This window comes from Takifugu rubripes, chromosome 2 (genome assembly GCF_901000725.2).
Source record: "Takifugu rubripes chromosome 2, fTakRub1.2, whole genome shotgun sequence".
Lineage (NCBI taxonomy): Eukaryota > Metazoa > Chordata > Actinopteri > Tetraodontiformes > Tetraodontidae > Takifugu > Takifugu rubripes.
The window spans coordinates 14,542,913-14,610,247 of NC_042286.1; the positions used below are offsets into that span (position 1 = coordinate 14,542,913).

At 49.3% G+C, this 67,335-nt stretch overlaps 5 protein-coding genes and 1 long non-coding RNA gene across 9 annotated transcripts; 2 read left to right on the forward strand and 4 right to left on the reverse strand.

Annotated features, from left to right (window-relative positions):
• Positions 1-3,573: 3,573 nt before the first annotated feature.
• On the reverse strand, positions 3,574-6,081 carry ap5s1 (adaptor related protein complex 5 subunit sigma 1). The gene is made up of 3 exons (XM_029828607.1): positions 5,828-6,081; positions 5,347-5,638; positions 3,574-4,465 (listed from the first exon to the last, which is right to left on the reverse strand). The coding sequence occupies exons 1-3, from the start codon at positions 6,007-6,009 to the stop codon at positions 4,337-4,339; spliced, it is 603 nt and encodes a 200-aa protein (XP_029684467.1). The 5' UTR covers positions 6,010-6,081; the 3' UTR covers positions 3,574-4,336.
• Positions 6,082-7,450: 1,369 nt separating this feature from the next.
• cdc25b (cell division cycle 25B) lies at positions 7,451-12,591 on the reverse strand. Its single transcript, XM_003962872.3, has 15 exons — positions 12,043-12,591; positions 11,865-11,947; positions 11,677-11,728; positions 10,518-10,559; positions 10,396-10,429; positions 10,090-10,221; positions 9,899-10,018; positions 9,691-9,834; positions 9,540-9,614; positions 9,275-9,463; positions 9,071-9,175; positions 8,927-8,989; positions 8,769-8,867; positions 8,453-8,698; positions 7,451-8,377 (listed from the first exon to the last, which is right to left on the reverse strand). Exons 1-15 carry the CDS (start codon positions 12,255-12,257, stop codon positions 8,237-8,239), a joined length of 1,740 nt encoding a protein of 579 aa, XP_003962921.1. The 5' UTR covers positions 12,258-12,591; the 3' UTR covers positions 7,451-8,236.
• Positions 12,592-22,605: 10,014 nt separating this feature from the next.
• On the forward strand, positions 22,606-23,797 carry noto (notochord homeobox). Its single transcript, XM_003962873.2, has 3 exons — positions 22,606-23,100; positions 23,199-23,386; positions 23,467-23,797. Exons 1-3 carry the CDS (start codon positions 22,698-22,700, stop codon positions 23,656-23,658), a joined length of 783 nt encoding a protein of 260 aa, XP_003962922.2. The 5' UTR covers positions 22,606-22,697; the 3' UTR covers positions 23,659-23,797.
• Positions 23,798-28,104: 4,307 nt separating this feature from the next.
• Positions 28,105-32,385, forward strand: emx1 (empty spiracles homeobox 1). Its single transcript, XM_029828570.1, has 3 exons — positions 28,105-29,066; positions 30,386-30,570; positions 31,909-32,385. Exons 1-3 carry the CDS (start codon positions 28,721-28,723, stop codon positions 32,074-32,076), a joined length of 699 nt encoding a protein of 232 aa, XP_029684430.1. The 5' UTR covers positions 28,105-28,720; the 3' UTR covers positions 32,077-32,385.
• A 3,028-nt stretch (positions 32,386-35,413) lies between these two features.
• LOC115247317 (uncharacterized) lies at positions 35,414-37,348 on the reverse strand. Its single transcript, XR_003886375.1, has 3 exons — positions 37,043-37,348; positions 35,854-36,428; positions 35,414-35,680 (listed from the first exon to the last, which is right to left on the reverse strand). It is a non-coding gene; the product is annotated as an uncharacterized lncRNA (long non-coding RNA).
• A 7,348-nt stretch (positions 37,349-44,696) lies between these two features.
• On the reverse strand, positions 44,697-58,258 carry rab11fip5a (RAB11 family interacting protein 5a (class I)). 4 transcript variants are annotated; one of them, XM_029827930.1, is made up of 6 exons: positions 57,671-58,258; positions 52,360-52,871; positions 51,462-52,053; positions 48,535-50,634; positions 47,413-47,569; positions 44,697-47,022 (listed from the first exon to the last, which is right to left on the reverse strand). In XM_029827930.1, exons 1-6 carry the CDS (start codon positions 58,033-58,035, stop codon positions 46,765-46,767), a joined length of 3,984 nt encoding a protein of 1,327 aa, XP_029683790.1. In that variant the 5' UTR covers positions 58,036-58,258; the 3' UTR covers positions 44,697-46,764. The 4 variants fall into 4 exon arrangements, with proteins under 4 accessions (XP_029683790.1, XP_029683796.1, XP_029683793.1 ...); XM_029827936.1 differs by lacking the exon at positions 57,671-58,258 and adding an exon at positions 55,093-56,469; XM_029827933.1 differs by lacking the exon at positions 57,671-58,258 and adding an exon at positions 54,407-54,541.
• Between the last annotated feature and the right edge of the window lie 9,077 nt (positions 58,259-67,335).

Genomic DNA, 67,335 nt, shown 5'->3' on the forward strand with positions numbered 1-67,335 from the left:
CAGCTGAGAGGAGGTGGTTTAGAGCTCTGAGGGTGGAGGAGCTGAGAGGAGGTGGTTTAGAGCTCTGAGGGTGGAGGAGCTGAGAGGAGGTCGTTTAGAGCCCTGAGGGTGTGGAGGAGCTGAGAGGATGTGGTTTAGAGCCTCTGAGGGTGGAGGAGCTGAGAGGAGGTGGTTTAGAGCTCTGAGGGTGGAGGAGCTGAGAGGAGGTGGTTTAGAGCCCTGAGGGGAGCTTGTTAGAGCCTGAGGTGGAGAGCTGAGAGGAGGTCGTTAGAGCCCTGAGGGTGGAGGAGCTGAGAGGAGGTCGTTTAGAGCCCTGAGGGTGGAGGAGCTGAGAGGAGGTGGTTTTAGAGCCCTGAGGGTGGAGGAGCTGAGAGGAGGTGGTTTAGAGCCCTGAGGGTGAGAGCTGAGAGGAGGTGGTTTAGAAGCCCTGAGGGTGGAGGAGCTGAGAGGAGGGTGGTTTAGAGCCCTGAGGGTGGAGGAGCTGAGAGGAGGTGTTTTAGAGCCCTGAGGGTTGGAGGAGCTGAGAGGAGGTGGTTTAGAGCCCTGAGGGTGGAGGAGCTGAGAGGAGGTGGTTTAGAGCCCTGAGGGTGGAGGAGCTGAGAGGAGGTGGTTTAGAGCCCTGAGGGTGGAGGAGCTGAGAGGAGGTGGTTTAGAGCTCTGAGGGTGGAGGAGCTGAGAGGAGGTGGTTTAGAGCTCTGAGGGTGGAGGAGCTGAGAGGAGGTGGTTTAGAGCCCTGAGGGTGGAGGAGCTGAGAGGAGGTGGTTTAGAGCTCTGAGGGTGGAGGAGCTGAGAGGAGGTGGTTTAGAGCCCTGAGGGTGGAGGAGCTGAGAGGAGGTCGTTCAGAGCTCTGAGGGTGGAGGAGCTGAGAGGAGGTCGTTGAGCCCTGAGAGTGGAGGAGCTGAGAGGAGGTCGTTTAGAGCCCTGAGGGTGGAGGAGCTGAGAGGAGGTGGTTTAGAGCTCTGAGGGTGGAGGAGCTGAGAGGAGGTGGTTTAGAGCCCTGAGGGTGGAGGAGCTGAGAGGAGGTTGTTGAGCCCTGAGGGTGGAGGAGCTGAGAGGAGGTCGTTCAGAGCTCTGAGGGTGGAGGAGCTGAGAGGGGGTGGTTTAGAGCCCTGAGGGTGGAGGAGCTGAGAGGAGGTGGTTTAGAGCTCTGAGGGTGGAGGAGCTGAGAGGAGGTGGTTTAGAGCCCTGAGGGTGGAGGAGCTGAGAGGAGGTCGTTCAGAGCTCTGAGGGTGGAGGAGCTGAGAGGAGGTTGTTGAGCCCTGAGGGTGGAGGAGCTGAGAGGAGGTGGTTTAGAGCCCTGAGGGTGGAGGAGCTGAGAGGAGGTGGTTTAGAGCTCTGAGGGTGGAGGAGCTGAGAGGAGGTGGTTTAGAGCCCTGAGGGTGGAGGAGCTGAGAGGAGGTGGTTTAGAGCTCTGAGGGTGGAGGAGCTGAGAGGAGGTGGTTTAGAGCTCTGAGGGTGGAGGAGCTGAGAGGAGGTGGTTTAGAGCTCTGAGGGTGGAGGAGCTGAGAGGAGGTGGTTTAGAGCCCTGAGGGTGGAGGAGCTGAGAGGAGGTGGTTTAGAGCTCTGAGGGTGGAGGAGCTGAGAGGAGGTGGTTTAGAGCCCTGAGGGTGGAGGAGCTGAGAGGAGGTGGTTTAGAGCTCTGAGGGTGGAGGAGCTGAGAGGAGGTGGTTTAGAGCACTGAGGGTGGAGGAGCTGGAGGAGGTGGTTTAGAGCCCTGAGGGTGGAGGAGCTGAGAGGAGGTGGTTTAGAGCTCTGAGGGTGGAGGAGCTGGAGGAGGTCTTAATGAGCGATCCGACTATAATCTGAGAGCTCTGAAATCAGGAGAAACAGGAGAGATCAATAGAAAGAGCTCGGCAACAACTTTTCCTCCCCCTCCAGCTCAGACAGAGCAGGAGACAAAAGCAGCACATCAGCCATTGTGGAGGGAAGCGGAGCAGTTTTCCGTGTCTCCGGGTAACAGAAGTGCAGAGGAAATAATTCCAGAAAGCGTTGCTGAAGGAAAACAGGCCTGCTGATGAGCAGAGAGAGATGAAAACAGGAGCAGAGCGACAGCGCCAGCGCCGTTTCAAACTCTGGTGTTACGCTGAAATGTTTCCCTCCTGTGGCTCTGGCTGAACAGCCCAAGAACCAGAGAACTTTCAGCATTTTCCTGAGAACTTTGCTCCCAGGCTGCTAACAAATACTGCACAAGATGGATTAACGGCTGAAAAACATTTTTACTGGCATGAGAAAGTGGTGCGCTGAAGGTAACGGACTGTGATTTATCCCTTGCTCAGGTGCAACTGAAGAACGTTCTGGTTCTCGTCTCTGCTGCCTGATTGGACAGCAAGCGTGGTGTCTAATCAAAGATGGACCTCCTGCTGGGCTGCCTGGAACAACCTTAAACTAGGAAGCAGGAACGTCCACGGCGCAGCCAGGCTTCACCTGGCACTGGTCCTAATCCACATCCTGCTCCTGACATGTATCCTGGCCTCTGATTGAGAACCCTGCCCATGTTCCTCCAGACAAATGATCATGCAGCAGCGTCCAGCAGAAGGTCCCACGTTAATCCCCTCTTGACATGAATTTGTGCACTTTTATTTATTTTTAATTCAGCAGCTGTTTGCAGGAAAAGGATTAAATCGGCTGCGCCTTAGTAATAGGCAACAATTAGGAGCCGCTGTCACACACGTGCAGCGCGTGCTCGTTGTGTTGCTCTGCAGCAGGATTCTTGTCCGTCGCCGGGGAGACGCTGCCCCCTCGTGGCGATGCTCGGTACAACAACTACAGGAAAAGAACTACTTTATTGAAACTGGGGGTCGTTTATCAGCCCGGACAGCTTATCCCCCCCCCCCACACACACACACACACACCTGAAATTCTGCGGGTATTTTTGTGCACTGTTTAATCCTCTGGGATTCTTCTGCCCAGATCATCAGAAATCCTCCCACATCCAACTCCGGTTAAACACAAAGCAAAAACCTCGGGACTCGCAGCGTCTCTGGGCCCAGATCCCCCGAAGATCCGTCATTCTGGAGGACAACTCACTTTCAATCTGCCGTGCGACAAAATCATTTTTCTTGTGGCGATCTGAGATTTTAAAGTGAGCACAGAGAAGTGACGGATGAACAAGCCGCCCTCTGGAGTCAAACGGTGCACATACATCATCCTGGGGAGGGAAGGTCAGAACGCTCGGAACGCTCTCAGGAACGCTCTCAGGAACGCTCTCAGGAACACTCTCAGGAACGCTCTCAGGAACGCTCTCAGGAACGCTCGGAACGCTCTCAGGAACGCTCTCAGGAACGCTCTCAGGAACGCTCTCAGGAACGCTCTCAGGAACGCTCGGAACGCTCTCAGGAACGCTCTCAGGAACGCTCGGAACACTCTCAGGAACGCTCTCAGGAACGCTCGGAACGCTCTCAGGAACGCTCTCAGGAACACTCTCAGGAACGCTCTCAGGAACGCTCTCAGGAACGCTCGGAACGCTCTCAGGAACGCTCTCAGGAACGCTCGGAACACTCTCAGGAACGCTCTCAGGAACGCTCGGAACGCTCTCAGGAACGCTCTCAGGAACACTCTCAGGAACGCTCGGAACGCTCGCCGCTCTTTATTCAAACAGAACCCATCAGAATTCTGAAGGTGTCAGAGTCTGCAAACATTTGGCAACAAACAGGAACGGGTCATGGGCGACGACCCGAGGGTCTGAACGGAGCGGAGCGGCTGGAAACGATGGCGGCGAACGTTTCCTTCCTTCCTGGCCGCACGAGAACCTGGAGAAGCTGCAGCATATGTTCAAACACGTGTGCTACATGTTGTCGCTTTCATGGGGTTTGTTTGAGTTTGTCACTTCCTGTCGTGTTCCTCGTCCCCACCGACGGTGACAGTTCTGGTTCAATCCCGACAGCCGAACCAGAGCGGGAGGATGTTCGGCGTGAGATGAATCAGTCCTCCGACTCTTCGGGAAGGGAAGCTGCGGAGGACAGGAAGCACTCCGAGGCTCCGCGGCGCTCCTCAAAACAAGATCCGGCTGGATTCCTCCAGGTCAGGCGGAGAAACGGCGCCTTTGATGTGCACGACTTGCTCGGCGTTCCGCCTCTTCACAAACCCTTTAATCTGCTGTAGCTTTTCACTCCGTTCTTCAATCCGACACGTGAAGTGGAGCCGCGCCTGCGGTGGAGAGCACTCGCCATCGTCTTCATCACCTTCACCACCGCCATCGTCTTCATCACCTTCACCACCGCCATCATCATCATCACCTTCACCATCATCATCGTCTTCTTCACCTTCACCATCACCATCATCTTCTTCACCATCATCTTCTTCACCACCACCACCATCTTCTTCACCATCACCTTCCTCACTTGGATGCGTACGCTGCGACCTCCTTCTCCAACCCCTGAGCGAACCGGTGGTTGAGGAAGAGGAGCTGCCCGTGAGGAAGCACGCGGCCCAGCAGAGCATCCACGCGGTCGCTCTTCAGCAGGACCTGGAGGAGAAGTGTCGTTAGCAAAGACACAGGAACAGTAACATCAGCAGGAGGGCCACCAGCAGCGAGGTCAGAGGTCGTGACCTCCGGTCCGCCACTTTTTAGGGTCCCCCACAAACATTCGTCCTCATCGGTGCCCGTTTCTAAAAATGGCTGCGGATGTTTTGAGGTTTGAGCTCGTGTTTTTGCTCCAGCTCCACCGTGGCTAAAGGAGCCGCTTATCCAGGCAGAAAAGGCTGAAACACTTTGATCAAAGAGAATAAAACCTCCCGGGGGAAGTCACATGACCTTGTTTGCTTTAATGAGTGCTTCTTTTTCAAAAACAGCACGAAAACAAGAGTTTAGCAGGAAACCTTTTGACCACACGGACAATAATGTTCTACTGGATTCTTGTAGGAGTTTGTTTTTAATGGGATTTGTTGAGAATCAGCACTTTCATCCTCTAAGAGAAGTAAAAGCAGAACTAAAGCGTCCAATTAAAAATCTCCTGCTCTGATCCTCACCCACAAACTACAAAATTACACAAACATTACACAAAAAATGCACTTTAGAAAAAGGATGAAAAAAGACCTAAAAAGAATCATTTCATCTTCTATCTTTATCTGTCATTGGGATTTCTTTTAAAGCAAAACTGTAGTTTATATTATTAAATAATCACTGATAACTTCCTTTTGATACATCTCGTCTCTTTAGTTGCTCCTGGAATGCTCCATCATACCGACGCTGCAGCACCTTCAGTATCAATATCAGCACTTTTAGACTTTGTTTATACTAATGTCAAGGTCGTCATGGCAGCAGTAGTTCTGCTGAGGAACAGCACCGTTATTCATGAACCATTTACTGGAGACGTTTAAACCCGACCGGCCTACGGCCCGGCTCACCTCGCTGCCCTGACCCAGCATGTGCAGCTGCTCCAGGCAGTGTCGGCTCAGGTTCCTCAGGGTCCCCTCAGCCAGCAAGAGGTTCTCATGGGCCTCACACACCAGCGTGAAGGCCAGGCTCTGGACCCCCAGCCACAGAGCGCTCATCTCCTCAGAGAAAGGCTCTCCGGCTCTGAGGCGCATGGCTCCGCTGTCGGCCTCCTGCAGGGCCAGCGCCTCCTCCCCGGGTACCGACTCCATCAGCGGCCGACCCGAAGCCTCCCGGGACAGACAGACGGCGCTCTGGACCTGCCTGACAGCACCAGAGAAGAGAAGAGACACATCTGAACACATTCTTCTACACCTCAGCTGCAGGAGAACCGCTGCAGGGACCCGCAGGCGAGGCCTGTGGGGCAGGTTTAGGTTGTCTTCCATAGGTGAACTAGTGCCGGCTGGATAAACCTTCATTAGGTCACAGCTATTGTCAGGGAAATCATCTAACCTGGCGACCACCGCCACCTTCTCCTTCTGCAGGAGTCGTTTCTCCTCCGGACTCAGCCCTCGGTGTTGAGCGGAAAAAGTAGCTTCATTCGGTCCAAAAACGCGGGAGTAAAGAATCCGACTCTCCCCGGGACCGAGATTACTGACCGGACAGATGGTGTGGATCAAAAAACAGCGAACCATGTTAAAGCTGAGAGAGAAAAGCCCGTTTCACGCACGTCTGCGAAGCTCACTTCCGGGTTGGTCAGCTGACCGCTCAACTGCGCTTCTTCATATGAACACCAGATGGCACTATAATATAATATAATATAATATAATATAATATAATATAATATAATATAATATAATATAATATGGTATAATATAATATATTTAATATAATATAATTCAATACAATATAATGTTTTACTTCAGAATAAACAGGACGACCTTTTCCTGTAAAACGGCTCGACGACTGCAGATTCGGTGTTTCTGCAGCTGCTCATCCAACAGCTGCTGTAATCATGAGTGGAGACAAATGCTGGATGAACTTCTTCACCCAGAACCCGACAGAAGCAGCTGAAGAGGTTCACATCTGTTAGTGGGATCTCTCGGGGAATCTAAGTAATATTTCTATTCATAATGCTGCATTTCAATGATTTGACTTCTGAGTTTTAATGTGGGACGAGAGCACTTGCAGAGGGGAAAGGTGCTGCTTTGGGAGATGGATTAGCCTTGAAACAGAAGCAGGCCTGGTGTTCACTGCAGATGGGATGTTTCTGTCCACAACTCCAAACGTGCATCTTCATTTTGGGCTGATTGCTGCGTTAACACAAGCAACTTTCAGCTATTTTGACCCAGTTAGCTGACATTTAAATTGACAGCTTGTTTATTGCTGCCGGTGGGTCGAGAAGAACCACAGGAAGTAAGAAATGAAGCAATCTCTGCTTTGGTTTGAGTCTGTGTTCTGAGAAGAAGGAAGTGAAACCAACAAGAGGCGAGAGAACCAGGCAGACTTCAGCCCCACAGACCTCCACCCTTCCCCTCCACAACCACACCGAGCAGCTCCTCCACCCACAAAGGTTCTTAGTGAACGGGTCAGACTCAAGGGGCTGTGAAGGTGGGCCAGGCTGGGCCTGAGGCCTCCTGAAGAAGCAGCTAAAGTTGGAGGTTCTGCTCCTGTAAGGAGCCTCTCATCTCTGGAGCCACCAGGGTTCCTGACGCCTCCACTCGTTCTATTGGCACGTGTTGCTTTGACCCCAGCAACACGTGCGCTCTCTAACCGACGCAGCTTTTATGTGGAATTCAGCAGCTGGAATGCTGAGCTCTAATGGCGGAGCCCCGGAGGGGCGGGAGCTGAGCACGTCCGTGCCTCCACCCCGCTGGTCACATGTTCACGGCACGTGCACTTGTTCCTGTTGAACTCTGGCGCTGCTCCCAGTGTGGAGGAGTGTGTGAGTGTGTGAGTGTGTTTGTGTGTGTGAGCACGTGTCGCAGCACACAGGCCGCTCCCAAGGTCGCGCTGAGGGAAAACTTGAAAAACAGGAAGCGGCTTCCCCGCCACAAGCTAGCAGAGCAGAAGCAAAGCTCTTAATCTGGGTTAAAGCTGAAGAAAAGAGAAAAACACTGGAGGAGAAGCAGCGAGTGGACTCGGACCAGACCGTAAAAACTGTTTTAATGGTAAAGCCGGACAGACATATGTACATTATTGGATCTCTGGATCTTCCATCTCAAATCAGAGTCGTGCTGAAACACAGCAGCAAAAACACTTTTAGGAACCAAAAAAGTGACCAACATCATGTGAACGCGGGTCGGCTCAGAAATCCAACCCGCCTGCGATTTACTGCGTGTTCACGTCGTCTCAGCTCTAGACATCAAAGCAGAACAAAGAAAAAAAGGCTGATTTGAGCTCCAGAAGCGTCTCAGAGCTGCTGAGCTGCAGCACTGGAGCGTCCAGGCTGTGAACTCTCATCAGGGAAAAGACACATTTAGAATCAACGTGTTAAAGCAGGAACACAAATCTTTTTAAAAAGAAGCCCAATTGTAAGTATTTAAATTAAGTGCATGAAGACGGGAGATTAGAAAGATTCCTAAAATCCAGCGGGCTTCAGTGGAACATGGCATCATAGACATCTGGCAGTGGTTCGTTCCACAAATGCCATAAAAATAAAGTAAAAAGGAAAGAGGCAGCAGGTCCAAGTGGTTGTTTTTTTAATTTAAAAAAATGGTCACATTGAAAAAAATGGGGTTTGACTGCAGCTCAAGACTCCAACAGGTTTCTCAACCTTAGAATTCTGCATAAATAACTCGGCTGCAGTCAAACCTTAAAATCCTCTTCTGTCGCCACCATAAAAAAGGCGTTTCCAGGGCGCAGCCCCACAGTTCGTCCCCCGGCTGCTCGGCAGGGGGCCGCGTGTTCAGTGGGAGGAGCTCACGGCTTCTTCAGCCGGCTGTACGCCTCCCGCTTGCTGCGCTCCCCGGCCCAGGTCCGACTCTTACAGCGGAACTTCCTCAAGTCCTCCTTGAAGTCCTGGTGATGCATGGGGCGGTAGGACTGCGGCTCACACTGCGCCTGAGGGACGAGAAGGAGGTGAAACCACAGCGCCACAGGAGGTGCTGGACCGCGAGGGTGCGGAGCGGAGCGGACCTGGAACTGCTGGAAGAACTCCTTGTATCCCCCCTTCAGGATGTAGAGCTCTGGGTAGTGGAGTCTGGGGTACTCGTTTATGGCCCGGTCCCGCTTGCGGATGAAGCGGCACATGCGCGGGCCGCGCTCCGAGGAGAACTCGCAGTGGAAGATGAGCAGCACGCGCTTGTCGGCGCAGGAGGAGACGATGGGCGTTTTGAGGAGGAACTCCTCCACGTGGTCCTCGTGGTGCAGGTTGACAGCTCCCTGACCAGAACAAACTGGACTTGGTACCAGAAGCAAACGCCCGAGGCCCGAAGGCCGTAGTGGAGCTCACCTTGATGTGGCCGCCCTCAAACTCGTAGGGGTAGCGACAGTCGATGATGACGATTCGCTCCACGAGGTGGGTGAACTGCTGGGAGACGGCCGCGACCATCTGCAGGCACAACAACGTCATGAGACCAAATACGGAAGCAGGAGAAGAAGCGACCTCACCGTCTCCGAGGTGATGTACTTCAGGTCCTGGTGCTTCCCGTCCGTGGTCGGGAGGACGAAAGTCTGAAACAGAACCCAGTGGAACCCAGTTAAAGGATGGTCATTCCACCCAGATGACCCAGCTGGAGACGTCCCCCTCCTCACCCTGGTGAAATCCCCGATCAGCTCATGAGAACCATCTTCTCCGTCCAGCAGCGTCTCGATCTTCGTCTGGCAGAAAGATTTGGACCTCTGAAAGAGAGCGCTCCCCTGGAAGAGACGGGGCGGAGTTTCAGGAGGAGAATGGAGGTTCTTCTCCCACAGGAACTCCTTTGGTTCCGCTACCACGCTGACAGAACCAGGACTCACCACTCTGGGGGACTCTGGGTTCTGCTCCTGGGTGGTGACCTGCGACCCGGCCAGACTGCGTCGCCTCTTCACTCGGATGGGCGTGGTTTCGTCTGCAGGACAGTCGGGACGCTTCGCGGAGGGGCGGGGCACCGGGCTGGGCATGGACGGGGAGCGGAAGAGGCTCCGAGGGCGGCAGCGGATCACCGGCTGCAGCGGCACCACGCAGCGGTCATTTTGACGCGTTCGCTTCTTGCGGAAGGTTCAGAACAAGAGTCCAACTTACCGAGTCTGCGGCGCCGTCGGCCACTAACGGAGCCGTGAGCAAGCTCTCCATTCCCATCGGCATCCCGGCGTCGTCCTGCAGGGGAACAAACATCGTTACTCTCAGCCGGCCCGACGCCGCCAACAGGACGGGCCAGCCGGCGAGGCCGCACCTCCATGTGGTCGTCCAGTATTTCCAGGAAGCCGTCGTCCTCGTCGTCGTCGTTGAGGGAGGAGGTGAGGGAGGAGCGCCGCAGGAACGAGGGGCTGGAGTCGTAGAAGTCCAGCTGCTGCGTGACCGGAGGAGGCGAGGAGAGCTGAGGGACAGAGAGCAGCGTCAGCCCCAGAACCAGCCGCCACCTGAGACCCACCTGTACACACCATGAGGGCGGGGGCCGAGCTGGGCCGACAGGAAAACGCTTCTTTGGACGGACCGCCGTTGAAGGAGCGCACGCGGGAGCGCGAGACCGGCTTGGTCGGCTTCTTAAATTCAAAGCCCTCCTGAAAAAAGAGATGCGACCGTGAATTAGTGACTGAACCGTTTGGTCCAGCAGGTTCTGCTGCTCACCGACCTCTGGCAGGTTCTCCTTGTTGTCACACACAGACGAGGTCATGGCGCCGGAGGGCTGCCGGCCAAATATCCCGTAGCGGGCGGCGTCTACGTCTCGGCCCTTCAAGGATGGACTGCAGCTCTGCAGCTGGACCTGGGCAGCAGTTCACAGGGTCAACGGGGTCAACGGGGTCGGGCCAGGAACCAGCTCGTCAGACACTTCTGAACCCTCCCCTCAGCTACAGGCCGGAGGCCCGTTCGGACTCCTCAGTACTCCCACTTGACTCCTTGGAGCAGGAATTAAAACCTGCAGGATAAATCTGCTTACCGGCAACGAGTTGATCCGTCGAATCGGCATCTTTCTACAATTGATAGCAGAAGTTGCTGTCAGCACAAATCTAAAGAACCTTCCTCCGGGCCCGACCCGTGTTCTGATGGAATGGCACTTACTGGTTGACGATCCTGCTGGACTGCTGGATGGCCCTCTCAAACCTGCGACAGAACACATGAAGCACAGTCTGAGCGGATCTCTCCAGGATCACAGCAGATTATCTGAACGGAGGCGAGAAGCCTCCTGAGCTCCTGCAGCACCACTGCAGCCGGGTCGGGGGATGCAGACGCCAGAGGTGGTCTGGAGAGAACCCCACCTGTATGCTAAACCAGTGGAGGAGAGGGTCCATGGGGGGGGGGGGGCAGGGGTGCGGAGATCAACCAAGCTGCCATTTGCCTGCTGGAACCAGCACCAACCACAAGCGGCCTTTGTTTGTTGAGAGTGTGCCTCAATGTGGCCCAGAAGAAAGGGGGGCAGCTGTTCTCTGGGGTCCCCTCAGCTCAATAGCCCCCAGCCCCCTTTCCCTTCTGAAATAACAGCGCACAGGAGGAGTGTGCCAAAGCCCCGAGTGGGAGGGCCGCCCTGACACCAAGCAGGGCACGTCCTCCCCCAGCCCGGGGTCTCCTAGCAACCCAGCAGCTGTAAAGGGGCTGAGGGACGTATCGGGGATCAAATGCTGCTGTGGAGGAACTCGCACATCTGACAGCAGCAGATGTGTGCAGACCAGACTCACCCAGCGGAGCCAGGAGGAGAGGCCACCCAAGATAGGGGGGCAGGCTGTGATAACCCGGCTGCTGCCCCCCCCCCGAAGCCTCCAGCCGCATTCAAATGAAACAAAGGAGAAAACCCTTATCCAAGAGGCATCTTCAGTTCTAGTGAAACATCTGTGGAAAACTAAAAGAAATCCAGTTGGATTCTTTATAAAGCTGCAAGTCGTCTGTGAGTCGGACTGGTCACCAAATCAGCCCAATTTAAGGGGAGGGGGGGGTGAATAAGGCTAAACAAGCTGATTCCAGAAGCCTTTTTCCCTTCTGAGTGAAAGAAAGTTAAGAGCCCATCACTTAATCTTCTCAGCTACATTCAGCTGCTGCCTTGATGTCAACGGCAGAAACAATAATCCCAAAGATGAGCGACCGTCCCAGGCTGGGGGGGCTGCAGGGAGCTCCCGACCTGGGGGGGCTGCAGGGAGCTCCCAGCCTGGGGGGGGCTGCAGGGAGCTCCCAGCCTGGGGGGGCTGCAGGGAGCTCCCAGCCTGGGGGGGCTGCAAGCGCAACTTACGTGTTGTCCAGTTCAACAGAATCCACGGGGCTCAGGAGGTCCATGCCAAGACCTGCAGGAGGAGAGTCGGGATCAGTATGTGGCCCAGATCAGAACAGGTGGAAACCACATGAAGCACGCGCGCGCCGAGGCCCTCGGACACGCCAACAGCGGCCACCCGCGAGCAGACGGGTTCTTCTGGAACTCACCAGCATCGGAAGACACATCAGAACCGAAGGAGGGGACCTTCTCCAGGGGCCCGTGCTTCCTCCTTTTCGGGGTGTCGCAGAAGCTGCGGGGGGGGGGGAGCAGAGACATGAATGCGGGCCACAGACGCACTGTTGCCAGCTAACTTTCAACCTTCAACAGTTCAAACCGGTAACAAACCTTCCAAGTCCAGCCAAGTTGTTCATATCCAGAGCCAAGTTAGTGACAGGCGACAGGACGGTGGTGGGTCCGGGGGAGGACAGGTTCCGGCAGTGCGGGTTCTTTGTGCTCAGCTCCGGCAGGCTGAGCGCGGAGAGCCCGGCGAGGCGGTCCGGCCTTCGCTCCAGGAGGCCGCTCACGGGGCTGGTGGCGCCCGGGCCCTGCATCGACTCCATCGGTAAGCTTTGTCCCGCCGCCGCTGCTGCTGCTGCTTCGCGGAGGAATAATTTGGATTTTGACTCGGAACGTGAAAATTAGCGAGACGGTCCGAACTTCGAGCTAACCCGGAAGCTACACACACAGCTAGCGACTCAAAAAACCATCTCAGAGGCAGAATATGGGACGGCGGTTGGGAGCGATGCGGCGGTTCCGTGAGGGTAGAAACGTTGAGCGGCTCCGGATACACGCTAAAGCCGCATCGCTGCGGGGGTCAGAGAGCTGCAGCGCCGCGGTCTCCCGTCCTGACAGCCCGGAGGTTCTGAGGCTCGAACGAGTCGCTTGTATTTGTTCAAAATAGACCGTCTGGAGCGGCAACCTGCCAGCCAATCAGCGCCGAGCAGCGGTGGAAACTGACCAATCACAGCCTGATACGGCGCTCCGCGCGTGCTCCTTCACCGGATGCGGGTGGATGAGGCCGGAAGTGACGCTAATCCTTTAAAACGTTCTTTTTTTCTCTGTCTTCTTTTGTTCTCCCACGTAATTTTTGGAATAGTCTGAAACTACAGATAAACTACTGCACCGCCGACGACACACACGAAACTACATGTTTATTTAACTGCACTTGAGTAGAGTTAGAAAAACACAAGATAATCATTGTTTTAGCAGATGCATCAACTTCACGATGATTGCGACAGTTCAACACACACACACACACACACACCAACCTTTAGTTGTACTTGTTTTGGTAATATGTGTGTGTTGCTATTACATAAAGTTTTAAAATATATATTAATCAATTTGATTGAATTGACACGTGTTTCACTGGGAAAATGAACTTAATTAATGTTCTGGATCAGCCAATAGAAAATACTGAGCATCAAAAACTCTTTTGTGTCACTTTTATGTATATTTCCATACATGCACATGGTGCTTCCTATAAAAATCAGCACGAATGAAGCCTCAAAAAGCCAGTTGAGAGAACCCCAAACTCCCACCGGTCATTATGGGAACATTATGGGATATTTTCAGCTTCTCCTCTTCTGAACTCCATTTTTAAGGTTTTTTAGTAATATTTGCTCTGCAAACGCAACATGGCAGCAGATGCTCACACCTCGCTGAACCCGCCTCGTTTGACCAGACCACAGGACTCAAACGGACAAATGTGGACATGTTTGCCGGGTGTTGCCGGAGGCGTTTTGCTCCTACAGCCTTTTATTACTTCTCCACAAACGCTTTGTTTGCCTTCCCAATGCTGACTGGCCACTTATATCTGATCTTATCATTCTTTCATTTTCATTTTGATCAGCTTTGTGCGGAGAGTGGACTGATCTTTGTCCTCCTCACAGCAACAATTGCTGCGTTTGTCGATGTAAATGAAGTTTAATGAACTCCGAATGGTTCAGGCGGAGACATGTGGCCCCCCGCCAGACACCTCAAAAGAAGAGCCGAGAAGGGGGAGAGAGACTCTCCAACCCCGAATAAAACACATTCTGTTCCCGCCAAACATGCACAGACTCCCCGCTGACTAACGCTGCTAGCCTGGAAAAGGAGCCACTTCCCAAAATCAATATTCCCGACCATTTTCTGGAAACCCTAAAGTGGCAAAATGTCCAAATATACGGTGTCTGAAGGCTAAATACCACAAAACGAGTCCGTGTCTCTGCATAATAAAGCACATTTTAATGTGTTAGCTGTGTTTATTTCAGTGCAGTAACTGGATATTTATCAAATTAGTTATGGAACCCACGTGCACACGAGCCGGGACGGTTGTGCAGGTGAGACCCGTCATTTGGGAGCGTAGCAGAACTAGCAGCTAGCAACTAGCAGTGAGCAGCTGACTGGACACATGAGTTACATTTGCGTTTGTCTTATCTGGAAGTGTTTGGTCACCGCTCATTACCATTAACACCAGTTCAAACAGACCATTATTGCAGGCCCACATCGCAGCGGCGCCTGCGTCGCCGGGATATGATAGCAACACATGCTGGCGAATTAGCATCGCAGGCTGTTGGCATGAAACAGGCAGAACTTTATGATTGTAGTCACTGTTGGCCTCCCTGATGACCTTTGAAACCAGATGATTTAAGTCACCATCAATAATTAATATCAGATTTAAACTGGAAATGTGACGTAATAGCAGTTCAACAATCCAAGTCAGGACCATTTTCTAGCTATCAGTTTATTTGAATGGTTTTGTGAGCATGCTGCCTTGCTAAACTGATCGGTGCGTGCTAACCTAGTAACTAGCAGCTAAAGCAGTCTTCGGTACCTCAGCTGAACAAGGACAGTTGAAATTGTTGTGGTGATCTTCTTGGAATCTATATCACATTGTTCCTGGCTACCTGTCATGCTAGCTCACGCTACCTATCTTCTTGCTAAGCTAAGATGGCTACAGCTTCACATTTAGCTCGCAGAGCTAAGAGCAGTCATGATGCTAAACCTACACACAGAGGAAAATGCTAACCTTTTATCTCTCCTATCACACATTTTTGTCTCACACCACAGGACTAAGAAGATAAGCTTAGTTAGTTATCTTTTAGGAAGTTACTGGTCACCAGGTAAAATCTGACAGCAGCTAATGTAGTTTTATCAGTCAAATCAATCAAATCAACAGTGTCGAGCTAAAGAGGGTAAAAGGTGACGCGACATGAGACGGACGTCTTAGAGAACACATAAACGAGGGTTAAAGGAGAGAAAGTTGGGCTCAGCCCCACAGGACTGAACGTATGTACGTATGCAGGGAGGTGGTCAGTCAGCCACGGCTCCCCCCACAGACCCCCCGCTGCTCATTCATACTATTGTTCCTCCTCATTGTCTCAAATGGTGTTAATGCACACTCTTCCCAGGTTTATAGGTCATCTTACTGGTCAACCACCCCCACACACCCCCCACCCCCACAAACACACACACACACACACACACACACACACCTCCAGGCTCAGGGAGGAAGGAGGCCCAGCAGCTGGCAGATGGACGGTGACACAGGGGGAGAAGGCTCCAGCCTCTGGCCAGGAATTCTGGAGGGAAGTCAGACAAAAGATGGGGGGCAGACGGGAGGCTGTGGTGGCTGCAGAGGTGGAAGAGAGCAAAAGGTTGAAGGGGCTGATCCTCATAGTATATGTTATATATGTTATATATATGTTACTGGTTTAGCTGGTATCAGGGGACCGTGAAGCTACAAACGCTGTTAAAGCTTCTGCAGTTCTCAGCTGTTACAGGAGAATCTGTCACACGTGCACACCTGAAAGACGCCCTGGGTTACATGAACCAACGTCCTGCGGTGGGTTATGAAGCTCGTCCACACTCTGGGTTCTTCCTTCACACTGGGAAAAGGCCCACACACACTCATCTGTATCTGTGCTGCTCTGCAGCCTGAAGGCCGTCACAACCAGCGACACGTTTAGAGTTTACAATATAAAATAGATTAGATTAGATTAGATTAGATTCAACTTTATTGTCATTACACATGTCACAAGTACAAGGCTACGAAATGCAGTTAGCATCTAACCAGATGTGCTTAAGTAGCGAATAAAACTGTGATGAGGTATATACAATATATACACACAATGATATATGTTTATGATATCAAAATATATGTTTGTATTTACAGAGTTCACAGATATGTAAAGGGTATATAAAAGTCATTGCAACCAAGATAAATATACTGTATATACAGGCTGTAACTATGGTGCTGAATTTCCTACAGGATCAATAGAGGTTATTTATGCAGTTTTTAACTATGTGTATGTTTTGACTATACAATAATGATAAAGTATGGGAAGTATGGAAAGCAGTGCAAATAACAGATGTAAAAAGTGCAAATAACAGATGTAAATAGTGCAAATAGAGTGAATGTACAATCAGTCAGTCCAGACGGGGTTATTGTGCCTGAAGGGAGGTAAAGTGAGAGGGGTCGGAGTTCAGCAGGGAGACAGCAGTGGGGAAGAAGCTGTTCCTGAACCTGCTGGTTTTTGTCCGGAGGCTCCTGTAGCGCCTCCCAGAGGGCATGAGGGTGAACAGTCCATGCGCTGGGTGACAGGAGTCTTTAGAGACCTTCTTGGCCCTCCTGTGACAGCGCCTCCTGTATATGTCCTCGATGGAAGGAAGAGAAGCTCCAGCTATTCGCTGGGCGGTCTTCACCACCTTCTGCAATGCCTTCCGGTCTGAGGCAGAGCAGTTCCCATACCAGACCGTAACACAGCTGGTAAGGATGCGCTCGATGGTGCAGCGATAGAAGTTCACCAGGATGTCTGAAGAGAGGTGGTGTTTCTTCAGAGTCCTCAGGAAGAAGAGACGCTGGTGAGCCTTCTTCACCAGACTGGAGCAGTCGTCCAGGTGAGGTCCTGTGAGAGGTGGATCCCCAGGAATTTGAAGCTGGACACACGCTCCACCGCTGCTCCGTTGATGTGGATGGGTGGGTGGAGGTCCGTCTTCCTCCTGGAGTCCAGGACGAGTTCTTTGGTTTTATTGGTGTTGAGCAGCAGGTTGTTGTTGTGGCACCACGTAGCCAAGCGGTCCACCTCCTGACTCATCGTTATCCTTGATGAGGCCAATCACCGTGGTGTCATCTGCGAACTTGATGATGGTGTTGGAACCATGTAGAGCTCTGCAGTCTGGGTGAACAGGGAGTAGAGGAATGGGCTCATCACAGAGCCCTGTGGTACTCCGGTGTTCACAGTGAGGGTAGGGGAGCAGTGATGATCTAACTGCACATGTTGTGGTCTATTGGTCAGAAAGTCCAATAACCAGTTGCAGATGGAGGTGCTGATGCCCAGATCCCTGAGTTTGGTTATTAGCTTGGATAAAATAGAGTTTAAAGTAGAGTTTTAGTTCATAGAATAACTGTTAACTGCTGTTCCTGGATCATGTGACCGCTGACGGATGATGAATTCTACACCATATAGATCTATACTGACGGGACGCAGACGCACACGGATCCGTAACAAACTACTGAACAATCTGATTACAAGTGTTCATTTGAACAAAATAAGTTAATTATGTTGCTGCGCCGCTAACGAGCTGCAAAAGATCAAGTTCAATGAGCCATTTGTTTGACTGAGAGGCACCGGTGTGTGTGTGTGTGTGTGTGTGTGTGTGTGTGTGTGTGTGTGTGTGTGTGTCAGACCTGGTGAGTCCTGTATGGGGAGCAGTTGGTAGCAGTTAGATGCCCCATCTGTCAAAGCTGAGGCCTCGTTTGGAGGAGAGCTCAGACTGATTAATCATGGATGAGGTCAGGGATTAAAGTATCAAAGGTAACGTTATTAAATCTTGATAAACGCCACAATTAGCAGCACTTCTCCTTTATTAATGCTGAACTGGCTGCTGTGGTTCCTTCCCTGCAGGGGCCAAACAACCAGGCGCAGCAGCGCGGCCCTGCAGCTCAGGGGGTTTTAAAGCGACCTTCATTAGTTGTGAAGGTCACGGCGGGATCTCGGGATCCCGTTAGCACCTCTGGATCTTTTTACCTCTGGATGAAACCTCATCAAACTTCAGGGGCGGTTCTACACATTCTAATGGGAAACAATTGAGTCATTACACTTTTCTGTTTGAACGTCAAATTGGCAGAAATGTGACCTTTATTAGAAATTAACCTAAAGAGGAAGTTCAGGAATGTGGGTTTATTGTAGTTTGGCGCCATCTGCAGGCAAGAAAATCCGACTCGTTTCAGCAGCTTATTTAACTGAAAATCAGAAAAATAAAACAGCAAACTCTATTATTGTACCATGTGTAAGGGCTTCAATCATTTACCTTCAGAATCTAATATAAAAAGATGTTGTAGATGTATATATATATATATAGATGTTGTGAATGTATACCCCCCAAAAAGTTAATTTTATATATTTTCTTATGTTGTAGTCATTACAGTTATCATCTACGTTGTTATGCAGGGTGTCAGTGTTCATACTAATTTATAAAATTAAAATCTCCAAAAATTAATAAGGTATCAGTAAATCCATCCCGATGCGCTTCCGTCAGGTGCAGTTCCTCATAGTGGCCACACGAGGGCAGCATATGCCAGGAAACGAACGGAAAAGGCTCAGTTTTCTTTTTCATAAATTAAATATGGCGCATGAAGCAAATAACAGTGTATAAATAAAATGATTTAATAATCCAGCTATTATACGAGGAGGGCGATAAAGTTTGAATGGCTGTGGAAACGTTCCCAGCCGTAATTACAACAATAATGAGGTGTGTTACCACTCGTGTCCAGCAGGCGTCAGCAGCGCACCAGCTCAGGAGCCACCGTGCGTGTGGTCCCGTTTGGACGTAAAACCACGAATTAGCTGCCGCGTCCTCCCTCTTTGCATGAATATAAAGACGGAAGCGAGGTGTGTCCCTCGGTGGGCTGTCTGGACCAACGACGAGTGTCAACATACCTGTCTGTGTTTGGCTCGTCTCCATGGAGACCACCGCTTTGATCTGCGGCCCGCAGACTCCGGTCGTGGCCTGTTCTGATCAAAGTGGACACAACACACGGCAGGTGGGACACACCTGGAGGCACGCTGCTGCAGAGACCGACCAAGGTGTTGGTCTGGATCACCTGGGATCAGTTAGGATCACCTGGATCAGTTAGGATCAGTTGGGATCAGTTATCAGTTCATTTCTCTCAAACTCTGGTGAATAAATTTCTCACGAGTGATTAAATCCTCGTTGCTCCGTCTAAGATGTGAGATTTGGTGTTTAGCAGCCGAACAGTCGATTTGTGTAAAAACACAACAGCAGTTAACACACACACACATACAGACACACATGCACACACAGACAGTCACACACATGCACAGACACACACACACATGCACAGAAACACACATACATTCACACACACACACACAGTCACACACACATTCACACACACACACATTCACACACATTCACACACATATACACACACACACATACACACACACACGCACACACACACACATTCACCCAGTCACACACACACACACACAGTCACACACAAACATTCACAAACACCCAGTCACACACACACACACACACTGGTGGGGGTGGAGGAACTGCTGCACCATTATAAGCAAACAGAGAATGTGAGGACAGGAAGTGAGGCGGTCTCGTAACCTCCGTCAGCAGCAGCGCCGGGAGCTGCGTCGCCGCCAGCGGCGCTTTATGGATGGGCGCTGACGCCCACAGGAAGTGTCAACAGAGGTCAAGTGTTAAAGTCCAACCCGCCAATTCTCACCTCCATTAAAGTGGGGGGGGCTCCATTAAAGTGGGGGGGGGCTCACAGCACCTGGGAAGGTCCCAGTTAAACCAGTGCTCCCACACATGTGCTGGGACGAGAACATTTATGGACCGTTTCTCCTGAAGCTGAAGTTCCTCACGTGCACCTGCTGCAGGACGCCGCTCAACAGCCGTCGTCGTGGCAACCGTTTAGCATGGTAGCATTTCTAACTAGCGCTGCGAAGCTTCCGGCTCGTCCTGGGATACGTCCCCGCATGTTTGTCCTCGTCCCCTGTGACGTGTCCAGGTGTCCCACAGAAACGACCCAAGACTGAATAAAGCCCTGGAGTCCACGTGCACCCTGACGTGCACTGAGATCTCACACCAGGTGGATCCTTTTGATTCCAGCCATTGAAATCAGACCTGCTGGGACTCCTGGAACTGGGAGCGTCAGACAGGCTGAATACACACGTCCTGGTCCCCGGAGCAGGAGGCTCGGGGACCGGGACGGGGAGCAGCCATGGAGCCCGTTAATCCCTCATTAATTAGATAATGACGTGCACGGCCACCGTTAGCCCGGAGCAGAGCGGCGGTGGCGTCGATGCTAATGCTGGCGTTAGCCTCCTCTCTCCCACACATGGAAATGTAGAACACACAGACAGGAGCGAGTGGGATGCAAACGGGGCAGAACCGGAGCCAGAATTAGCCGGGTCGCTTCACGCTCACCCACTCAAGGGATCCGAGTTCTCCCTGAATGTGGAGCGGTTTTTAGCAGGTTTTGGTTCGTTGTGTAAAAAGACTCACAAACACGCAGCAGAGACGTACGAATACACACAAATCAGAGTTTTCCTGGTTTTCCTGGACCCGCGGCGGCGCCCAGGACGGCCGTGTTCACCGCTAGCTTAGCAGAGGCTGTAAAAGGCAGCGTTGTGCTGCTGCACGTTTCAGGTTCTGGGTGTGGAGCCGCGTGTTCACACACGTCTGGGTGCCGGACCGGCAGCAGCACAACAGTCCTGCTACAGGTGACAGGTGACGTGACCCCGAACAGGTGTGTTGATATCAGCTGCTGCTCCAACAGGCCCGGCCTGAGCACGTAGCGGCAGCAGAGCCCGAACGCGTATTGGAGCCAGACGGAACCTACCTGGCCTTTCTCCCGGACTCCCATTCATAGTCAAGGTGAGGGCCGAGGCCCAGCAGGCTCCAGTAATGAGCCCCCAGGTTGCAGCATCAAGGTGGGAGAGGCAGGTCGTTGAGGATCGTTCAGTAAATGGCTTCATAAACTCATTAGCAATGGATGTGGGTGGACGGGCCGGGCCGGGCTCACAGAGGCTGCTAAATGTGCCGGGAGGGTGAGAAAACCGGGCCCTTTCAGCCCCATCATCATAATGATGACAGTGTTGCTCCACACTTTTGTTTCATTCAATCACGTGTGAACGGAGCTGCAAGGTGAGACTGAGCAGAGCCCCGACACACACACACACCTACACACACACACCTACACACACACACACACACACACACACACACACATTCCAGGCTTGCTGCTCTCCTCAGAACCTTCTTCGGGGTTGTTCCGCCTGGACCTGGCGCCTCGGTTCCACGCTGCAGCGATTACATACAGAAAAGATTCACGTTTGTAGGTCATAAAGTCACACAAGAGACGACGCTGACGAGGAGCCCCGAGGTCCGATCCAGAGCCTCTTCAGGGAGGATGGCCCACACAGAGCCATCAGAACATCGGCCTCTTTCTCCTCTCAGGACATGACTATGAAAGGACGCCTCTCTGGGACAAAGGTCCGCGTATTCCTTGTCTGGCTCCAATACACAAATCACACCAGAGCCACAGTATCAGTCGGTGTCACGGAACATGACATTTGCTGGCTTCTTCATTAAAGGTTCCTCTAAAACCGGGCTTTCGTGTGAACCAGCACCTCTTTCTGCAAGTATTGTTTATTGGCAGAACCTGAGGCTACAGTTAATCCCAAAAAAGACCAAAGTGTGGAGAGATAAAACTCCACCAGGTGCTCGAAGGCCTCGTCCTGACACCCGCCCACTCAGCATCCTCCCCGGTGTCAGATGTGAGCTGGACCCGCGGTTCTGGGGCTCCTGGGGTGGGTGGTCTGTGCAGAGGCCTCGCGGCAGAGCCGCTCTCGCTGTTTGCGCTCTTCATTAGACGCTCTGGTGTCAGTGGAGGAGGACAAACAAAGGCCAAAGGGAGCGGGCGCTTCGCCCCTGCGTCTAAATGTGTTTTAACGGTTACTTAAAGGCCCACAGAAACTCTCCGCCACCCTCAAATGATGGCATCGAGCCTGCAAAGTTTGCAGAGCTGGCTATAATCCAAGTTGAAAGAGCGGATGTCTTTGTCTCCTGGTTGCGTAAAGCAAATCACTTCCTTTAAAGAGCCTCGTCTCCAAACATCTGATCACACAAACGCCTGACGCGCACTTCCTGCGCAAAGACCGATTTCACGATCACGACGTTGTCATTTGGCTGTGGACTCGACTGCATTAACCGAACTTCACGCACGCGTTTGCAGACGTGCATTTGCCCAGTGTGAAGGTTCGGACCCAGAGCGCCGCTGGATTTGACGCCTCAGTTACTCAGAGCCATTAAACCTTTTTAAGAGCAGCGCTGCCGCTGTTAAAAGGAACACGTTGGAAACAAGAGGCGTGAATGTCATATTACAGACTGGTTACGCTGCACGTAGACAAGGAAACCTGTGAAAAACGGCCAGAAATGGGCTTCAGATCGAATGAAACAGGATTCAAATATATACGCGCACACAATAAAATGTCTGTTTGGTTTGGAGTCGGTCTCCAGTTGTGAAGGGGCTTGTTACGCAGCTTAAAGCATCTACCAGCCAGCTAAGACTTAAAGACTCCAAATAAGATGATTCGGTAACATCAAGGCTTTCCCAGCGGTAATGATTACATTTGGACTTAAGATCCATGCAAGAATTTGTAGCCCGCTAAATCTGCGGGGTCCCCTGCCCCCAGCCCTCTTCAAAAGCCTTGTCATTCAAAGGGTTAGGATGTTTGACAATCCCAGCTTGTACTACTCCACCAATTAATTGGATACGTTGTCGGGATGTTCGTTTCTCTCATCTGCTACTTAGAAAGACAAAGGGTCGGTGGGGGGCAGTTCACACCTCAGTGGCCAGTCGGGGTATAAAAGAGGCGGCTCCGCTCAGCTCAGCATTCTGTTCCCTTGAGCCTTTCCTACGACACTTGACATCCGTCTTTCAAGATCCACTTTTGCTCTCAACCGAAGGCAGAATGCAGGCGCCGACCAGACCTCTGGGAGTTTATGGATATTCCGTGCGTAATTACGCACCGGCAACGATGTACACGCCGTACTCGGCCAGCCGGTGCGCCTCCTCTACGAAGGCTCCACCTGGAAAGTCCTTCACCATCGACGCTCTGCTGGCCAAGACGGAGGACCCGAGCTGCCGCTCCGCCCCGGCTCGGTGCGCAGATAAATACTACCCAGCAGCCCCGTTTGTGCCGCTCGCTGGGCACACCGGCCTAGCCGTCACGGCAGCCGCGGCAGCAGCAGCCCCTTACGTCTACTCACCGACCGTGCTGCACTCAGCCACCCACATGCAGTCTGGATATTCTCTCTACTGCTGCCCGCCTTTCAGCTACCAGCCGTCATGTCGAGGCGCTTTTTACGCACAAGGTAAAACCACAATTCCCCGCGCTGTAACTGAGTCGTTCTATAAAAATATGTTGTTGTTGTTTTCGTGGGATTAAACCACCACTTTTGTGTCTTTGTAGCGTCCATGTCCAAAGTCAACGCAGGAATGCATTCTTTCAAAACCAAAGGAGGAAAGTCGAAACGGATACGCACCAGCTTCACCAGTGAGCAGCTGTCCCGGCTGGAGAAGGAGTTCGCCCGGCAGCAGTACATGGTCGGTTCCGAGAGGTTCCTGCTGGCCTCGGCCCTGCAGCTCAGTGAAGCTCAGGTAAGCAAACAAATATGGCTAAAATGTAGGTCGGCGTGCGCGGCGGTGCGTTGTTAGTGACGTTGTTATTTTGTGCTCAGGTCAAAGTCTGGTTCCAAAACAGACGCATCAAGTGGCGCAAACAGAGTCTGGAGCAGCAGCAGGCTAAACTGGCCAAACTGGGCCTGGCGGCGCCACCCAAGAGTCCCGGGTCCCAGGGCCACGCAGACGAGGAGTTGTCCGACCCGGACGTGGACATCGATGTGTCGGATGACTCCGCAGAACACTGCTGACCCGCCAATACTGGACCTTCAAAGACTTTTGTAATTATTTAATAGAAGTATACTTATTTAATTTTCTACTCTGGTCGCTCTTCGATGAGTTCACTTGCTGTTTATACATTTGAATGAACTATTCAGAAAATATATTTTATCACGCTATCAGACTCCTGGTCCTGCTCATTCTTTCTACACAACTACCAGATCTGCAGATCTGAAGCCAGTTTCCTCCTGTTTCAGGAGTTTCACATGAGAGCAAAACAGGGTTTCACATATTTGACACCACAACCACGACACGATGACACGTCCGAGTGGATTCGCCACGCGTTCATTAGATGTTTGTCCAGTTCAAAGCAGCCCGAACGAATGCACGTGGCTGAGCGCAGAGATGAGAAGCCGCCCATCAACTCATGGTTTTAGCCTCTGACCCTTTCTCACTGGCTCCCTTCTCACCCGGAAAGACGTTTCCTCCACTGTTTGGTGGAGTCACACACATTCAGGATCACCCACTGCTTTAAACCAAGCAAATAAATCAGCAGCTCTGGGATTATTGGGGCTCTGTGCAGCCCAGGGTGGTAGGGGTCAGTCTGTCTCGGGGCCACGGAGCTGCGTCTCACTCTTTAATCCCTTTAAACGGCCACAGCGCCTCTTCTCACCGCTCCTCAATGCGCGGGGCTCCGCCAGGCCCTCCCGCTGCCCGCAGGTGTCCCGTCCTGCTCCATTCAGGGCTGACGTCTGTCCTTCCAGGTGGAAAAGGACTCCTGCTGGCAGCTGAAGCCTGTCGGCCGACGTGGCGGCCCGCTCGGGAGGGAGGACAGCGTGGAGAAAGGATTGGGATGTAGCTAATGTGTCCATCAGAGCAGCTAATTGGGGTGGTGAACCTGAAAGTCCTGTCCTGAGGTCATTTTGTGTTAATAACACGCTGTCACGACTTGGGATGATCCCACCAAACACCTGTTGGAACAGACAAGAGGTGACCAGAATCAAGAAGATGAACTATTAATGCTGATTCAAGGTTTGCTGGACCGCGTTCCTCAACTAGCGTTGGTCCTCGTTAGAAGACAGAAGAGGATATCGGACGGCAAGAGAGCGAAGCCTCTCCTGGAGGCTGGAGCAGAATGTGTGTAAAAACCCCAGAGAGAGACATTTCTAATGTGCTCAGCTGGGAATCCGACCCCCCCACGGCCCAGCGTAATCCCATTGAGTAAAAGAAAGAAGCCGTCACAGTCCTGGGAAAACCTGGAGGATCCTGGAGGAGAGGAGCAGAGGTCACGCAGCTCGTCGGCCCAATTAGCTGAAGTCTTTCAACAGGAAGAAGGCTCCAGGACTCCAAGCCGGAGGACAGACAAGGTTCTCTCGCTCTTAATGAGTCTTGAAATAATCATTTCATATTGGTAATTACGGATCTGTCGTGATTCAGCTGCACTTTTAAAACGTTCTGTCTCAGTTTTAGTCACTTCCCTGATTCCCTCCGAGTCCTCGTCATCTGTGGTGGCCTGGTTGATGAACAGAGACACTGGCGTCACTTTAAATGAAGGACATTAAACCAGCGGTGGAACTTTCCCACTTTCCTCTTTCTGGCTACGTTAAGTCACGTGACCCGCCGGCGCGTCACGCAGCTCCGAGGTGTGAAAGTTCTCATGGAGAGAAAAAACCTGCAGCTGCTTTGGACCCGCGGCCTTTAGGGCAGACGACTGTAAAGAAGACGGGGGAACCCCGATTTGCATTTTATTTGCCAGGGCAAAGGCCTCTACTCCATCTAATAGTCATTAACTTTCATTACAGACGTTTGAAGTGGAACTCGCCCTTTGTCCGCGAGTCAAAAGGCCCCATTTTAGGCGCACAATGACTTCTGACACGGGCCCGGACCAAAGCGACGCTGGAGTTTCTGAGAAACGCGGCTGGTTCTCCTCAGAAAATCCCAGCTGGTGTAAAAACGGGCAGAAATCAGAAAAAGGCCAAAGAGAAGCAGCTTTAACGGCGGGTCGAAGCTCCAGGTGACGACGTCATTTCCCAGTTGCGAGTGTTGGGATTATTGCAAGTAGATCAAATGTAAGAAATCAGGAAATGTCAAATAAACCAGTGTGAATAAAGTGTAGCGGTGAAAGGCGTGTTTGCTGCTGCTGGCGGGGGCCGGTGCGGGGGCCGGTGCGGGAGCGCAGGTGGCCCAAGGGCCGCACTTCTCACGCAGGTGGCACAACCGCAGCCCAGTGCTACTTTTCCCATCTCGTTATAATGGGGTGAAATTTTCCCACTTTTTAAGCGGAATAGATTAGCTGAACACACAACGCTAATGCGAAACAAAATGGCCAATTAGTTTATGAATGAAGGCGGGGGGTGAGAGGAGGAATGCGCTCCTGCCTGGATGGAGCCAGCACCTGACGCAGGTCCCTTTCTAATAATCAACATCGCCGTTTAATACGAGAATAATTAAATAAAAATACAACTAAAAATAACTGAAAACTAATTATGCGATGATTACAATCAGGTAAAATCGAGTATCGGGTGGTTTTCTAAATCAAGGCATTCTCGTGTGGTTTCTTGTTTGTTTGTTTTTTAATCAACGCCACGTTAAAACCATATATAATCTTTATTCTGTGGATAAAAGGGGCTTTGACGTGATCACTGATCTAATTTAAAGGCCACAAGATCCGGTTGTGGTTACTAAAATGTTCTGCTGCAGCTCAGCCACTAGATGGCGGTATCAGCCCAAACATCCAGTAAACAGGCTGCCGAGAATCTTCTAAAAATACTAACTCATAGTTAAAAATACAAAGAAGACTTAAGTTTGATTTAGGTCTCACGTGTCTGTAGACTCTTTATTACCTGAAAGCTGAAAATAACGGGTTGGCGTTTAAGATCCGGTAACTTTTAATGTTGCATCTTCGGCGGGAGGTTCCGGCGGCGTCCACTAGGTGGCAGCATTTATTCTAATAAAAGATTATTCAAATAAAAGATAAGGTTGACCATTCGATTGTATTAATTTGGAGTCTTTATTACATTTAGGCACAAGTTATAATTACAAAAAGCAAAAACATTAAAAACCTCAAATTTGATTACACGGTTTGGTTTTAACAGACCGATTTTATTTTATATCGTCAACGTGTTACAAGTAAGCACACAAATGCACAAATTTCCCCCATTCATCGCCGCTCTGAGTGACACATTTGTTCTTTATGGATTAAAAGGCGAATCATGTCGATTATTCTAATGTCAGAATCATCCTTAATTACTGGGCAGCCTCAACGATTCTCTCCCTCGCGCAGATTTGTAACTCAACTTCTTCACTTCTAATTAATATATAATCTGAATGCGAGACAAAGTTGATAAAAGGTGGATTTTCCGAGGGGAGCCTGCAGCGGGGACGCTGGAACAAAGTGGCCGTTTGTTTTGGTTCCTGTTCCTGCGCAGCGCTTTGGATCATCCATTAACCAGCCGCGGATCCGGGTCAGAGCTCCAGGCCCGCCGGGCTTCATCATTAATCCGGGTCCAGTTCCTGCTGCTGCTGCTCCGGGTGAAAGTTAGAGTCCTGCGAAGACATTTGGGACGCTCCTCCTGGGTCCACTCGTCAGTAACGAGGGTAAAACAAACAATACAGCACAAAAAAACCCCAACATTAAATGAAATAAAATACCTGAGTGCTTTCAAATATACAGCCGAGGCAGAAATCACCCCGCGGACAAACCACGTGCTTTTATTTCCCTTTCAATAGCGGCCAAGAGGGAATAATTATCCCATGAAAGAGATTTAATCTTCCCAAACTGTGGAAAATGTTAGTTTTTGAAACGGACCCACGCAGAGAAACTGGCGCCGTCTTTAGAAGCCTTTACCTCTAAACGCCCCATCAACAACCTGTTTTACCTCATAATTTCCATCGGTAATGATTTTCTAATGCAGCCGCCACACAAACGAGCGCATTAGGAGGACAATTATTAACTTGGTTAGTGCGCCACGGAAGGCTGAGCGCGGGGGAAGGAACGCGCACGACCACCGGGGGGCTGCAGGGCAAGAGTTCCCACAGGACGGGGGGACGGAGGGACGGGGGACGGGGGGGACGTTGGGACGGGGGACGGAGGGGGACGTTGGGACGGGGGGACGGAGGGACGGGGGACGGGGGGGACGTTGGGACGGGGGGACGGGGGACGTTGGGACGGGGCTCCAGCCTCCCATTAGCACAGAGTAACGCTGAAAGCGTAAATGCAGGTGTTGTTGTTATTATTGTTGTTGTTTCTGTTATTATCATCGCTTCATCACTATTTCAGCACTATTACAGCACTATTACAGCACTATTACAGTATTATTACAGTATTATTACAGTATTATTACTGGAAACAATGACAGCCAGGTCGCGTTTATGAAAAGAAATAAATTAGATACAGAAAACACGTTTTATTAAACAAACAAAAAAAAAGAATAATTTTAAAATAAATTTTCTAAAAGGAAACTACAGACCCAGGCTGGTTTTAGCAGGCGCGCGCTCGGCTTTGGGCCTCGAACACATTTCTATGTTATTTAGAAAATATCGCCTGTTCAGTGGAATAAAGGCCGGAACCAGAGCGCGCACCCGCGACAGGAACGCGCCTGGACGAAGCTAGGACCTCTCCTCTCGTTACATCAGAGGATTCCGGGTTTTGGACCAGCAACCCCACCGGCACATCGTTTCCCTTCACAGAAACGGGACATCCAGGCGCACAACGAGCCATTAATTGGCGCGCACGCGTTTCCTCGGCGCGTGACGCGTGGAACAGGTAGTCGCGGAGGTTGATTGGCAGGTGCTCTGCGCCAATCAGCGCGCGTCTGCGCAGCCTCGGCTCCCGCTGAAGGTTGGAGGCGCGTTTACTTTGCGGGCACTTGTGCACAGAAGGCGTGTGAGCGCGCACGGACTCCATGGATCAGTGCGTTCTGCAGCATCGTTGAGTTCTGAAGAACCTCCGCCAGCCAGGAACAAGAACAACCCCTCGGCTCTTCTCCAGCGTGGGTCATGACGCCTCTCTGAGGTCGCAGCTTTCCCATCGAGAAGCAGAGATCGGCCGCTGCTGCTCCGGTCCAGGTCCCGGTCCACTTGAGTCCAGACAAGATGTTCTCCTCTGCGGGGAAGCGCTGCTTCACCATCGAGTCTCTGGTGGCCAAAGAGAACCCTCTCAGCGCAGAAGAGCCCATCCGCCCCACGGCTCTGACTTACTCCAACCCGACCACTGACGCGTTAATGAACTCGTACCAGGCTCCTCCGGCCAGGTCGCTCTACCAGAGCCCGGAGCTGGTCTTCCCCGAGTCCATGGGCCACCCCTCCCTCACCGTGGCTCCGCACCAGCTCGGGGGCTCCCACCTACAGCATCCGCACTTCTTCGGGACGCAGCACCGAGACCCGCTAAACTTCTACCCCTGGGTGCTCCGGAACAGGTTCTTCGGACACCGGTTCCAAGGTAGGTGGAGGTCCCGCGGCCGCGCGACGCTTTGCGCTTTACTCATTTTCTCCAGTTTTTGCAGGATTTTCTGGAGCCTCAGATAATATTGGCAATAAACGAGAGGAGCAGATAGCAGCCGCCCTCTTATTTCCTCTCCCATTCGCCCCCCAGCAGCTCTCAGAACCCGCAGCCGGCACGAGATAAGCGTTGCTTTCTGTCCGCGCGAGCAAACGTCGCCTTGGGTCAGAACACCGCGGCTTTAATTCCCCGTTCCTTAAATCTCTCAGGAGCCAGGCCGGACGGACAGAACAGATCAGAACCAGGATCATTATTTCATCCCAGAAGAGACGCGAATCGGAGGTTAAATACCAGCTCAGGTCATTTACTGGAGCCACCAACTGGCTTTTCATTTAACTGGGACGGAACCCGACACACTGGGACGGAACCCGACACACTGGGACGGAACCCGACACACTGGGACGGAACCCGACACACTGGGACGGAACAGTGCCGATGTGTTCCAGGCCCCGCAGATAAAATACCTATTTAAAATGGGACATAACGTTTGTCGGAATACGGGCAGACACACGATAGATTAATTAAAAGGACAAAAACAGCTGCAGAATATTTACATTTATTATATTAACGCCTGGAAAATAAATATTAATAATCGACCAAAAAAAGTAGTACACAGATTTTATTTCAAATTTGACGAGAATCCATTTAATCAAAATGTAAATTCGATTACTTTAATGCTTAGTAAATAGAAATATGAGAAGAAAGTCAAGAGAATTTGATGTTGAATGAATATTTGTATTAATTTAAGCTAGTTATAGTTTAAACATTTAGTATTACCGAGGCTGCAGGGTTGGACTGTTTACCTGTTATATATAATTAAAACTTGACCTTATGCTGCAGTCATTCATTACGTTAATTATTTCTCAGCTTTGTCTTCATTTGTTTAAGGTTTTATAGGAATTAAATGCGGCCCTGCTTATTTTTAATAATATCAATGCGTCGCAATTCATAAGTTGATTTTTACTTTTTCAGGCTTTGTTAAAACGCAACACACGCACTTTATAACCCTAACAAACACGCACAGTTTTAAAGGGAATTCTCAGGAAATATTACAAAAGTAACAATACATAGTAACTTTATAATAATAATTATTATTAATAATAATAGCCCCCTTTAATAGTATTCGACTGTTTACCTTCGCACTGTTTACCTCGACGCCTCCTCCTCTGCTTCCTCTCCTTCCTTCTCTCCTTCCTCCTCTCCTTCCTCCTCTCCTTCCTCCTCCGCTTCCTCCTCTCCTTCCTCCTCTCCGCTTCCAGGTGGCGACGTGTCCCAGGACAGCCTGCTGCTCCACGGGCCCTTCGCCAGGAAGCCGAAGCGCATCCGCACGGCCTTCTCGCCCTCGCAGCTGCTGCGCCTGGAAAGGGCCTTCGAGAAGAACCACTACGTGGTGGGAGCCGAGCGGAAGCAGCTGGCCAACAGCCTCAGCCTGTCGGAAACACAGGTCAGCTAATGCTAAGCTAGCCGAGGCGCCAAAAGATGCACCGCAAACACCTCAAAATAACGCAAAATAACGCAGTTTTCAGGTGAAAACGGACAATCTTTGCTTAGATTTGAGGGCAGATTTGACTGAAAGGCTTTCCCCCCGTTAAGGTCCACAAAGCTCGACAACTGTGGCGAAAAGTTCCGTTATAAAAATTCTGTTCGGTTATAAAAGTTCAATTACAAAAGCTCCGTTATAAAGGTTCGGTTATAAAAGTTCAATTATAAAAGTTCGGTTATAAAATGCGAATGTTGAACTAAACGCACTTGTTATTTTACATCGTACAACGGATTTAATATACGTATATATTTAAAAATATAAATAATAAATGAAAAATATAAGTTAAACTAGTAAAATAATTTTGCATTAATAGTCATGTGTAATCCGCATTATTAGGAATAATAATTCTAATATTAAAATTGATAATTGTAATAATATTACAGGAGGCTATTTTCAACATTATCACATTAATTATGATTTAAACAATTTACAACAAAATACAGCAATCCAGCTAAAAATATAATTTGCATTTAAATTAATCAAAAAGAGTATTATGAACTAGTTGTGTGAAATAATTTTTTTTCGTCGTTCTTAATATGTTTATATTTAGTTGTTTTTTTTAAAAATTATTGTAGTTCAATTTTATACATTTTATTGTCATTGCAACATTGACATATTCTAAACTGGCGCGACACTCCTAAACAGAGAAACATTCTGTTTCTAAAGTGTAATTATTGACGTTAATTGTGAAATATTGAACAGTGTTATTGTGTTGTCTTGATAACTGCACACACACAAACGTTCTGCTACTAAAAAAATCCTTCAAGGTCCGGTTTCATCATTCAATATCAGTGCATCTGTTTTTTTAATCACTTGAAAACAAGGTTAGTTTTTAATAGTGTCCTTGAGGTTGAAGGTGTGAGGAGAGTATTGGCATTAGCCTTAGCATTAGCGTGGTTGCGTTGGTTTCCAGATTAGCGATCTGCTCCGATGAGAAACCGTTTTAATCAGTTTGTGCGTTAATGGAGGTGACAACAGGCGCACAATTGGACCTACATGGGGGTGTAATCAGATGTGGAGCAAAATCCTCCAAATATGTTGGTTTTAATCCAGTAAAGAGTGACTAGCAACATTAGCTTTGAGCATTTGGGCTCACTGACAACTTTATTGATAAAGCATCCATTTCACTACAAACGGAGCTGAACATTATCACCATGCTCTCGTTCCAGGTTGTTTAACCATGAAGAGAACACGTAGCTCCCGTAGGACTGAAGTCTCCTCGTTTCTTTGCGTCTGCAGGTGAAGGTGTGGTTCCAGAACAGGCGGACCAAGTACAAGCGTCAGAAGCTGGAGGAGGAGGGACCGGAGAGCCAACAGAAGAAGAAGGGGAGCCACCACATCAACAGATGGCGCATCGCCACCAAGCAGAACAGCTCTGAGGACATTGACGTGACCTCGGAGGACTAACCCCCGCCCCCCCCGCCCCCCCAAACGTTGCCCTAATCCACACCCGTCCGGTGATTTGGAGGACCAACATTATTTATTATGCTGTAATATTATGAAGTGTAATTAGACCCGTTAGAGGACGACACCAGAACCTCACATGCCATTCTCTGTGACGCCGGGAAGGGAAGCTCCCCTCCTGAATACCTCTGGATCATTTCATCTCTGGTGTTTAAAGACACAAGCAGCAAACTAGCGCTTTTCTTTTAAATTGTATTATTATTGAGGTTGTTTTGAAAAGAGGCTATTTACTTTATTAAAGCTGTTTTCACCACCTGCTTAGGTCATTAACACCTCACTGCTCAGCCGCCCACGCCGACACCTGTGAGCCACGTTAATTTGAATTCGGCTCCTCGGTGACTCCAACATGGCGTCACGCTCGGAGGGAGCGAAGCTGGAGGAGCACCCAGAACGTCGGCGTCCCCCGGAGCGCCGGCCCGTTTATCAGACATCTGCAGCTCCAGCAGAACATGCTGTCCATGTACTGACAAAGGGATGTTTTAGAAATAAAAACCGAGCCGATTCTCTGATGAGAAACAGCCTCCTCCCGTTGCACGACGCCGATTTCGTCACATTTGTGTGTTTGTCCTTTTGTTGTTCTGGAGTCCAACGTGTTGTAAAAAGGCATCACCGACGTGTCTGGATGATTTATCGCACCGCCCAACAGGCACGTGAAGGTAAACGCCACAAACGTCCCTTTGACATTATTGTGGTCATATAAGTAACATTGAAATTTAGAGCCAAGTGGTTAGTGGGGCGGAGCTTAAATGAACTGGTCTTAATGGGAGTGACTGGGCTTTGGGCTGTAAAGCATCAGGGAGACTCCGTGACCTGGATGTAGCAGGAGATGAAAGGACTGGTTCTACTGGGAGAGAGGGGATTACTGGAGGCATCTAACAGAGACTTGAAGTGCTGTACAGAAATAGTTTTGTGGTTCTAATATTCTGTAATTAAAACCTCTTTAAAACCATCAAGACATCCGGGGGCATTTTTGTTGTTGCGTTAAAAGAGATCCCTCCCCAGTTGGGAAGCTCCCATCAAAACCCAGGTGTCAGGAATGTCACACAGGTGTCAGGTGTGTTACCTCTCGGATTGGCATTTCCTCCAAATTCCGTCTGAAGGGGGACACGCCACTAATGCCGCTCCGGCGTGTGCATCCTGGGAAAGTGCTGACTATTGTGGTCCAGTCTGCTCACCAAAACACCCCAGTAATCACCTGTCAAAAGAAACGGAAGGAATCCCCTCCTGGTGACCCCGAGGCTTTGGAGATGAGCCCTGACGTCTGACCCTGAAGCCGTGTTTTGTAAGCTGGGAAACAAGAGCAGCAGCCGCTGAAGCGGAGGGAGACTCAAATGCGCCGCAGCGGCTTTCACAAAAGGCGCACAAAGAGTCGGACATCTGCGGTCGGAGAAGGGGCCTTGTTTTGAGTTTCCAGGATATCCTAGACGCACCACAGGTGCAGCGACGCCTTTCAAGACTCGCCGCATTCCTGTTCAGCCAAATAAGCACAGAAGGTGTTTTAGCCGCTACAGTCCTCGCTGAGGGCACGTGAGGTTCGCGTCCAGGCGCAACAGAAGCAGCCAGAGCAGCACCTCGCCCCCCCCCCCGGTCACCTAAGTCAGCAGACACAGGAGCCCACAGGAGGGGGTGAAATACTGGTTCAGTTCTCAGCAGAAAAGCGTGTTTTAATGTGGCATATTAACTTCATGCAGCGCTAAATAATGCGGCGGCGTCCCGGCGGTCCGGCCGCTGCTCCGGCTGCTGCGCATCGAGCAAATCACAAGATAATTGCTGAAAAAGCGGAACAATGCGGAATTATTTTAAAAATGGCCGACAAAACATCTCTGCTCGGTGAAAAGTCCTAATCACAGACACCAGGAGAGGGCGGGTCATCGTCGGTGCGCGAGGAATCGGACCTTTTCTGCTCGTTTGGTCAACGCGCAGGTCTACGTTCAACTGAAAGGAACTCAAAGTAAAGCCTTGAATAATCCACGTTTGGGCCGGTTGAGCTGCAGCAGCACCGTGCGCGTCACAAACGCGGTGCCAAACTGAATAAACACGGTTATTATGGCACAGATCGTGACGGGAGATAATCTGCCAAAAATTACACAGATCAAGTGGAAATCTATACAAACGCGCGCAGACGCTTCAGGAAATTAGCATTTATATGGTGGAAGCCGTGTGTTGTGATGTGTTTATCCTGTGTGTGCATGTCTGTGTATACATTGTGTTCATTTGCAACATCTAAACCAATCATTTGGCGTTTCATTCAAATGCACACACGTGCGTGTTCTTGACTCATTTTTAGAAGGCAACACTGCGTCAACATCAAGCATCGGGGCGTAAACAACACGTCTCTCTGGCAGCATATGCTAACGTGCACAGCCAACTGGAGCACAACCCTGCCGGTGTCACCGTGGCGGGCAGCAGACATCACGCACAGGCCTTTAATAGCATATCAGTCACGCAATCTGTTGCCGTGGTGATCTCAGGCGCCACCTCTTCTGACTGAAGGTCAGAATAATTCAGGGGTGCAGACGCATCCACAGAATCTGAGATTTAACCTTAAAATTTAAGCCAAATAACCCTGAAAAAGCTTCAGTCTTCTGTATTTAATCCATGAGTGCAAAAAAAGAGTCAAACTTGCAGATTAAAGTGTAATTTGAGGTTTTCATCTTCTAATATTTGATGGAGAGACAGATGGCTGTTAGAGTTGGAGGCAGAATCCCAATCAGGCATCCTGGAAGGTGTGAAATGGGGAAGTGGGACAAATTGAGCAGGCGGGGGGTCCAGGGGAACAGGGCACCCATGTTGCTTTTTGGAGAGGGGTTTCTTTCATCTGCTATTATTGTAAAAGTGCAAAAAAGACTGGTGAGATAAAAACAGGTCCCTTCATGGAGCGGGAGGCAGCATTTTCACAGGACGGTTGGCGCCACATATGTCTGACGTGTTCTGCCATATGGCCGTCTGAGCTATTTCCAGCAGTAATTAAATCTTAAACATTGCAAAGCTGGAGCTGGCCTGCTCCGTTCGGAGGGTTATTTGGCAGAGAGAAGACAAAGAAACAGATTTAATGAGTAGAAAGGCGCATCCTAAGGTAACAAGGCTAAAGTGAAAGCACCGCCTTGTAACCTGGATGGCATCAGTGAAGGAGGCTGGGGGCAGATCCCACAGGTGACATCTCAGTGTTACACCTGTGTGGACAGGTCGGAATAAAGGGATCCGGCACAATTCAGGACCCGGAGAAGTAAAGCTGGGAACTGATGAAACGCCACAGAAGAGGAGGAGAAACGTTGTGGAACAAGCGAAGAATAACCATTTATTACCGTTATAGTCACATTTGATGAGAATCAGAGGAGAATCGTTCCTGCAACGTCTGAGGGAAAAGACAGCGGGACAAGTTGTGGACCACGTGGACCGGTGGGACACGCTGTGGCGTGGACCAGCTGTGGCGTGGACCAGTGGGACAAGTTGTGGCGTGGACCAGCGGGACAAGTTGTGGACCACGTGGACCAGTGGGACACACCATGGGTGGGCCTGCTGGACACGCATGGACCACGTGGACCAGCTGTGGAGTGGACTGGTGGGACACACCGTGGACCACGTGGACCAGCTGGACACGGCGTACAATGAAAGCGTTTTTAAATGTAATAGATTACTAATCCTGCTGTTTATACATTTAAAGCTGAGCTAAATTCAAGGTGTTGGTTTTTTTTTTTATTAATGTGGAAACTAACAGACCTTTTGATGTTTTGGAGCTCATCTCCAGAAATATCTCTCCCTTCCAGCCAATATTCCGGCGCTGGCCTCTAATCCGCTCTTCAGCGAGTGGGACAGCGAACTCAGCAGGAGCTCCAGAAAGAGCCGCTCCGCCTCTCCTCCTAACGAGGAGAGCTACTGCCTAATGAGGGAGCTCATTAACACATATGGCTGCCATAGTTTAATTAGCCGACACACACATGCACGCACGCGCACACACACAATTACACAAGTGCGTCTGTAAACTGCAGCACAAAGAGGAAGGTCATGGGGAGGAAAGGTCAGGTGAGGGAGCACGTGAGCGTTGCTGAAGTGGAATGTTCATATCATCCTGAATTAAGGCTCCATTTCCTGCAGTGTTGGCTGCGTTCACACGAGTCCCTATTCTGGCTGCGAGCCACTCTGGAGGTCAGGTTCTCCCGGGATAACGCGACACTGACCTGTTGCCATGAAGAGACGGACCAGCAGAACACGTGTTCACCTCTGTTGCACGTACGATCTGGAACGCTGGCGTCTATTAGGCCGTTAATCACGTCTTTCCAGGGTTCACGGCTGCACTGCAAAGGTACAATTAAAGTGTGAAGCAGGTTTCTAATTTCTGCTCAAAACAAACACCTCACAAAGGAGGTGGGGGTGTTTCTGAGCCCCAGTGGCCCCGGAACCCTGAGAAAACCCCTCCAGCCACTCAGCATACCTCCACACAGGCAGGCAGACAGACAGGCAGACAGACAGACAGGCAGACAGGTGGGCAGACAGACAGGCAGGCGGGCAGGCAGACAGGCGGATGAGCAGACAGACAGACAGGCAGGCAGGCAGGCAGGCAGACAGGAGGGTGAGCAGACAGACAGACAGGCAGGCAGACAGACAGGCAGACAGACAAGCAGACAGGCAGGCAGACAGGAGGGTGAGCAGACAGGCAGACAGGCAGGCAGACAGACAGGCAGACAGACAGGCAGACAGGCAGGCAGACAGGCAGGCAGACAGGCAGACAGGCAGGCAGACAGGCAGACAGGCAGGCAGGCAGGCAGACAGGCAGACAGGCAGGCAGACAGACAGGCAGGCAGACAGGCAGGCAGACAGGCAGACAGGCAGACAGGCAGGCAGACAGGCAGACAGGCAGGCAGACAGGCAGACAGGCAGGCAGACAGGCAGGCAGACAGGCAGGCCTTACCTGACAGGCCGTTTCTGCTGGAGCTTCCTCATGAGTGTGCGACTATGCTGCCTTGACCTCCTGCAGAGCCGCTCATCCATGTCTGGAGAACTTTCCCTATTTTTATGGAAAATGTAACAAATGGGATGTGATAAAACTATTCACAGCTGCGTAATTTAAGCCCTAACAAGGTCGTTGCTTTACGCATATTTACAAAGTTCTGCCCGTTACGTCGTCATGACGACAGTCTACCTTTAAACACAACCATGCCGAAAATGAGGTGGCGAGCGCACACACACACACACACACACACACACACACACACACACACACACACACACACACACACACACACACACACACACACACACACACACACACACACACACACACCTCCTTGCTGCTGACCATGTGAGACAGCATTTGCTGTCACTGCTCTCAGCAGTCTCATCTATCACTGAGGGGCCCCCGGGGGGCCGGTCCCCATCCTGTTCTCGCTCCATTGAGAGCCAGTCAGGCTGATGCAGGGGAGAGCTGGTGCTACTCACCTGAAAACACCGCCTGCTCACACACTCCACCTCTCTAACATCCAGCTGCTGGAAAAAAACACCTGGACCCCCCCCCCATCTGTGGGTCAGCCCATGTGTGAATACAGCAGGAGATCCTCCAGAGAGGCGTGCACACCCGGGGGCACAGAGAAGAGACGGAGCGTTGGCGTGACAATGAGAATAAAACGTGTTTGCTCCACCTAAACCATCTAACCTGACCTTCACTACACGCTGGCGTTAGGGAGCAATTTCAGAGGCGTTTAAACTCACACTGCAGTCGGTGTAAAGATCAAGTCTGGGTCAAAGGTGCTAAAGGTGCCGGTGATGGAGAAAACAACAAACTGACAAATATGAGGTTTTCTTGAGGTTAGAAAGTGAGCGGCGCACGTGTGGCAGCCTCTGGATGCTGGCAGCACCTTCCAGCTGTCACCAGGAGCGCTGCCGCCCTCCAACAGCTCCAGAGGTGAGAAGCTGCTCAGACAGCTGTCTCAGGAACCTGCAGATGTTCTACTCACAATAGCGCTGCTTCTCTTCCACTTCCACTGAGCGGCCACGAGTTCAGGCAGCTTCCAAATGACTGTTGCAGCAGGATTTCGGTCGTTGCTCAAGGGCACAGCGGTAGGCACGGTGTGGTTTTAAACTCTGAAATGAGAGTCTGGACGCTGTAACCAAGAGGTCTTGGTTGACAGCAGCAGCGACGCTCTGAACGTGTTCACAAGAGCCAAAATGAACATAAAGGAATGTAAATGTAGACGACCTTTCTCCTTGACTCCAACAGGAACAGGAAAACGTCATTTTAGAGAGTTTAGCGGTGGCGCCGCGAGCCGTTTTAATTTAAGACAAAAGCGCTGGGTTATCTGCGCGGCCCCCCAGGCTGCAGGATGCTTTGTGAGGGGAATTCAATTGAGTGAATAAATAGCTCTTTTTACCTAAAAGGGATTTCTTTTATCCAGACCAATTAAAAGGGACAGAAAGCAGCAAGGCATTAGAAAATAGTTTGAAATAACCAATTATTTTGCTTCATTTAATGATTTAATTGTTAGTCTTTACAGATGAACACAGCCAGTAATTATTAATATTTGCATTAATTACATTTACATATATAACTTATCTAATAAAAAGTGGCAGCTTTGTGGAAATGCACCCAAGAACTTTGCACGTAATTACTTCCTAAATATTGCAAATAATGACAAATACTTTTCAGACAACAAATTAAATATCTGGCGGCGTGTCTTTACTCCAGTTAAGGTCTTCATAATCTAATTGAATGACAGGCTGCTGCTTGATTAGGTTATTACAAATAAATCTAGCCTTAAGTAAGCAAAGAAAATCAAGCGGGAGAAAATTCAAAACAACACTTTGCTTCCACTGGCTTCAATTAGCCATTTTAATTACCTTTTATACGGGCATTCGCAAACAACAGCAACAACCGCAATGAACAAACAGAACTCAGGTAAATGAGGCCTTGACATAGATGCCACTTTGGGGGTAATTATCCAATTTGTTTGTGGCAGCAGAGCTCTAACAAGCAGCCAATTACCAGGCAAAGGCTGTGCCGTCGGAACCTGTTGATTTAATTGAAAGGATCGCCATAGTGAAACAGGGCCCAGGCAAACAATTTAATTATTAGCCAGCAGCCTGGGGCATTCTGGGACACGGGCCTATACCCCTGGGTAAGATCGGATTTGTGGGAAAAGTGACATGAAAATCAGCTTTGTGGCTCCTCACGTCTGACAAAGGCAGCTCCCATTAAGTCTAATCCTGCAGAAGAAAAGGCAATAAAAGAAACACGCGTGCAGCTTTAAACTGAAACATGCAGCCAGAAACGGCGTTTAGTGCACGGGAGCGTGTTGGTGCACGCAGCCCAGCTGACATTAGACGGCTCGGTTACCCCCTCGGCAGCTCGCCACACCACCACAATGACATCATTGAGAATTAAATGACCCAAGTTACTGCTGTTCTAGACCGGGGGGCTGGTTTCCCTGAGAAGTGGGTTGACCCTCGTAAGGTGTTTCCCTGATGAGTTCTGAACTTACCCGCTGCTGGGAAGGGCTTGAATCTCTGCACCAAACGCCAGGTCGTTGGGCCGACCCCCCCATCCCCCCCCGTAGGTTGACCAGGAGCAAGTGGGAGCCGATTGGCTAAATTAGGTGAAAATATCATGTTGTGACTGGGGAAACATTCCTGGCTCCTTGTACGTTGTGGTGGACTAAAGTGATCAGAGTCAACACTCCTCGCCTCGCTTCAGGCCTCCCCGGCCCAGCAGGGGGTCGTCACCACAGCCGATGCTTAATTGGAGCGCTCGTCATCCCCTCCCTGCCCCTCGGTCCGCCTTCCAGGCTCCCCATGTGCTTTCTGCTGTTGTCAAGCCTGAGGGCAGCAGCTGAAAGAGCGCCCAGAGGACCAGTAATTGGCTCGAGCTTTATGCCCACACAATGTCAAGCAGGTAGGCAAATGAACATGAATTGAACTCTTTTGACATTTGATAACACAGAGGTGAGAAGAAAAGCTTCAACTGATGAGGGCTGTAATGAAAGGTTTAGGTTTCCTCTTTGAATTCAGTCATTTCCTGTAAAAAGGCTTTGAAGCCACATTTGAACCTCAGAGCGGTTCCTCTCATTCAGGGAGGACGGGATGAAGTGTCCCTTCACCCAGACCTGTAGTCCTCAGATTCTCACCTTTTCAGTAGAGCTGCAGGGTTCTAATCCTCCGAGTGAACGCTGCGTGTCACACCTGCGTCGCCAGGTCACAGGGATCGATGGCCTCTGCTCCGATGTCTCCCTGGAAAAACCTTCGGCGTTCCATGACGTCTCTGCTGACGGCTACGGTCGAGCTGGTTGGTCAATCAGACCTAACAGTTCCACCAGTCGGTTCACAGCAGTTTAGGTGGGAACCAGCTGATGAACCCTGGAACAGAAGCTTTCCAGAACAGTGCAAGTAAACACTCATTAGAGGGTCAGAATGTGTGTAAAGACTCTTCCCGCTGCTGCAGCACGTGCGAGGAACCCTGTCAAAAGCTGCGTCATCAGCAGGAGTCGCACTCGTCTCACATGATTCTGCTCTGGACACATTAACTACTGGTGTCATTTTCTCCTCTGTAATTTATCTCCAACACTTGTGCTGAATGTGGACCAAAATATAGCAGGTTCTTTTGTCCAGAGAAGCCATCACCAGGGGAGACAGGTCCTAATCAGCGTCCAGCTGAGTGTGACCTTTTCTGGACCACCTGAGGAGCCTCCCTGAGCGGAGACAGCTCGCAGGGTCAGTGACGTCTCCATATTGGACCACTGACTGCATCAGGCATCCTGTGACCAACATCCAGGTCATGAGAAGCTCCTCTGGATGAATGACGGCCTGTAATAAGAGCATATTTCAGAAATGACATCGAGTCATCTGGGTTACGTCAGATGCGCATTTAACATTAAAATTAGTAGCTTTTTCACATGAAAAATCTGATTTAAACAATTAGCTTTAGTGTTTCCGTCAGTGTAAAAGAATGTAGAATTTTATCCTATCAATTGGTAATTATCACGATGAGAGAAAACAAGTAAAAACTTTGTGTTTACGTCACCTGCTTCAGTTTCTGGAAAACTCAAAGAAAATATCTTCATTTGCAGATTAAAACACATTTCAAGACAGAATTCACCAAAAACTTTATTCACTGGTGTTTTAAGAAATGATTCACTTCAAATTAGGGATATTTTTAAAAGCCATGAAAGGAAGAAGCTTCCCTCTTCCTGCTCGTTTCGGTGTGATTACCTGAGCACCGGTTAACCCTGCAGACCCACCAGCCGCCTCTGATGGGACCACATGAAGAACAAAGATTGCAATTAAGAGCAAAGTGCTCTTTGTCTCTTCCACCATCTTGTGTGTGATAACTGAGCATCACTAAAACCTTCATGCTGATTTTCAGGACAGATGAGACGATTCTGAGCCTGTGAAGCACCTGTCATGTGGCCCAATTTGTCCTAATGATCTTGCCATTTTGGTGCCCCCCCCACACATCATCGGGGCATGTTGAGGCTCAGCCCCCTCAGCAGGATGGAAGGTGCACGTGTATGAGAACACCACCCATCACAGCTGCTCCGTGTGTGTGCACGTCCTGACATCCCAGGAGTTGCTGAAGAAGGTCACCAAAGAGCTGAGCAACAGCTCAATCAGCCAGCAGAACCTCTGGGTAACGAGGTGCCTCAGAATCTTAAGGTCATACCGCAGAAATGGAGATTCATTAAGTCTTTCTATATGAAACTCTTCTTTTGAGCAAAGCTACCAAATGTGACAATATTTAGAAAGTGTGAGCTAAAACAGGGTTTTCCATAAAGGAGCTGCACTTATTCAGCCCTGGAAACTCCTTTGTTGTGCGTCTAAAAGAGGGTTTGGAAGCTGAACACAGACAAAAACATGAAGAACATGTATGAAGCTCTGTCACAAACAGACAAAAACATGAAGAACATGTATGAAGCTCTGTCACAAACAGACAAAAACATGAAGAACATGTATGAAGCTCTGTCACAGTCAAAAACATGAAGAACATGTATGAAGTTCTGTCACAAACAGACAAAAACATGAAGAACATGTATGAAGTTCTGTCACAAACAGACAAAAACATGAAGAACATGTATGAAGCTCTGTCACAAACAGACAAAAACATGAAGAACATGTATGAAGCTCTGTCACAAACAGACAAAAACATGAAGAACATGTATGAAGCTCTGTCACAAACAGACAAAAACATGAACATGTATGAAGCTCTGTCACAAACAGACAAAAACATGAAGAACATGTATGAAGCTCTGTCACAGTCAAAAACATGAAGAACATGTATGAAGTTCTGTCACAAACAGACAAAAACATGAAGAACATGTATGAAGCTCTGTCACAAACAGACAGAAACATGAAGAACATGTATGAAGTTCTGTCACAGTCAGTCAGTCACATCCAGAAAATGCCTGAAGCAACTAGAAACTGGTCTGTGAGGAAAAAGAGACCATTATTCCAAAACACCATTTATTTCCAGGGTGGCATTTAGAATCAAACAACCTCATGTGGACGATTCGGACCCGGGCAGGACCTTCACACAGACCAAGCAAGCTCCATTTAGAAAGGCTTCAGGCCAGAATCAAGCCCAGAACCTTCAATGAGGCAACTGCACCACCGAGCAAGGTAATGGAATAACAGAAAACCCAGAAGAGTTCAGACTATCCTCAGGTATAAAAGGCTGACGGGTGGTTCTGGTGGTTCTGGATGTTCCCCTCTAAAGGGACTCCAGCTGTGCCCCAACACGCTGATCCAGCAGGTGGAGTCTCCTCGTTAATAATGCCCACACACTCTTACCTGCACCTTACGGGGCATCTGGATCGGTTCAGACCCACACAAATTCTGATCATTTATTCACAGCTGAACACCACGAATCCATTTGGAAGTGCAGCACGGCGGCGCCGCCTTAAGAGCTGCCCATCAGTCTCTAACGAGAGTTTAATTACGCTAATTGCTAATTTGGATAAAAATCTGGAATCTGTCTAACAGCTGAACCTCATAACTCCATGAACATACGGATGAGTGAAAACACAAGCTTGAGGAATATTTTTAATTATGTTTCTAAGATTTAATTATTAATCAAGACTTATCCAAACTAATTTTAAGTGTAGGTGTGTGTGTGTGTGTGTGTGTGTGTGTGTGTGTGTGGATGCAAAGTTTTTAATGAATAAATTCTGGCTGAAAAAAAAAACAACACATTTTTACCTGTGCTTCACTTGGTTTTAATTAAATGTCTTCAAACACTTATTGAGTCATATAGATTATAAAATTGTTGAGCTGCAAAGACAGATCTGAAATCAATAAATGTCAAATCAATACATTAATTTGATTTTTTAATGGCAGTTTTAATTAAAGTACTCAAGAGTTGCAACACCCTCTGTCAGGCCTGATAATACAGGTGATTTAATTCCTTTATGATAAATTATTTTATGACCAAAACAACAACTATGCAGCTTTATTAAGACTTCTGATTAAGACTCCTCATCCGTACCTTTGGAAATGTCCTTTATTGCATTATTGCTTCATAAAGGTTTCCTTTTCTAGATTACTGCAAACCTGCAGCGTCAACTAATGAAGCCCAACATGACAAAGGCTCGAACCTACAACACCTAATTAGTTCATTAGGATGTTTCTGATCAAATTGGGGATGTGAAAAGAGTAATAACTGCAGACTTCAACCTTCCTGATATAATAAATTTGTGTGGCCATTTTAATCACTGAGTGTACACATTTAGGGTTTCTAACACGCACATATTTGGAAACGGGTCTTTAACTTCCACATTAACTTTGATTAAATCAGGATTAATTGTCCAATAATTGACCTGACCTGTTGTCACGTGACTAAAATGCTATTTAAGGACAAACTGACGGCGAAAAGGAGCAGAAATAAACAACTCAAAGAATTTTTATAAGACTTCTTTTTATAATTTACTTACAGGAAGACGAACAGACGACTATTAAAACGTTTGTGTGACAAAATAAAAACGTACCTGGCGGAAACGAGACTTTCCGAGCTCAAATGGCGGATGTTCGGCGCGTGGCCTCACGTGGACGCCAACAACCGCCTTCTTTTCTTAAAACAATTTAAAGAGCCGCAGATTTGTTGCTGTTCGGCCTTTCCGTGGCATTATGGGTAATGGTGTCCAGAGTTGAGACTACACTTCCCAGGAGACGTCATTTTAGTTTTTTATGAAGTACATTTAAAAAAAAAACAAAGACAAAACGGATTTAAATTGTTTTGAAAGACGCACTGAGGGAAGGCGTTTGGGTTTAAGTGTCTTACGCAGCCCTCTGGTGGTAGGTTTGGATCAAATTCTGTAATAAATGAGCTGCTCGGAAATAACAATAATAATAATAATATCTCAGTTCATTACTAAACGAATTAAAGCTGCTGATTTTACCTGTAATATTGGCCGGGAATAAACGCCCCCGGTGCAGCCATGGTCAATCTTAGTGTACAATTAATTGCCAACCTTTGAAAGTGACTAGTAATAGTTTGCAGGATTGCTTGGAATAAAATTGCTCTTTCTAGTATGTATCTAAATTACATGCAAAGATTAAATGGTGTTTCTATAAAGATATAAAAAGCAGGTGGTTTATCTTTTAATGATGCATGTAGAGGGACCTTTAAATTTAAATCTGAATTAGTAACACATTTACAACCAAACGTAGGGTGAGCAAGAAACACAAAATACTCTTTATTAAATATACAAAATTTGTGAAACAGAATTGCATCACGAATTGTAAACGTTCCAGTCTCACATACTAACTCACATCCCATCATCTAAGCAACCAAGCACAAAATTCAATGAACTTAAATAAAAACATTGAAAATGGAAGACATTATGAAGGACCACTACTCTTGCGCTTATTTAGAACGTCTCTACAGTCATTTATGCACTTTATCTTGAGGACAGAGATGAGTTTTAGGATGTTTGTCAAACGCTTCAAGCTCACCGGGAATAAGGACGACAGTGTGTGAGCAGACCGAGTGCTTCAGTCACAGAGCAAAGGTGCGGTAGAGTGGCGAGGAAGAGCTAACTATACCCACATTTATTGACAGGTACAGTATTTATGCTCTGACAATTAATTAGTGCAAGAACACCCACAAATGGCATCGTATAAGAATACTTTATGGCGCATCACTTAAGCTTCAAGGCTTTGTTGGAGGCATTTCTCAGGAAGTGACTGTGTGGATCCTATCGGTCTGCCTAAAGTATCTCCTGCAGGGAACAGAATGACAGTTAAAAGAAATCCTTTTAAAAAAGCAGGAATGGCTTTTCTTTTTCAAAACCTTCTCCTCTGAACCCTAACAAATAAACTGAAGCTATGGATTCTTAATTAACCTCCAAGTGACACAAAATAATAAGGCAGCGTTTGGCAATTTAGAAGGGCAGCATGCTGTAGAACGCAGTGGGAAAGCCTTCGGTACAACTGAAACCACCACGTTATGCGTGCTCGAGCAGGGGTGGGTGCAACACTCAGGCGGGGGGAGTCAAGTACTGGCATGTTGGAAGCATTTTAAAGCCGTGGGCTTGTGTTGATGAAGCCGGCAAGGCAGTGGCACAAGATCAGAGGTGACTGACCCCAATACTGTTGGACAGGATGATGCCGTGACCCATGCTAGAGTCCGCTAGCTCCTTAGGCTTAGCATGATGGGTCGATTTAAGGTATAAACTAGAATAACAATAAAAGGTGAGGTGGGAAGAACCGAAAAAGATCACCGAACTGTGTATAGAACTGCAGGTTCGAACACCCCCACTGCTGGCTAAGAACACTTGAACATTTAGAAGCTTTTAATAGTCCCCAGTCATGTGTCTCGCTGCACACTGGCGCTCATTTGGTGTTTCTAGCCTCAACGACGTGTCTGAATGATGACGCCATCATCAGGAAGTGTAGAGAGTCAATCCAAAACAACCCATGAACCATCCTGTCCCAAACTGTGGATCCTACTGATGCTCTGACATCAATTCTCATTAGAGAATTCATTCTTACATTTACTTTAGTAAGGAAACACAATATTCTATCAGACCCTTGATATTGTTTTAAAATTGAGCTCTGTGACTACAGAACAGACAGATAGCTGAGCAAACACCTGGAGCAATAATAAATCTAATTTGAGTCATGGGATGTAGCTTAAGAGTAGTGAAGAGTAATTGGTCATGTTCCTGGTGGAACAGGAAAAAAGAATGGATATGTATGTAAAGAAACTCCACAGCTAAACCACTAGAATTGATCGTTTATAATATGCTAATGCTTATGAAATGATGCAGTTATGAGAGACAACAAAAATGTAAGCGAGTGAGCTACAAATGAGAGACAGGACGGGCTGTGATCCTCCTCTGGTTGGTAGATAACCTGCAGGATGGACATGCACTGTTGTGGATTCACACTCTGATAAAGCCCCAAAAGAAACGCGAAAAGGAAGAAGTGATAATTCTACAATCGGGCTCCTGAACTGAAACCACCCGGCTGTGTGAACCTGAAAACGACCTGAGAACCTGCAACATTCAGAACAACGCTTCTGGAAAACACGCCCCCGCCGTCTCTACGTGCCCAGATGTTTGTATCAAAAAGGACAGCCTAGCAGTGAGAAGACTAAAGAGCTTGTCGTGGAGGTTAGAGTGACGAGACACGGTCCGAGCTGCAGAACCCGCCTCACTTGAACTTGGATCGCACTTGCAGGAGGGTGGGCTTCTGCTCCATGATGCGCACCAGCAGCGTGTCAATGTAGTCCTCCAGATCTTTGACCTGCGGCTTCAGCTTCTTCAGCTCAACCTCCCGCTTCGCCAGTAAACATTTCTGCCGCTCAAACTCCTCCCTCTGCTCCTCAAGCTCCGCCTCCCGCTGAACCAGCAGAGCCACCAGGTCATTGTGGTTCAGGTGGTAGTACGAGCCGGCTCCTCCCGTCACCAACTGGAGAACCGTGGGGAAAAAATATTGGAAAATGTTAAAAAGGGGTCTTAAAGCACCTGCTGCCCTTCTAAAAGGAGAGCATTCATTTAATAATAACCAAAACAGTCCAGTTGCTGTGATTCAACTACCAGAACTGCAACAATTTAATAGAAATTTACAACCGTACTAAGCTAATGCGACATTCTAAACAAACTGCCTCACATTAAATTCAGGCTGTGTTAATCACTGCCTCCACTCTTTTGTAAATATGAGACAGCATCTAATAAAAGGAATTCTTTGTTGCCTATTTAGTGTGAAAGATAATTGTGAAAAGTAGAATAACAAGCGCTGCTATTCCGCTGTCTGCCTCTGGGGGCAGCACTGCCGTATTTTTGCATGGTGACAACACACCTTCCGCTTGTTGGCCTCCTGCTCACTGAGCTGGCTGCTCCTCCCAGGGTGGATGGTGAACTTGAGCTTCTCCAGTCCAGTGGCCAGCACTGACCGGCCCTCATTCCGCTTCTCCTCAGCCTCGGTGGTGCTGAGCAGGGGTTTCACAGGGTGGGGGCTGGATGAGGTGATCAGGACCAATCACAGACATTTATCAGAACATCTGCGGTGCTGTTCTTTAAATGTTAGGTGAATTTAAAAGATTCGCCTTCTGTTACCAGCCTGGAGGTTAACTGTCTGAGAACCATAATTCACTGATTGCGAAATAGGTTTCCATCAGTTATACAGGGAATACAGCTCCCTGTTATCTGCATTTCCTGCACACCTACACCTCAGGTCATAGATGGGGCCCGTTACTGAAGCACAACAGACAATGTTCTGCACCTCCAGGGCAGCAACAGACACGGCTGCTACAGATCAAATCTCAGTCTTTGTTTCACTGAAGAAAGGAAGGTCAGACATGCAGAAGACTCCTCATTACAGGGAAACACTGGTGAAAACTTTACCCAAATTAGCTGAAAAATAGGAGGCTTAATTAATTGCATGCGTTAGGTGCCACCAAACATCTAGAACAGTGTTAAATGAATTATTACCCCAAGGTGAAAAAAGAAATGCTTTCAGTGAAACAACACCACCTCACCAAAGATTTCTGCTTGACAATTTTGGTGTGTTTGTGTGAGAACGCTAGCTTGCCCTGTGGGGATGGGGGTGTGTGTGTCTTTATGTGTGTTGGGGAAGGGAGTGTGTGTGCATGGAAGGATTGAAAGAAAAATAATAACTGTTAATTGGCCTGAGGTTCCATTTCCCCTCCCATTACCACAGAGCCAGGACACACACACACACACACACCACACCTGCAGAAAAGTCCTGTTAACACCTGTGTGTGGGAGTGTGTGGTAACAAAGTGAAGAAAAAGAGGAGGTCACACCACAACAGAGAAACCCCTCGAGAGTCAGTAGCGCAGGGGAGGGGCAGACGAAGCAGAGCAGCAGACTGAAGTGACGACAGGACAGAAATCTCTGGAAGTGGGAAAGGAGCGTTTCCTCCACCTTCTCACCCGCTTCTGAGCATGTGCAACCTCACCTGTTCTGCTGATTGGCTGCCTGCTGGCTCTCCAGAGACACTGGGCTGGGCGCCGCAGCCTGTGGCATGCTGGGTGGTGACCCTGCTGTAGCGCTGGCAAAAGGAGGGAGGGGGGAGAGAGCTGCAGAGGGGCTAGTGTGGTCAGGAGTTAGAGGAGCAGAGGAGGGGAGGGCGGGGAAGTCGGCGCCGCAGAGACGCTGGTCCCGGGTCAGTTTGAGCGAGCCGTCAGAGTGGGAGCGCTGCAGCGTCTGTGCATGAGGGCAGAACCTGTCATCTGAGACGGCGGGCAGCACCTGGTCTGTGAAGCTCCTCTGTTGGTTGTCGCAGGACTCGTCTTTCATCGTAAAAGCTGGCGGCAGGAAGTCGCAGCTGCATCCCAGGCTGCTGCTCTGCTGGGATTCCTCACGAGATGGCGTGGATGCGTCAGCAAAGACCTCCTGAGCAGCATCAGCGGGCGCCAGAGTGGAACTGGCCCAGTCTGGCGTCTGCTTCGGCTCCGAGCTGCTGGAGACGTTTGGTGACGGAGGAGATTCACAACTTTGGTAATTCTGCGAGTCGGAGCTCAAGTAAAGACTGTGAAGGAAGCAGCAGCTGCTGCGGTCGGACAGAGGAGGGGGCAGCAGCAGCGGACTGAAGGTGCTGCTTGGACTGACAGGAAAATCCCCACACGGAATCGGCGAATGCCGATCTGCCTCCCGCCCCCATGCGGCCTCCTCCGCAGGGAAACCTGCTGAATTCTGCCTCCCAGCTGGGGAGGAGGTTTGGATGTGAAATGTTGGCTGTAAAACATCTGGAGGTGAAGAGATCATCGCGTGTGTAGGTGGAAACTCCTCCACTGGTACGGGAAACTCTTCTCTTCCGTCGGATCTTGGCTGCAGATCGGAGTGTTTCTCTTCTGGACGCTCCAGTGGCGCCACCACAGGCACCATCCCTGGGGATGGCGCCACAGAGCCTTCCAAAGCTTCGCTGCTCCGGCGCTGGATGTCCGGGTTCTGTTCTAACCCCAACAAATATGGACCGTTAGACCTGTCGTCCTCTGACTCTGAGGATTTGGACTTTCTGATTGGCTCGCAGGACTTTTCAAAGCTGATGATGTCGGTTTCCAGGTTCTGCGCCTCAGATTCCTCAGCAGATGAAGCGGAGAACTTGTCCGAATGAGAAGACAAACAGGAGAGGAAATCCTCCTCCACGGAACTGCCGATACCCGAAGAAGCAGGATCTGGGGAGCTGCTGCTGAGCGTGGCAGCCGAGGGATGATGGGAACCCGGGTCCATATTAGCGTTGGTTAAAAAATGCATGTGAGTTTTGCCGTTAGCTTGATCACTTTCAGTGTGAGCAGCAGTTCTTAGAGGGGGAGCAGGATGATCTAAAGCCCCGCCGTCGTTGTGCTCGGGAATAGTTTCAAGAAACTGTGCAAATCCGTCAAAGTGAGTGGTGCTAGCGTTGGTCAAGTGGCCGGTAGAGCTACGCGTTTCTGCTCCCGACCCATGTGGAGAGTCACATGACGAAGGAGGCAACGCTCCATCGCTGCAGCGCTTCGCCAGAGTGCTCCGCGTGCCCCGCCGTGATGCGCGGTCTGTGCTCAGCTCCCCGGGAGGCTGCAGCCTTCCAGCTGCAAATGCTTCAAAGAAGTCATCCCACTGCGCGTCCGGCCGCTGCCCCCCGGCAGGCGTGAAGGGGTTAGAGGGCGTCCTGTTCGGCAGTTCCGCAGGAGTCGGAGGGAGGGGTCGTTTCTGGGTTCCGTCCATCCTGTCACTCTTAGCGTTTGAACACACGCTGCTCCGCACAACGCTGGAGGCTTTGGGGGTCCCGTTAGGGTCGTTCGTCTGAGGAAAGAGGTGAGAAATGGGAGGCCGGGAACTGGAGAGGAAAGGCAGAGGCGGCGGGGAAGGTTTCAGGGGCTGAGCGGGGAGCATGGCGTCATAAAAAGGGTTCTGCTGGAGGAGAGAGAAGAAAGGGTTGCAGGGGGATATGGCCAGCAGCGTGCTGTGCGAGTTGGTGAACGGGTTAGTGTGGTGCAGGGGAGAAACCGGAGCAGGGGAACCTACGGGGGGAATTGTGGGGAGGGGAACATGTGTGAAGTCAGTGCTGGGGTCAGGGCTGTGAAAGGAAGGGGACACAGTCCTCGTGATTAGTGAGGATGGTTCACACAGCTGCAGAAGCTCTGAAATCACATCTGCATTCCTGAACCATTCCTGAATCATTCCTGAATCATTCCTCAATCATCACAGGGTGGGTTTCATGCAGACTTTACTGCGTGTCTGACACTTTTGAATGCCTTGAAAAGATTTTTAACTTGTTTTAACTTCAGTTTCTGGATGCCCGGGAGCATCACAAGGACACAACTGAACAGTGCAAATCAAATGTTGCAGAGCTGCCCCAGTGGATCAGACCTGGGGAAGACCGGAGACCATGCCTGTTGTGTTGCTCTTGTTGCAACACAACCAGCAACTATTAAAATGAGAGAAAGAACCGTAAGAAGCACCAGTTAGTCCTAATCAATAGCAGCACTGATCAATAACCAGGGTGACCCCGATGATAAACGAGCTGCTCCTGAAATAAACCTGAGGCATAAACTGGCCTAACCTCGTATTCATCCGCCCCCCGACCAAAGTGTTTGCCTCAAACGTGTGCTGCAACCCACAGAGATGATTATGACGGCGCCATGATCCCATTTCAGGAGAGCAGCCACGACCTTCGTCTGCAGTTCAGAGGAGACCTGGAGCCAAGGGCACAGCTGGAGCAACATCCAGCTTCCAGCTGAACCCTCCTGGAACTGGGAGTGATAAACATACGACCCAGCCAGTGGGCTAGCATGTGGCTAATGCACCATTACTGTTGGTGCGGTGGAGAGCAGAAAGACGGAGGCAGCTGTTCTGTGGGAAAACATCTGTATCAATACTGACCAAACAAACTCACAAGCTCACCTGGGTTTGCCGGGCGAGTCCTTTGATCCAAACCAACCCTTGTGTTTGTCCGCAGTGACGGCGGCGCTCTGTTCAGACTCCTCCCTCTGATTCTGACCCTTCCCTGCCGCATGGCCTCTCCCATGGGAGAGCAAGTTTCTCTTCAGCTTCTTACCCTGACTTCCAGCCTCCCATGTGACGGAGGCATCTTTGGTGGGGCCGGCGCGTCCCAAACGTTCCTCAATCTCATCTCCGCCCAGCATGGGGCCGCTCTGCTCCAAGGCTGCTGCGATCGCCGCCTTCTCCTCCTCGCCAGGCTTGTCAAAAGACCAGCGGCGCCCATCGCTGACGGGGCCTTTGGAGGGATCCATAGAGGCTCTTGGGTTGAGGTTCTGTAGAGACGTGGACAGAGGCAGAGACTTGTGCAACAGTCCCAGGCCTAAAGATGTTGGAGGCTTTCCTGAGCCTGGGTCCAGGGGCGGGACGCTGCACGCTTGGCTTCTGGTCACCGGCGGGGTGGGCTGAAGCACGGCGATGCTGATCTCCGCGACCTCGTCACCAAACTCACACTGCAGAGACGACGGCGACCTGGGCGACAGGTTGGCTGTGTGCTCTGTGGAGACAAGGAGGGAAACGTTGTGAGATCTCTCTCCTCAAAGGTGATTTAACAACATCAGCAGCAGTCTGGAGAGCGCACGCCTCCAGAAACACAATGGGTTAGTGCACGTTGGTCGGAGCTTCTCTCAGAGACAGAAATAGTTTAATGTAGAGTTGATCTCAGGCCGTTACGATGCTGACAGACATAAACCCTGAACAACTTCTATCAAATGCCGTTTGATGCCGGCCTGCGTGGTACCGCCGACACCAGGCAGCAGCAGCAGCAGCAGCAGCAGCAGCAGCATCTGATGCTCCTCCTCACCTGGGCTGTTGTCGGTTGTCAGGTTGCTGCTGTTACTGGGCGAGTTGGACAGGTCAGACACCACCACGCTGATTCCAGCCGTGGGACTGAGGCTCCCGCCCCGCGACGAGGACTCGCTGCTCTCCGACCCCAGCGACGTGCTGGAGCGGGTGTCTGAAGACTTCCTCAGCTTCCCCCTCAAGAAGAAGGTCCTCATCTTGCTCCGCCTGACCTCGCCGCCCTCGTCGTCCTCGTAATCCTCCTCCCCGCCGCCTTCGCTGGGCAGCCTCTGGCGCATGCGGCAGAGCGACCCGTACCCGCCCGGCAGGATAGACGAGGACGAGTCCTCCTCGCTGGACCTCTTCTTCCCTCTCATGCGCTCCTTCAGCTTGCCAAAGGTGGACATGCTCTTGTCCTTCATGACCAGGTCGTACATGCTGGCGGTCAGATTGTCTCGGGTGAACTGGACGGTGACCTGAATGTCCCCTCGTTCTTTCTCTTTCTTACCCGTCTTAGATTTGAGCTGGTACCACCTGTAACACACAACACAACACAACATGATATACAGGAGGCAGGGGGGGGGCCCGACTGTGACTCCATCACTGGACCGGAACTGGGTCCACTGGAGAAAGGCTGCGTGCCAGAGCAGGAAGCCGTGACCTCCCACCGCCGCCCCGTGATTCAGGGGAAAGTCTCATCTGGTCGTTTGTGGCCATTTTGAACAGAAACGTCACATGGTTCTGACCCTGAAGCTGCTGGAGGGAAGCTGCTGTCTCAGGCAGGAAGAGACGACCGGACCCGAAACCAAGAACTGTTTCTATTTTTCACTTCCTGTGCCGCAGAGCTATTTTCACCGAAACCCTCAACCACAACGTCTTCATCTCGTGTTTTTGGAGGTGCTGTGACGTGACCAGTCGCCCCATTTAAGACTTAAACGGAGAAGGTTTGGGTTCCGGTGCTGCCCTCAGTCCTGATGCACGAACATCTCACGGAGTGAAGCGGGTGGCCGCAAAATGAGCTCCTGGTAGTTTGAGTCAACGAGAAAGTTGAAATGTCGAAAAGAGCCGCGACTAAAGCTGAGAGTGAAGCGGAAACAGACGACACAGGAGGAGCAGGCGTCAACGGGCCTGATGCTGCAGCCTGTTTCGTTACTGCAGACACTAATTCAGCAGCTGCAAACACACGAATAACAAAAATAAAGCAACCTGTTTCAACATCAGCTTACAACAGTGAAAGCTTCTAGATAAGAGATGAAGCAACTCCAGTTAACAGGCCCAAACATTGCTGCTAGCAGTTAGCATGCTAAGAGCAAACCATCAGCAATTAGTGTGTTTGTTTGGTCCGGTAATGTTTAACACACTTTTCATTTTTACAATTCCCAATTTATCATAAAGAAGAGAAGATCAAGAAGGAGACGGAGAAATCTAGACTATTTTATTTTATATAAGAACACAACACGAGGCTGTGGTGGCCCAAAAGCTTCCTCCTCACACACACACACACACACACACACACACACACACAGTCTCTCACACACACACAGTCTCTCACACACACACACACACACACACACACACACACACACACTGTCTCACACACACACACACACACACACACACACACACACACATAGTCTCTCACACACACACAGTCTCTCACACACACACACACACACACACACACTGTCTCACACACACACACACACACACACACACACTGGTGTAACTGCAGCAGAAACACACCAGTCATCTAATTCTCAGCATATGTCGTTATGTAACGCTCCTCCACGGGGCCCCGACAACCCGGTACCTCCCTAAAAGAATGCCAGAGAACAAACATACACACATTCCAGTGGAATCTGGAGAATCAAAAACAACGTTCATGTGGTTCGTATCCATGACGACCACCACACTTCAGCCTGCTCACTCAGGAGACAATGGAAGGAGGAAGGACTGGATCCAAACAGATCTGAAGACGTGACCCGGCCTTGACAGGAAAGCCCAGAACTCTGACACCGACCCAGGCAGCTGCTCAAGCGTCCTCAAAGACCTGCTGGGTGTGGACTCACGTTGCACATTGATTCTCCAACAATAGCGCCCGTCCTCCTCCCGATTCACCGGCCGCCGCCCTGCAGCAAATATGGGGTTTAGGGTCCAAACACAGAAGAGGAGGAGGGTTCTGCTGCAGTTCTTCTCATCTCCTGAAGAGACGCCACGTTTGGCCGGTGGTTCGGTCTAGAATGACCAATCAGAAGTAAGGACGAAGGACACGCAACGACAACACAAACCAAATGGACTAAATCTAGACACTGGAGCACAGACCAAAAGATATAAGTGCTATATTCTGGAGCCCACGTCCTCCGGAAGAGCATCGTCCCACACACTCCCATCAAAAAGGTCCAAAAGGTCGCAGAACCGAAGAAACTCTGCTTCATATCTGCTTCCACAGACAGGAAATCACAACCCTCCGCCCCACCCCAGCATGTGTCCTCACACCCACGGCCCAGTCTGCTGGGGAGGACACGGGGACACTGTCCAGCAGCAGGGACACGTCATTCCAGGTGTCCATGGAACAAGCTGATTTCCAGAACCCACCCGCCAGGGCAGGACAGAGCTGGAATTACATGTGGGACACACACACACACACACACACACACACACACCCCTCGGTGGGGTCCAAGGGTCAGTGTCAGCTGTGGAATCTAGCGGTGTGTTCCCACATCAGGCTGTTGTGGGCTGCATTGTTCTCACATACCTCAGAGAGGTGTGAGCTTCGAGCCAGAAGCTGAGTGGATCCCAGCAGATCCTCCTCCTGCATCGGGACCGACTCGTCCATCCAGCCCAGCTTCAGATAAAAGCAGCTCAGCGGCTTCATTTCAGTCACCACGTGGACCTTCAGCCAAACCAGCAGAACCCAGAGGAGCACTGAGGGTGACGCCGGTCGGAGCCTCGAGGCTCCGTCCACATTCCACATCTGGTTGCCATGATCTCCAACCCTGATCCTAAACCTCCAAACTACTGAGCATTATTCCCTCAAACGTCCCCCTGAGAACCAACAACTTGAGACCAACATCCAAAGGTCCCGATCAGAGAGGTTGTAGCCGAGCTGAAAACCACAGCTTTTATTTTAGTCTGGCTCACAGAGTGGATGTGTGTAGCCGAGCTTCCCAGGATGACTTGTCAGGTCACTCGTTACATAACTGTGATGTCCATTAGGCTGCAGGCGGCAGCACCGCGCGCCTCCCAGAGCTCTTCTGGATGTGCAGCTCTCTTCCTGCCTCAGTCCGTGGGGGGAGGGGGGTCGACCCGTCAGGCGCGCTACAGCACCGGGGTCATCGGAGCGTTCTTAGAGCGGAGCGTGACAGTCCGGGTGGACCTATGAGAGCGCTGGAAACCTCAACAAGAGCCAGGGAAAAAACCAGCATCTGCAGCAGGAAAAGAGCTGAAAGGAGAAATTCACTCTGACGGGAAGAAACGTGGCGTCGAGGGAAAAGGTGAACGTCACGTTTAGCAAAAGCAGCAGGAAAGATTTCGCTGTGCTCGCCACAGCGCGTCTATCTGGCAGCAGTTTCAGGCTTCCCCTTGAGAGACCCTGCGAGGGAATTCACCCGACGCCCTCGCGTTCCCTGAATCTGATCTCCAGTAAGGTTTCAGGCGCTGCTTCTGCCCGTCCCACCACGTGTGGGCGACCATTCTGCACAAACCCAACATCCTGTTATGACTCGAGGAGGGTGAGACACAACCCCCTTTAGCCTCTTAGCTTACATGCTAACACACTGCATAAAGATGTTGTGTGTTTGCCAAAGTAGCCCATCGCAGCAATCACCTCGCACGCCTTATTTCTAATAAACACATGCTAATATTTGCCCCTTAATGTTGTCATGGCAACACAGCTACGCTGTCTGATCAATATGGTGAGGAGTTTTAATCAAACAATCCTAAAAATAGTAATGGAAGCGAAAAATTACCTGATAAGTTCCAAAATAAAGAACTATATTTTTAGGCTCATCAACTAGCTAGCCCTTGTAGCTAGCATTCCCAAAAAACATGTCAACAGTTGGCCACATGTTTTAAAACCCAAATCTAGTCTGGTTAAGTCTACGTGGAGACAGACAGACTGGTCAGTCTGGAGGGATTACTGGATAATCCTCCAGTTTCTGACCACCCAAAGAGCAACTGCATTGTTACCAATCAAATGTCCTGAATCCCACCCAGGGACCCTGAACGCACCACGCCACCAAACTGCTGACGCCTGAGCATCGCGGGCTCTAACCTTCAAGCTTACAGCTACAACGGGGTCGGCGGCATGAGACCGGCTCCCCTCTCGTCTCACGCCGACACGTCTGAGTAAAAAGGATCGTCCAGTCCTGTGGAGGACAGGGGCAACGCTCCTGGACAGGAAGTAAACAGGAAATATTTGAGCATTACAAAACAATAGCATGCTGGCTAACAGCTAAATCTACTTTAATTCCAGCTGGGGCAGCTTTGATGAAAAATAAAAGCCCCCTCTTTGTTTCTGAGCATTTATATTTATCCGCAGATGTCCGAAGGTCCAGCTCAGTCGTTTAAATGCTAATCTGTTTTACGAGAAGTGATGATTACACAGGCCAACGGTGCCGTGTTCGGGCCCATTTCAACACAAATGCCAACACACCCAGAACTGATGTGCTCAGACGCTCTGGGATGTAGAAAGAGTTTAAGAGGAAGTTACATAACAACAAAAAACATTGTCATTGGAGCATCACTGCAAACAACACCTAGCAAAAGCTTCATGGCTTCGCACCTCCAAGATTAGCTTATGAATTACTCTCATTTTAGGATTCAGCTTCGTGTTTACTATTAAATTCAGGAAAGGTCAAATGTTTGGTCCGTTATTGGGCATTTGTAAAACAAGTTGTACTAAAAATACCTCGGCTCTCTCAGGAGGGTGAATCTGTTAGATAATCCCTGGAATTGGGACAACCATTAATCCCACATGGTCGGCTCCAGAACACAACAAGCACCCAAGGTGGATGGAGATGGAGGAATGGGGCAAGTTTGTGGGTGTTTGGGGGGTCAGCGTGTTCAGAGTCAGCTGGTGTGTGTGTGGGGGGGGGGAGGGTGTGTCTGCAGGGCCCTGATGCAGCACCTCAGACCTGACGGCTGTTTACGTCCCTCACGGTCTGAACCAGCCTGGGGAGCTCCAGATAAAGTGAGGAGGTGAAGCAAAGGCATCAAGATACGAGGTCACGAAGTTCCCCTATCTGCGCGCGCGCGCGCACACACACACACACACACACACACACACACACACACACACACACACACACACAAATAAAGGCTACAGAACTTACTCGTTTTTCAAGCAGCGACTCTCGCTGAAGACCTTCTCAAGCGGGACCACCGCTTGTCCAAGGAAGAGGTCCAGGCCCATGAGCGCCTGGTGCATGACGGTGAGGACCAGCTGGTTGCTCCCGGCCGGGGAGCCGCTCTCCAGCACGCTGGGCTGCAGCTCAAACGTGCACTCCTCCCTCCACTCCGGCGCGGTGGTCTTCTCCGCCACGCAGGTCGAGTATTTCTCCTTCCCCAGCTGAATGATGGTGTACACGTCGCTGGTGCCGTGCTTTCCTTTGCCCCGCACGCCCCTGGCTCTCAGCACGGTCACCTGGACGTGTGTCGGTACCCATTTCTGCTCGTGATCCACGGTTAACGAGGACATGTCCCCCGCCAGACGGGCACGCCGACCTGCCGCGCGCACCGTGACGAGGTGTTTGTTGGTATCCGCCGCTTCCTCCCTGCTGTGGGTGGGGACGGTCACATCAGCTCCGGGCCCGGCGGGCGGTGCCGCATTATGGCTGCGTGTTGTTCGAGCAAAGTTTCCGCGTGTGCCGGTGGTGGTGAGCCGGTCGGCCCGGCGCCTCGCGGCGAGCGGTGCGTCCTGCGGCTGCGGCAGCGGCGGCGGCGGCGGCGGCCGTGCCTGCCTCCCTCCCCCAGCTGCACGGGCCTTTATGCGGGCAGCGACGTCACGTCTCCGTCCCCCTCCTGCAGGACAGGGAAGTTCGGAACCGGCAGAGCGCAGGAAGACGGTTCTGCGGCGGACTGCAGGAGATAAGAGCCGTTGTTCAGGGTCCGACCCGCAGCGCCTCAAGTTCACCGCCGCCGCGGCGCAGCTTCCCGGAGGGGCGTGGCTCTGTCGCCACGGAGACCAGAAACGATGCGACACGAACAAACTTGACCAGTTTAACGTGGAAAATAAAACGATGCTATAAAACGACGGTTTCTAGAAACGAATGCTTCGTTTTAACAGGGAAAAATGCGAAACAACGTATAGTTGTATATAGTTGTATATAGCCATTACATTTCCCAGCCTTCAAGTTTCGTTTTTGTTCACTCTTGTGGTTGGATTTTTGATGAATTTGGGCAACACTGACATAAACACTGTGTGCTAATGCTCCATTACATTGACGTTTTAAAGCTCCACCCTAGTGGTTGATATTGCTGCAAAGGTACTTTAAAGTTCTTTACAAGCACCAAAGTGTTAGCCTTTCGTAGCCATAGTCATATGTTCATCACACTAAACTATTTTTAAAACCAGTTTAACCCTTCAAAGAACTGGTTTGGTTTACACCTCCGTGGTGCTGCAAGCATCAGCTTTACCTGGCGGGGGCACCTGGGCCACCTTTGGCCCGCTGGAGAACCGTGGCTGCTCACATCACCGCTAGCGCTAAACCCGCCATAGCAGAGAAGGAGTCCACAGAAATCAAAATTACTGTCAAGTTCCTCTTTATGTGGCGTCTGTGACAACCACAGTTCTCTAGGCAGTCTTGAACGTGACTGTAAAGTTTAGAAACAGCACCGATGAAACAGCACCGATGAAACAGCACCGATGAAAATCAAACAGGAAGTAAGCAAAGATACTGTTTGGTCAACCCAAACCAGGTAGCTAACTTGGTGGACACCAACTGTACGTGGTCCCGTGCTGGTAGAACGCTTTAACTTTTTTATTATTACTTTGAGCAGTCAGTGCTGCAACAGCGTGGTTATCATATTATTGAACAGTGGGAGGAAGTCACATCAAACAAAGTCCTTGTGGCTGGTTCACTTTCCATGTTGTTACAGCTAGCAGCTAGTTAGCATTGCTGGAACATTTCCTTCTCAACTGGGACAGGCTGGTTTCCAGTTCTCACCTGAGCAGCTCCCAAAGCCTGAAAAGAAGCTCTGTCTCTGGAAGATCCCAGTCCCAGTCCAGGCAGAGACTTGCCACCCACACATGAAATATTCCCCCATGAGTCCATCTGGGCTAACAGGGAAAGGCTTTTTGCCCTTTGAGGGTATTTTGACAACAGCACTTGAGATTTTCCACTCAGGTAAAGAGCAGCTAAACAGACGCTGGAGCACAGAGGGGCAACTTGGGCCTCTTCACAAATCTCTGCACCCATGAAATCTGAAGTGGAGGGGGCAATAACGTGGGTGCTCATCGCAGTAAAATAAACCCAGGCCAGGTTTGTATTTTCTAATGATAAAGTAGCGTCCAGGTTACCACCACCCTCGCCAGTACATACATCCACTGCGGTCACTCAGATATGAGGAATCAAGTTAATTTTAGTTGAAGCTGTAATGAGGTTGAAATTAAATTAGTTGCGCCAGAGCTATGAACTCTGGTGTCACAGCAAATGTGATTTCTCTGTAATGAATGAAAAAAACATGGAAATGAAACGCAAAGTAAAAATAATTGCTTCAATAATTGTGTTTATGAACTAAAAATGATAAATTTTGACTGCCAGAATGAGAATTTGGCTGAGAAAATGTTCAAGGTTGGCGATGAAGGAGGCCGTCTGGTAGACGTCCAGATATGTTTTAACAGCACGGCCTCGTTTTTACCCTCAAACTTTATCAAATATTCTCATTACCAGCTTGATTTATAGTCAAAAAACCTACATTAGCTGATTTCAGTCAGATTTAAAGAATCCTCCAGATTTATTTGTTAAAAGTAACATTAATTATTCTACTTTGAGCGGAGGTTGTTGCTTTAACCTGCACTAATAAAAGGTAGAATTTAACCTGTCTGACCTCATCCAGGCCGACATCACGTAACTCACACTGTTTACCTGTTCATGCAAATGCACATGTGGTAAAATGTATGAAGGCCTGAAGGTGTGTTTTGCAAGACTTTTGAAGAGCTGCTCGGATTTTGCCCAAGCATTTCTGGATCATTGCACAGAAGACTGATAACAACAGGATGATTCACATTTTTCCTGCTTTCCAGGCAAATCAACCTCTGATGACAGTATTTTTTAGCTAAATATCCAAGAGAGCTTTGATAATTTAAAATGTCATTGGAAATGTGCTTTTATGACACATTTATTTCGTTTTTTTAAACGTTTGCAGCCTGTGAACACTGGCTGAGGCGCGTTGCGCCCTCTAACGGCCATTACTGGCAACCGCAATCTGACGAGCACTGCTGGTTGAAAACGTGAAAACTTTCAATTGTAGACCAATTAGAAATCAATGCAGTAATTCAAATAATATTGACATGTAGAAAATACTATGCACACGGCATAAGTGCATGTAAATAAAATATTCCAGTGACTTATTTATTAAAACACAGGTTTGAGAATAATGGAGTTTCATTTATCGATTCAAGGTTCATTTTAATCAATACTAAGGTTAGTGACAGTGATACAGAGACGTGTATTTGTTGACAACATATTCTTTAAAGATACACTCTTAAATATTTCAAAGATACAATTACTACTATTTAAGCCATTAAAAAAAAACGCCGTTCCTGCAGCTGCTTTCTTATTTTAAATAAATGTGTGTGTAGTCAATCACAAAAACCATCATTTCAGTTTCTAGATTTTCCTACTGACCAATATAAGATGTTAAATGTGCCAAACATCTCCTAATCATGAGACAAAAACCTGTTTAAGAGCCACCACAGGCTCTTAATAAAGGCCTGAAATGTTTAGCGATATTTCTTTACAAACTAATCTGTCTAATTAAGATATTATCCGTGCCAATTGGGCAGACGACAGGGAGATTTCTCTAAAAGCCCCGCAAAGAGATCAACTGTGAGCTGAGGGCCTCATCAAAGTGAGATTCCTCTTCTATTTCAGGGAAAGGAGCTGTCAATCATCCTCTCATCAGGCTCACAGATTCATATCAGATCCTGACACCAACAGCTGTTACATAATCGAGGCTAATCTGTGTGTAACGTGGATATACACACACCCATGTGTAAACACACACAGGGGTAGACAATAAAGTTGCTTCAGCTGACACACACGCACACACACCTTCTGCAGAGCTCAGACAACCTGATAGAGCCAGTGAGGTGGATCCAGTTCAGGCAGCTGAGTGCAAATGGCCTACTTAGACTTTAAACTGGGTAATTAGAAACCTAATCAGGGCTCACTTTCTCAGCCCAGATGAAGGTAATGAAACGCTCCTGTCCTCTGGTGTGTGTGACACACACTCAGAGACTGAAAACAGCTGTGGCTGCCAGTAAACACACTGCAGATCACCATGCAGCAATATCTCTTCATATTGGACAAAATACAGGTGTGAATTATCCTTAATTCTAAACCGGAAAAAGGCTTTATTGGATGCTTTGTGACACATTTCATGTCCTATTTAATGTGAATTACTTTAAAGACCCCATCTCAAATGTGGTGTAATCAGAAAGAAATTTGTCATAATCAGTCTATCGCCTCTTTTATAAATAAAACTAAATAAGTGTGCACGACCATCTTCACATATATGAGAAGACAACAAAAGCCAAAAGAGGAAAAATAACAGAAATCCTTCTAATTTAACGCATTCCCTCATGTCTGCCATATTATGCTGAACAACAGCTGTTAGTGGGCAGATATCTGGGGATACTGGTCTTACTGGGCTTTGTAGGAGTCCAAATATTTAGACTGCATGAGATCAGATGTCTGTCTGAGCTGCCCATTTAAAATCAGTATTGATGGAATGGGCTCTTCCCACTTCTTCCTCTGAATCCATTATTTGGTCTCAAATGCTTTAAATTTTATAAATGACAATGTTATTTGTCCTCAGCGATATTAGAAATGAACAGGGCAGCTTAAAGTCTGGATTCTGTTGGTTTAGGGTTTGCTTGTTTGTTTGTTTTACATGGACATAGAGTTTAGCTGTCCATGTAGCAGGCAGCCCAACATTGCTTAAAAATGAAAAACACCTTTAGGTGTAAACTGATCTGTTTTCTCGACTAGGACTCTCTTCTGAGGGCAGAACCCAATATGGCCGACAAACAACAGCCTGCCAGCTGCCTTCGCGGACGTGTAGACACAGTCAAAAGAAATCAGAATTCACAACTTTCTCCTTATAACACTAAGAGAAATATATCTGATAAGCTATCACAATAAAGAGGGAAAATAAATAATTCTTTAAGTGACTTGTTCAACTTTAAAATTCTAATAAAGAATGGAAAATACAAAGTATCCAGAATTATAATTACCAAACAAATGTAGTACAGCAGATGAGTTTTACGTGGGCACGAATGAAAGGTGGACGCCTCACATTTCTCACTGTCAGTGAACGCCTCCCTTCTCCCGCCTCCCGCGGTCTGACGTCATTTTTCGCGGTCGGTAACAGCTGGCGTGTTTTCCTTCAATAAACCGGTGTTGGTTTACCAGCGCCGGGCCGGAGCTCCCCTTTGTAACGCTCGGCCCCCGACTTAGTGCTTCTTTGTCCAATTTATATTTTAATTATCTGCTAAACTGCGGCTGAGGGCCACGTGGGAAAGAGGCGCGGACTGACCGCAACAGCTGTCAATCAAACCGTAACGAGGAGGAAGAAACACGCGTTTAATCTGTCTGTGTTAGAGCGCCACCACCCTGACACTTTAGATGAAAAACACATTTAAACTTTGGTTCATTATCGTCACCAAGGAGGTTATGTGACAGCGGCTGTTTATCACTGTCATGAGCAAATTTTAAGGAAATCTTCAGAAACTGCTGATAATGGACCAAGGAACAGCTAATTAAATCTTTGTAAAGTTCTGGAGGGATTTTGACCTCTGATTGTCCAAAGATCAAAGTCAAGGTGAAACCGACTACGCTATTTACCCACTAACATTCACATCTGTGACAATAACTATTAATTTACTGAAGGGAAATTAAGAAATCCAACCTTTTTTACATTTGTGAGCTCATAAACAGAATGTGTGAATGAATGTATGACTCTTCATATAACCCATTAATGGCCATAATTCCCTCTCACATGACTTCACCAGCCTCCACAGAACATCTCTATGCAGCTATTACAGATCAAAACAGGGTGAAAAACAAAGGGGGAGTGTTGGGCGCTCAGAGGAACCCCTCTCCTGCTGTCTGCTCGTCTCGATGAATATTGAGTAACGGCTGGGTGATTTGTCCTTGTGTTTGTCCTGTTCTGATACTTCCTCTCTGGGCGTCACATCCCCCATGAAGAGGCTAATCTGCTCCCAGCGGGGGGATCCTCCCAGTGAATAGCTGGGAAAAACACTGGGACATGTGAGCCTTTGTCCCAGACAAGAACAGTTCTCAACACCTTTAGGACACTTTAGATCACAAGCTGCTTAATTTGCACCGATTTTAGAATTGCGTGAAAAATTAGGAATATTTTCCACTGCAAAAATCCAAAGAGCCATTTTACCACAATATTTAAAATTTAAAGATGCAACTAGATTTGACTACTGGTATTTAGCTAAAGCAACCGATTGTTGTTTTATTTGCACTATTTGAGGAAAAAGATCTAATTTAACACAGATTTTATTCCAATAAGAAATACACCTATTTTGGTATCTTGGTAATTTTCATTTTATATATAGAGAGAGGACAAATATGTGTGTGTGTGTGTATACAGCCTTGTTTTTATATTTATTTAGCAATTAAACCCTCCCAGTGAAGATGTCCTTTTCTCTAACAGCTTAATGAAGGAAAAGGCAGCGTGCAGAGATGGAGCAGCCTTCCCACAGTTTTCAGGGATTGATCTAATACAGAAGAACAAAAGACGGAAACTGAAGCTGACGGCTCTGAAGTGGAGAGAGCGGGCCGAGTTTAACATGGCCCCGTCCTCTGTTTGATGTCCCCAGGGAACACAGAAATCATGTAAGCTCCCTGTAATTTACTGTTTGTGGTTGCCTGGGCAGGATTAATTCCCACGAGGACCTTCAGTCGCTGTTTTTATGAAGTCGGATTTGTAAAGCTGCTCTCGTTGACCCCCTGCAGGTCATGAGGGCATAAGAGCAGTGTGACCCTTCTCAGGACAGAGCGTGTGTGTGTGTGTGTCTGTGTGTGTGTCTGTGTCTCTGTGTGTGTGTGTGTGTGTGTGTGTGAGAGAGAGAGATAAAAATGCCAGGAAGGACAAGAATTGACTTGAGTGAAACCTCTCATGCTGTAGTGCCCATTTTATTTAGAGCACAAGAGAAACAGCGATACGTTCTATATGTTCACAAATACAAAGGAACCTGAAGCTCTTCCACTTTTTGTTTCTCCATGTTCTGGAGCATCTCCTCCAGCTCTCTCTCTCTCTCTCGGTCCACTCTTCAGCTCTGGCCTCCCAAAGCTCTGAGAGATCCTGGTGGGTCTTCAGGAAGTCTTTCTCTTTCTCACAGAGCTCCTTCTTCAAAGCCTCCTCCCTGTCTGAGAGCTCTTTTTTGAGCTTCTCAGTCTCAGCAGACAGCTCCCTCCTCAACCTCTCTCCATTTTCCTCCAGCTCTCTGGTGGAGTTGCTGGTTTCCTTCCAGCTGCTGCTGGAGGTTTTTCTCCAGAGTCTCACACTTGCTCATGCTCTCCTTCAGAGCCTCCTGAGCATCATTCAGCTCATTCATGATATTAATGTAGGCAATGGTCCTCATTTGCCTCTCCTTGACAGCCTTGTTGACCTCCTTGGTCTTTGAGATGTTTGACCTCATTCTGACACTGCTCCAGTGCCGTCTGAAGGTCCATCATCTCTTTATGCAGATGCTGGTTTTCACCTGTCTGGAGGTGTGTTTGTAACATCTGCATTTCCAAATGAAGACAGAAATAGCCATTTAGTTTAGACTCTTAGCAGAACCAGCAGGAACCACACTGGTGCCACAGAAACTGATCAGTTCTAACATTTCTAACAGAAGATCGTTGATAGAGATCAGTGACTGGGTTGAAATAAGCCTCCAGTGTCTGTTTAAGACGACTCAAACCATCTTTCATTTGATTAGCAGTTGTCCTGTTGCTAAAGCTGATGTGATAGACTTTTGCCCCAAAAGCTGAGCTGTTGTTCTCAAACTGGATGTTGTAGAACTCCTGAGACCAACCAGCAGCTCACACTGCTTTTATATGTGGACCTAAAGCTCAGAGACAGGAGAGAGTCATCCCCAACATCAAAGAATACAAGACTTCCTCTTTGATGTTGTTACATCTTCAAAGACATGCCATGCACCTACACTTTTGGTAACCATGACAACGCAGTAGCAACTTTGTCTCCTTGACGCTTGTTCCTCCCTCAGAAACACTCATGATGGAGCTGAATTACCTTCATGTTAAAGGAAGAAAACCCTTTTGTGGTTTACAGGCATGAGAAGAAAAGCCTGCACACACACACACACACACACACACACACACACACACACACACACACACACACACACACAGAGTCCAACTGATTAAAGTTAAAGTTTTAAAACAGTAGGAAAGCAGACGTGTTTGGTTTGTGGCCCTGTGCTGTTTGTATTTCTTCTCCATGACGTATGTTTATGCACACGGGGCCACGCTAATCTTGTTCTCCATCGGCCCCTGTGCATAATGAAAAGGGGCTTATCGCGATGTTGGCCTCGGGGCGATGTCGACTTTCTCCATTTCTGCCTAGAATAAGGTGAACGCCACTTACATCACGTGACCGGCAGAAATCTCCCCGGACACATAGGTGCTGTCGCCGGCTGGAATGGGAACAATAACTCAGAGGGAATAAAATGAAGAGTTCAATTGGGAAGCGATTAAAATGAATAGAAGCTTTGACTAGATAAGGCACATACCATTTCCTCATCTATTTAACATTCATTGAATTGAATAATCCGGTCTTATTATCGTAAATAGTCTGAATATTTACCCTGAATATGCTAATTTATGTTTGCTGCAAGCCCTCTGTGACTTAATAATTTTTCCATCAATATATGCATATCTCTGCTTGTCTCCTATAGCTATTTCTAGAGAGGAGTGGAGAGAGAGAGGTCGAGAGACCTCGGGGAGAAGCCCAGCACTGGTGCACGGTGCTCAATGTTTCTGTAACTTTTTATTCATTTTTTCTGCACTTTGCCCAGGGCCAACCAAGTTACATTTCAATCAAAAGATTCATTGTAAAGTCATTATCCCAAACTAGGCCCCGATAATTGGCTGTCACTTTGCATAGTGGTGGCACTCTGGCTCTGGGCCAAATGACTGTGGTCTTATCTTTCACTTTTAGGGAAAAATAATGGACAATTTATCATTAATCTTCACTAGGAAATAATAACAAGTTAAATGTCATTGGCTGTGTCGTGCCTCACAAATAAAACAGTGTCCTCTGGGCCTCCGCTGATCACTGGCTGACCCATCCTCTTCAGCAAGAAGGTGCAGGACTCTCACACCAGCAGGAGAGAGAGAGATGGTGGAGGGGGGAGAGATGGAGGGGGGGGAGGAGATGGAGGAGGGGGGAGAGATGGAGGAGGGGGGAGAGCTGGTGGAGGGGGGAGAGATGGAGGAGGGGGGAGAGATGGAGGAGGGGGGAGAGATGGTGGAGGGGGGAGAGATGGTGGAGGGGGAGAGATGGAGGAGGGGGGAGAGATGGTGGAGGGGGGAGAGAGAGGAGGGGGAGAGATGGTGGAGGGGGGAGAGATGGAGGAGGGGGGAGAGATGGTGGAGGGGAGAGAGCTGGAGGAGGGGGGAGAGATGGAGGGGGGGGGGGGGGGGATGGAGGAGGGGGGAGAGAGCTGGAGGAGGAGAGAGAGATGGAGGAGGGGGGAGAGATGGAGGGGGGGGGGGGGGAGATGGTGGAGGGG

Excerpts from the sequence above, each read along its gene's own strand:
- ap5s1 (XM_029828607.1), bottom strand. The coding sequence starts at position 6,009 with ATGGTTCGCTGTTTTTTGATCCACACCATCTGTCCGGTCAGTAATCTC. Across the intron at positions 5,639-5,827 it reads AAGGTGGCGGTGGTCGCCAG|GCAGGTCCAGAGCGCCGTCT; the intron begins GTTAGATGATTT and ends TGGTGCTGTCAG. Across the intron at positions 4,466-5,346 it reads TGCTGGGTCAGGGCAGCGAG|GTCCTGCTGAAGAGCGACCG; the intron begins GTGAGCCGGGCC and ends CTTCTCCTCCAG.
- cdc25b (XM_003962872.3), bottom strand. The coding sequence starts at position 12,257 with ATGGAGTCGATGCAGGGCCCGGGCGCCACCAGCCCCGTGAGCGGCCTC. Across the intron at positions 10,560-11,676 it reads TCTGTTGAACTGGACAACAC|GTTTGAGAGGGCCATCCAGC; the intron begins GTAAGTTGCGCT and ends GTTCTGTCGCAG. Across the intron at positions 8,699-8,768 it reads TTGAGGGCGGCCACATCAAG|GGAGCTGTCAACCTGCACCA; the intron begins GTGAGCTCCACT and ends TGTTCTGGTCAG.
- noto (XM_003962873.2), top strand. The coding sequence starts at position 22,698 with ATGCAGGCGCCGACCAGACCTCTGGGAGTTTATGGATATTCCGTGCGT. Across the intron at positions 23,101-23,198 it reads AGGCGCTTTTTACGCACAAG|CGTCCATGTCCAAAGTCAAC; the intron begins GTAAAACCACAA and ends GTGTCTTTGTAG. Across the intron at positions 23,387-23,466 it reads TGCAGCTCAGTGAAGCTCAG|GTCAAAGTCTGGTTCCAAAA; the intron begins GTAAGCAAACAA and ends TTTTGTGCTCAG.
- emx1 (XM_029828570.1), top strand. The coding sequence starts at position 28,721 with ATGTTCTCCTCTGCGGGGAAGCGCTGCTTCACCATCGAGTCTCTGGTG. Across the intron at positions 29,067-30,385 it reads CTTCGGACACCGGTTCCAAG|GTGGCGACGTGTCCCAGGAC; the intron begins GTAGGTGGAGGT and ends CTCCGCTTCCAG. Across the intron at positions 30,571-31,908 it reads TCAGCCTGTCGGAAACACAG|GTGAAGGTGTGGTTCCAGAA; the intron begins GTCAGCTAATGC and ends TTGCGTCTGCAG.
- rab11fip5a (XM_029827930.1), bottom strand. The coding sequence starts at position 58,035 with ATGTCCTCGTTAACCGTGGATCACGAGCAGAAATGGGTACCGACACAC. Across the intron at positions 47,570-48,534 it reads GCAGCCAATCAGCAGAACAG|CCCCCACCCTGTGAAACCCC; the intron begins GTGAGGTTGCAC and ends CACCTCATCCAG. Across the intron at positions 47,023-47,412 it reads AGGAGGCCAACAAGCGGAAG|TTGGTGACGGGAGGAGCCGG; the intron begins GTGTGTTGTCAC and ends ACGGTTCTCCAG.